The following is a 67,638-nucleotide window of genomic DNA, read 5'->3' as shown; positions in this document are numbered from 1 at the left end:
GCTGTTGAGGGATAACAGACGTCCTTGAAATATCTGCCATAGATCACGACACAGCTTCATCATCTACTGACTGGTTCAGTGAATTGCGTAACGAAACACAACGGATCACTAAGAGAACCTTGTGTTTCCTTTCCATCAGTGTATCTATCTAGACTAAAGACCTTTTCATGTTAGGGAAATTTCACATTCACATGGATATCTAAGCCAGAGAATGTAGCGAGATTTGGGACGAGTTTCCATCAGGTTGTTTTCAAGACAACAAAGCCTTGACCTATCCTAAGATTTGGCGCGAACGAATCCTGCGTAATTGCTAGGAATTGGAGCCATTGAACCCAAAGTGCTCAGTAAATGTGGTATACTCAGAAACAAGTTTTATAAATGAGACTTAGTAGGAAGTAAGCGAGTTTTAAGAAAACTTATGTATCGAAAGTTATTTAATGTAAATGTTTGTAAATATTGTACGTTAGTCAAGTGTATTTTATATTATTGAAGGGGAGAGAATTTATGTGTGCCGTACAAAAAACTTTGAAGATATTTAGATCACATAAACTCACCCTTAAGTATCACATTATTTAAAGGGGCCTTAAACTTCCTCAATAAATTCAAAAAATACACACACGTTATGCAACTAAACAAGACGTCGTAAAAAATAAAAAAGATGAATTACAACTTGTAATCAGGCTACTTTCACGCAAACATTTTTTCTTCTAATTTCTGATGCTACCAAGAAGTACTACCACTACTCACATTTGCTTTCACTACCAGCTCCAAACAAAAGCTGATCAAAATCACTGCCACACTCTCACTACCCGTCTACTGAACCTTCATAAGTTAAGCAAGGAAGGCTGCCCTTTTTACGAGCTTGAGCTCCGCTTTTTTTTCCTTGCGAGGTCCTTATACTAGTAGAACCTTGTACACAAAGTGTGATGCCTCCGCTTCCGCAGAAAAAATTCTTGATTTAGGCTTGGTCATCTTCAATGCCGCAAGAATCACGAAAGCTCGGGATTTGTTGTGCAAAAAGACAGCGTTCACCCGTCGTGTCTTTATCCCTCACTGCACGTTCTGAAGACAACAGTTGTGGACGGGTCAGGGAAAATTCTTTAATCAAGTAATCTTAATTTTTTTTATTTCTTTTTACTCACGTGTTGTGCACATCATACATTTTTCTGCCAGAACGAACAATCGCTCCTAACCTATGATGGTGCGAAAGGGATTGGCAATCCTTTTAAGGAACTGAAAACTTCGTCCAGCAGCGCAGGCCGAAACAAAATGCGTCGGCAATTGCAAAGCTGAGTCATGTATTCCAAAATAAGTGTGGGGGCATTTAAAATCTTGCGCTGAACTCGTCGATTGTGGTCACCATTTCGGTTCGTTAATGTAGTAGGCTGTCAACTTGAGTGTTGAGCTGGAAAGCGTTTCAGATATTTGTATTCTTCAGTTCATGACGAGAAGTACGAAACGACAATACGTGCGCCAAACCCGTCGATCTCAAGATAGATGACGCCTTTTGCCAATAACTATACATTAGTAAATAGCCAGCTCACACCACCTGAACTTATCTGAGAATATAGATTTCCAGGGATAGTTGCGTGCGTGTGTGCTTATAGGCGCGTTACGCTCCTGCATAATATAATTCATGGTCTGTTTTCAAGCATCTCGTTATCTTCCTTTGCAAAGTGACGGTGTGTACTAGTAGCAGTCAAATCAACTTCTGACTGAAAGGGAAGCTCGTATTTCGCCATTACTCAAACATCATTTACCAAACTATATCACCCACGATCCAACAAAATCGATCGTCCAATAAAGCTGGAGTCATGCCATGAATCAGTAGGGTTATTCGATTTCATATTGATAAAGCAGTTCATATGCAAGATTAAATAGATTCACGAAGTCGAGAAGAGTTAACTTGATATTCTCCATTGTGAATTCTGATGAAAAAAGGAGGGTGGAGTTTGAGTTGTGGGGCAATATCTAATACGACATCTGCCACTCGACAAACAGTTGCATCGACCCTAAGAAATAGTAACAACGAACTTTACAAGACATGAAAATGAAACTAAAGTATTTGACGAACTGCTGTTATGTATACAAGTAATCAAACCTTTGAAAGAATTTTGTCACTAAATTATGCTTCATCCGGAGGGATTATTAAAAATTAATTCCTTTCCTTGATTTCTTATCGAACGACTTCATGACTGGATAAAAATACATTTTGTTGATGAAATCTTGAGGAGTGCGAGCCACTCAATATACTGAAAGCAAACACAACGATAATAGAGCTGCTTAAGGCGATCACAATCTCTCAAGAAACAAACCCGCTCTCCAAAATATAAATGTACAAAATCAAAGGTGCTTTAGACGTGTCTTTACGGGGTGTGCAAAGCCAGGAGATTGTTTCTTTTAATCACTGATCGTAAGCTCTCTGAAGCCGGTAAATAGAATGTCGTCACGTTTTATTCGGACTCTCCGCTAAAAATGGCATACAAAAATCAAAGAAATTTTCGAAATTTTTTTACTTTCTATTTCGCATTTGCACTAGTATAGAGGAAGTACAGGAAGCCCCTCTTTTTTTCTTTTATTTCCTTCTGCTTAAATGGAGCTGACTCTCAACGTAAACTATTGTTTGAGTTATTACGTCGAACTAAAGCTCAAGCCGTTTCCCGACCGACGTTATCGTAGTTAAGCATATTTCGACACATGTTTTGTTTTCCTTTTATGTCACGACCGCAAAAGCAGGTGAATATTGCAGTGTTCGATGAAAAATTTAGAGTTTGGTGGATTTCAGTGAAACGATCACTGAAGTCAAACTCGTACAATAGAATCGAGACATGTACTGAACAAACAAGAATTGAAAACGTCTGGAACTGAAATCATTTCCTTTGATACGGCTGTGGAGCTTCCGTCATTATCAGTTATAACCATTAGATGATCTAATTATAGATATTAGGTCAACAAGGCTAAAATAAAGGAACACCACTTTTCACACGTTTTACATTAAATTAGACACCCAGAATGAAATCCATCTGAATTGAAACTAGATCCATGCAAGGCTATTACTACAGATGATCTTTGGCATGGGATACGTGCATAGGAAATGTGTATAGGATAGGCATGTATAGACATGTTTCTAGTTTGCTGATGAAGCGTGGGTGACTTTCGATATCCGTTTCAGCATTGTTGAAGAGTTCTCCTGTTCAGAAAAAATGTTCAGTGAAGCGTAGATTACTTTCGACCATTTTATTTTCCCTTTTAATTTGCAAACAAATAACATAGCACTATTGCATCCAAATGTTATGATGCGCTTCAGGGTCTTAAGATCTAAAAAAGATATTCAATTATGTGGTATGTGATTAATGCAAAACTAAGAAAACCGATATTTGGCTCTTTTCATCCGGACGTGACGACAAATGGAAACAGGAACTAGAATCTCACCCTCAATTATCCCAAGCATTTCTATAAGGAAAACCTTATTCTTCGGCTTGAGCGAATGCACTGAAACCTCTCTGCAAGGGACAATGGCGATGACAAACCATACTGAGTATAGAAAAGATAATATGTCCTTTGAAGACCTGCGATGCTCAACAGATTTTACAAGCGGTATTCATGAATATCTGATGTCTTTATCAGCGGTCAATATTTTCCTATCCATTGCTGCAGTTCTTGGGAATACTCTGATCTTCGTCGCTCTTCGGAGAGAATCTTCTCTACATCCGCCGTCGAAGCTTTTGTTTCATAATTTGGCGACAACTGATCTTTGTGTTGGCCTAATTGCAGAACCCCTCAATGTTGCCTATTGGATGTCTCTGGTTTATGAAGACTGGGATGTTTGTCGGTTCTCAGCAAGTGCATCCTTTATGGTAGGCTACGTGTTGGCGTCAGTATCTTTGTTAACGTTGACTGCGATAAGTTTGGACAGGCTTCTCGCTCTCTTACTGGGGCTAAGGTATAAACAGGTTGTAACATTAAAGCGAACATATGCAGTTATAACGACCTTTTGGTTAGTTTCCTGTGTCGTTGCGGTATTGTTCCTCGCAAGCCACCGTATCACTATTTGGTATGGCCGTATTGCTACAGTATTTTGTCTTACGATCACAGCCGTCTCATACACTTACATTTTCCTCCAGCTTCGTCGCCGTCAAACTGAAGTTCATGAACGTGTGCAGCAAGAACATCTAAAGTTAACCGTCCCACTTGACATTGTGCGATACAGGAAAGCAGTGCATAGTGCAGTGTGGGTTCAGCTTGCAATGGTTCTCTGTTATCTTCCATATCTTGTTGTGATGGCCTTACGAAGTAACATAACAATGTCTTCATCGTATTTTCTGGCTTGGGCAGCATCAGTTTCATTAGTGTATTTAAACTCATCACTTAACCCATTTCTTTATTGCTGGAAGATTGCTGAAGTGAGACAAGTAGTAAAAAAGATAATTCGCCAAGCGCTTTGTTGCATGTGCAGTTTTATCGATGTCGATTAATGAAAAAGCACTCATTTTCACAAATTTTAGGGATATAAACAATCAAGATTGCAAATCATTTCATGTCATCTTCACTGAACGCTAAGTTTGTGCACGAAGTATACATCCAAGACCAGAAAAAACAGAAATTTTTTTGTTCCACAAATCATAAGTAAATTTTTTAGTGTAATTTTTCAGAGGATGCTTTTTAAAGAGTTTGCTTTTCTTCTAAGCAAGCATCATGGCTACTGACGTTTCTCTGAGACTTTGAAAAGGATCAATAAAAATATGCCCATCATTAAACGTTCTGGAGTCTATTGCGGAAAGGTCTTCAGATGAAATTGATTAAGGCATCTGCCAAGTTTATCCAATAACCCTTTACACCCTAATATCAGTATGCATATTCTCCATAAAGTTCTCTTTACATTTCCCAGGCATGGTGCTGACTTGAAGAATTTGTTTAACAATCAAGAGCTTCTTTAGTTGGTGATCATTCCCTTTATTCATATAACCTTCATGTGTGGTTTGGGGATGATACTGTGAAGAGAAACAACATACTAGTTACTCTTATGGGTCAAAGAGTAAATAGTTCGCTTGAAAGCAAGAGAGCGGAACCAGCTTGTTGTGCTTTTGCTGTCCTCACTCATCCTTGTTGCTGAAATGATGCAAATGAATTGAAATTATTTAGATTTTAGTTATTTGTGCTCGATTTGGTGACGGATATTGCGACAGTGATCAATTTAACCCTCTGCAATCGCATTGCGTTTCGTTTCAACTGGGTGTTGGAAGAAAAAAATTCTTCGTACCCACTGAGAGAAAACATGTCTTCAGATTTTTTTTCTTTCATTTTATCATTAAACGAGTTGCTGACAAGGAAATATAGCGAGCAGTACATTTACTTTTAGAGTACATTTGAAGTTATAGTGTGATTATGAAGTCTAAAGACCATGTTTTAAAAGCCAGGGTGGCCCCCTAGCCATCCCTTGGGCGACTTGCCTATTTTGCTATTTCAAACATCCTGCAAATCTTACCACTGATTCCAAGTCTTCCCGGAATAAAGCTGTATTTGAATAATGATTCACTGATATTTTTATCTTGAGGAATCGATTGTCCTTCAAAAATGAGTGGGTAGATTCCAAACCGGTACTAAAGCCTTCACCTATCGTCGCCCTTGAGAGATATTTTATAATACGTACATGATGTGTATGTTTGCTCGCAAAGGGTCTGGGGTTGGTTTAGGTATAATGAGTCCAGATTCCTGGCTCCAACACAGGTACAAAGATGAAACACTCATGAAAAAAAAAAAAAAATTAATAAGCTTTAGAAATAGAATCGATTCATCGCAGTAATTTTTAGTATAGTGGGAAGAAGTGTCTACGCGTGTTATTAATGTTAATGCACGCTCTAACACTCGTCGTGGGTGGTCGTCTCGTACGTTAATTAAAGGAATACAGAAAGTTTTTTAGACCTTAAGAATCAACAATATTTTCCTGATCATTTTTTTCTGTTTACTTCTCCTTTTTGACTTTTTCGATGAAAATACTTATCCTACTTGAAAGTATCCTTATTTATGTAAAAACAAGCATACGCCGAGACTGCCTTAACTGGATTTACAGTGCAAGTTTGCCAAATATGGTGAAGGATAAAATTTGTTGAGCGATCAGTTCGCTCTCGTGTAAACTGACTCGAGCTGAATCATTTCTTGAGCGCCGTGGTGGCTAAGTTCAGATGGGACAAATACTAGCGTCAGTCTCTCGCAAGCTCAAGAACTTGAAAAATAAAGCTTGAATTGGAAGACGGGATTGTTTTCTCCTGAAAATATGGATCCCAGAAAGGAAGCTTTTGTCTTTATTTGCCAAACGTCGAATAGCGCACCCGTCTAAATTTTACAATTAAGTCTTCAGTGACCGAGGGCATGTAAGAAAATTTCATATCCGGCTTGTTTCAGGTTCATACACAGCATCGTGAATATCCTTCTCCTCTAGCGTAAAAACTGTGACAGGAGTTAATAATTGAAGCGATATGCCCTCAATGTTTTTCTTTTATTGAGAATAATTCAAAAGTTCTCCTAAAACTCTAGTCAGGCTTAGAAACTACTCAGTTAAGACGCAGGTTGAAATTAAGAAGTGAGGCAATTTATCCGCAGCCTCTCCGAAATTAAGAGAGTCTCAAAGTCTTCATCGAGTCCTTGAGTATCTAAAAGTGTTTTTAGAAAAACACAGAAATCGTTAAAAAAGGAGATATCCTCATATCTACGCTGTTCATATCATAGTAATACAAAATTATTACTGAACCCTCGCAAATAATGCACTTTTTTCCAAGCGAGGCATTTATTCTTACAGCTGTGGTCGTGTTGCTTAAATTCAAAGGTATCATTGATAAATACCCGTGTGCAGAAAAACCTGTTTAAAAAGTAGGCCATGAGAAATCTTAACTAGTAAGGCAAAATGCTCACAGCGTCTATCTTGTACGTAACATTGCAAAATTGTGGTTGAAGCCGCGGCGTGCGTAGATAAATCAGTTTTGAAGCAGGGAAAACGATGTAATTGAAGAAATGCGCATTGAACGTCTCATCAGTCCATTTAAGGCAAAAAATATTTTAAAACCGTTTTAGAAGCGGGAAAAGGTTTATTAGTAAGGCAATAGGACCTTAACTCGTCTCGTGGTGATAATTATACGAAATTTGTTATTAGACCTTAGCGCAACGAAACAAATGCCTTGGAAACAAAGACATTGGCAAGTGAGGAAACAACACGACACAATTTCTCTCGTGATGATTGCAATGAAAAAACATGTAACTCATAAGGCTTAGTGCAGATAAAAATAACTTTAAAAGCAGACGGGTCGTTATAAAAAGAGGCATATATACTCACTTGAAATATTGAATATAACCTTTTAAAATGAAAATTAAAAGAAGACAGTAAAAGACAGGTTCAATTTTTATCTATATCAACTTAAAAATCTAGGAAAACAAAACTTTATTGTACATCTTAGTGAATACACTAACGTCAGATCACGAAACATAGAACAACCAATAGCGGGTGCACTACGCATCTAAAAGGATTTTCGGCCGGCTAACTGCTGAATAAACAAGACTTACCGCCACCTGCATGTTAGTCGTAAAAAAGAGGGTACGGGGCTTTTAAGTCCATTAATGACTGGAAGGTTTCTAAAAAGCATCAAAGAGTTAGTCACCTAGAAAACAACAAATAACTCCTTTTTGCTCATTACGTAATACACCATTCACGTGTGGCTACCGGGCAAACAACACAGTTTCCACAGCGACAAGCACTGCCACCGATTATAATTCTTTTAAATCAAGGCAGGCAGATCTCACGCTGCGGCAAAGATCCCATGTTAGATTTTCGATGGTGACATTGAATCGTATCACCCAGAAAGCCATTTTTTTAACCAGTGACAAAGCAACTAGTTAAGATTAAATAGGCTTCCGTAATACTTAAACTTACAGCGAGCAGCTACAAGCTGAAAACCGCGGGTAACTAACAACACCGAAAGCACTTAATATCATTTGATCATTAGTAGCGTGCTTATTGTGGTTTCTTCATGTGCACGTGCGTATGTTTGCCGCTTACGTCCAATGCGGTAATTTATGCCTACATAGTTCAGCTAGGAAAAATGGATATTGATATGTTACCAAATTAACACACTTGACACACAGTAACTAACATTTTTTTCATCAGTTTCTGCTCATGGCGAAACTTTATCTCGCCGACAAATGGACACTAGAATTCCCGAGTCTTCCATCACAATTGACATTTAAACGCTCTTCAGCGATGTTTTATAGACTACGTCCCTACCAATTTGACAATTTTCTAGATATCTTCTACTTTAAAGTGATCATAAAAAATAGGCTAAGTGCACAGGAAATCATCGAATCTATTTAATAGAGTAGCTGTACTCTGGTATAATTTTTCAAAAAAAAAAAAAAAAAAAAAAAAAATAAAAGAAATGAAATACGGACAGTCGGGAAAATGTTACTTAAAATGCCATGTCCATCACAAGGATAAAGTGTGACAATGCTACTTAACGGGCACTGTTTTGATGCACAGTTTTTTTTTCCATATTTCACTCTAAAATTCTTCATAGTGCTCTTGACGTGTCCTTTATAAAGTGAACATGCTAATTTTCTTTCTTTAAAATATCATGCAGCTTTTAAGTAATATCTGTTCATATGTACCCCGGAACTTTTCCAGTGATCAGGAAGTATTTAAATAAGTCGCTGATTATAAGTGGCGTAATATTCATTCATGTGTCTCTTCAATGGGCAACAAGGACTTTGTAAATCAATGTATAAAAAGGCACAGGTGTTTTTGTGCTTTTTGTGTTTTTGTTGTTGATTCTTAGCGCTGATTTACAGCAAAGCATTCCTTATTCAATGTCAAGGTCATTTAGCATATTCCAAGAATGAAATGCCCTTAAACCCAATTTAATAGCATGGGAGCGAAAGGAAGAAAAATTAAAAACCTTCAATTTTCAAAATCCCGTGACTGGCAAGATAAATTGTTGTGGGGGATTATTGGCTGTCTTTGAGAACAGAAATTAGTCGTCAGTGTTAATAACTTTAGGAACATTTCCATGCAATTATGACCGCTGATGTCAATTAAGAGTATTTAACGAACTAGCAAATGAAACGTGCTAAAAGCTTCTTTCCGCCTCGCGTTGCTTCTGAACAGTTCTCAATTACGAACTATTACCGACTTTATCAGAAGGCGCTATAGCTATAGCCAGTGTCATTATTAAGGAGATATATAGCCAGGATCTTAGAATGACAGCCCCAGATGTGCATCCTATTTTTAGCGTACTTCCATTTAAAAGTCTTAATACATCTTCATAATTAGACGCAATGACGACCGATTGTACACCCACTTTATCCATTTGTTTAATTTTTGGAAAAAATAAAGTAATGACGCAGTCGTAGACATAAATTTACCAATAAAAGAAACCCTCGGGTGAGAAGAAGTCTTAAACTTACCGAAACAGAGAACATGGCGGGACTGAACTTAACGGTTCATGTAAGACAGAAGGAATCATTTGAGGAACTGCTTTGCTCCAGCACATTGAGAAATGGAAATCAGGAATACATACTATACCTCTCAGCAATCAATATTTTTCTTTCCATTACTGCAGTTATAGGTAATGTTCTGATCCTAGTTGCTCTTCGGAAGGACTCTTCCCTTCATCCACCGTCCAAACTCTTGTATCGTTGTCTCGCAACAACTGATCTCTGCGTTGGTTTGATTGTAGAACCTCTCCAAGCTGCCTACTTGATGTCCGTATATAATGAACACTGGGCTCTCTGTCGATACCTACTTGTGACAGTTTATGTAACTGGCTACGGACTTACTTCAATTTCTCTGTTGACTCTCACTGCAATAGCCGTTGACAGAGTCATTGCCCTCTTACTGGGGCTTAGATACAAAGAAACTGTGACTTTGAAGCGAATATATCTCATTCTAGCGATCTTTTGGATTGTGTCCTCTATCGCAGCAGGATCGTACGTTATCGATTATCGAATAGTTTTTTGGTGCAGTCGTATATTTACACCAATAGGTTTGATTATCTCTATTGCATCGTATACGAAGATATTCTATACATTAAATCGTCACCAAATGGTAGTTAAAGACCGTTTTCAACACGCACAGTCGAGCCAAGCAGTCCCACTGAACATGGCGCGATACAGGAAGGCAGTTTACAGTGCATTGTGGGTGCAGCTGGCATTAGTTGCTTGTCATCTACCATACAGCACAGTTGTACTTTTGCTCAATCGTATGAGGTTGCGCAATGCATCTTTAACGTACATGGTTGTTTGGGGAGTAACAGTGACTCTAGTTTTCTTCAACTCATCGTTAAACCCGTTTCTTTACTGTTGGAAGATATGTGAAGTGAGACAAGCGGTAAAGAAGACAATCAGATACGTTTTTCTTTGCCGTAAGCGTTAGTTCACCGTTAGTTTATATCTCTAAAATTTCTTCGATAGAGCAATATTCAATAGTGTCGAAAGTAATCCGTAGTTGCATTGGTTTTACTTTCTTTAAATTGAGATTGGCTTAGAAAACTTGCACCTCTCTCTGAACCAATCAGATGCAAAACCAACACCAATCAGGACTTCGTCACCTGCGTTTTCCCGCGCTTTTCCTCTCTTCTGATTGTCCCTCGGATATTTCTTAAGTTTTTTTATCAGGACTCTTAATCGAAAAGCGCTATATTCAGTAATGAGAATCAGGAAGAAAGTAACAAAGATATATCTCCACTCGGAGGCGCGCAAGTAAACTCTCAGATCTTATAAATAACAGGTTTTAAAAATAGATATAGAGCGTGCTTTTAGTGAATAAATTGAGAAGGTTAATACACATGTACGTTCGTAAATAAAGAAAACGTAGGGGTAGGTTTGATCAGATTTAAACATGATTGAACTATAATCAGTAAAAGTCAGTGACGACTTCTATCAAAAGCTTAGTTTTTGCAAAATTATGTCAACCAATTTTCCACCTGGTTCCTTAAACCTCAATCATGGTTTTACAGTTATTCTCCCAGTCATGTCATTCTGAACTCAGAGTCTATGTTTTCCAAAAACTTGTCACTATAATGGAAAGAGTTGTCTTTCCGCTAGCAAGGAGAATTATCGCCCTTTGCGTAGAGCATGATATGGCTATTAGTCAATAAAAGGCGGGAAAGTGAACTCATGTACATGTGTTTTAATGGTTTCAGCTCCATATCTCTAAAAAAGACTGTAGGTTAGAAACCACATTTTCAGGGCAATATTCAACTGAATTTGGAGAGATATCTAGGATTTCTTCGGTTGCCTCACCACGGTCTGTTATTGATCTAGAAAATTCGCAGCACCCCTCTACCAATCAGCTACAAAAGTAAAACCAATCGTGTAGGCTGTTTGCTTGTTTTTACTTCAAGTTCTTATTGGCTTCGTTTGAGAATTTCCTTCGTCCCGATTAGCGATTGTGATTCCTATAGTTTGGTTTGTAATTTTTTTTGTCTGTTTAATAAATTCAATCGATATCTACTTCATCACAAACATAAGAATCAACCAACAAGGATGAAATGAAAATGGAGAAATTAGCACTTATCGTCAGCACCTACTTGAAAAAGTTTGGAATCATTTTTGTAAGATACAGTCATTTTTTTTAGGTAGAAATCTGGGTGAGGGATCGTAGACGCATTTCATCTAATTTTTGTTCTCATCCGTCGAAACCTTTTCTCCTTTCTATTTCGATTTATCATAATTTACCATGAGAGCTAATTTGATTAAAGGCCTTTATGCTCTGGATAGTTTTTAACAGATTGACCAGGAACCAAGAGAATATCAACAATTGGCATTCTCTTGCAGAGAACTAATTTACTTTTGTATTTATCCCGATATCAATCAGTGCCTACTCCCTTAGCAACATAAAGCCTGCTTAGGAAGTTTTGCTGTCAGTCATTTAACCAAGAGAAAACAATGGGATTAATGTATCGGGGAACAGCGACGAGAAGGGTTTTTTTTACTTCGGCAGTAAGAAACTACATTAGGAAACCACAATGCTTTCCGCCCCAATTCAAGCTAAAAATAACTTAAGTGAAATCGACATACCCCGACTAATGCCCTGATTTTCCCTCTCTGTCCGATGATTTTTCTCTTGATGTTGCTGATCATTATTCATGATCACACAAAAAATAATTAACAAGCTTATTCTTTTAAGGATTTCCGGAAACGAAAGGATTTCCAAAACGAAGTTCACTGGTAACTTGCAGATTTCGTAAATTTTGCTTCACGTTTTTCCCCGGAGAAATCAGGAGAAATATCGTTGCTTATGTCGCCAAAACTTGTCCTCAATTTTTTCGACTGATCCGCCAGCTAGAAACTTAGTTGTCATCAGGAATATTTGAGTTGAAGTTTACACACAGTAAGTAAACTACCCGTTAGAAATTTACCTCCTCTTTAGACATTTTTCTCGTTATTATTGCTGTTTTTTTATACTCGTAATTAGTTTTACTTTCCATTTCAAACATTTGTATTTGTTTTCGATGCCACGTTTGATCACCTATTAAAAAAACGTACACATTTTTACTCGAATTTGCTACAATGACACTTTATCATAAATTGAAACTCTACCGTATTCTTCTCCCACACCTCCTCTGTTATTGCAGCACTGAGGTACGTCTTGATCTTAGACAAAAAGTAAATAAAGATTTTTCTTAAGGGAAATTATTTGTATTCTCTCTTTGAATATTTGTCGGGGATTTCCTCAAAAATATGACATCTCTAAAACAAATTGAAAATGGCAGCTATTACGGGGCTAATTAAATTCATTGTGTCGCCTTGGAAAATTAATCAGTAGCGTCTTAACGATCTTGGGTTGTTATTAAGGAGGATTGTGTTTCAGCAGTGCTGCTTCCCGCACCGTAAATTGCTTCTATCCTATACTCTGTCTTTCCACTGATACCATACTGGTATCAGTGGATACTGTCTCCATCCACTTTGAATTGCTTGCAAAGCTCTGACAGTGGTTTCCTTTACTGCCAATCAACTTATGTGCTACTGGAAATGAGAAATGGTAGTGAAGACGGAGAGCAAACAATGGCTTTCCAAGACTTGCGATGCCCAGTAGGCTTGACGAAAGAAATACACGAACACCTGATTTATCTTTCAGCGTTCAACATTTTCCTCTCCGTAATAGCATGTGTTGGGAATACACTAATTTTAGTTGCCCTTAGCAAAGAATCTTCTCTTCATCTGCCGTCTAAACTTTTGCTTCGTTGTTTAGCGACAACGGACCTGTGTGTTGGGATCATTGTGGAGCCACTTAATATTGCCTATCTAATGACGCTAGTTTACGAGGACTGGCACCTTTGTCGATTCTTAGAAGCCGTGTCATTTTTGGTCGGCTATGTTGTGGCAGCAGTATCTTTACTAACATTGACTGGAATAAGCGTAGATCGACTTCTCGCGCTGTTGCTGGGTTCTAGTTACAAGCAAATTGTAACCTGCAAGAGAACTTATGTGGTCATTGCAGCCATTTGGGTGTTTTCCGGTGTTGTCACAGCATCGTACCTAGAGAGTCATCTTATAACTTTTTGGTGCGGGCGTGTAACCATAGCATTATGTATCACAATCTCCATCATCTCGTACGCAAAGATCTTTTTTACACTACGGCGGCATCAAATGCGTGTTCATACCACTGTGCAGCAACACCACCAACAGCAGTCAAATCATTATTTTTCTCTAAACATGCTGCGTTACAGAAAGGCAGTGTATAGCGCACTGTGGATTCAGTTGGCATTAGTTGTCTGTTACCTACCATACAGTATCATGACAGTTTTGATTGGTAACAGAAGACCATCTCCTTCGTATTTTCTTGCCTGGTTGACAACGGTGACTCTGGTTTATTTAAATTCTTCGTTAAACCCGGTTCTTTACTGTTGGAAGATAAGTGAAGTTAGACAAGTAGTGAAGGAAATAATAAGAAACGTATTTTGTTCTACTTGAAGTTAGAACATTTTTTCGTTACCAATTCTCATTCTTTGTAAACTTTGGCGTGACAGTGACAGTAGAAAAAGAAATCTACCTCTATTGGCTGAACTGTGTGTAATTCTGTGGCGGTCACAATTTTCATGGAAAGATCGAAAAGAAACTAACGCTTTATTTTTAAAGGGGCTTTCAAATACCCAGAAAGATCTATATTAGGAAGTGTCCTGTGGTGGTCGACGGCCGGAGACTAGTAACAGCCCTGCGCAATGAGTTTGGAGACTGTCTTTACTTGAGCCAAGTGGTCCACCCAGCCGGTTTCCTTAACATGAAGCGACTAGGAGCATCATTAATCCCCCCTGGGTGGGATGCTGGTCCTTTAAAAACCGGTAAACCCCCCCCCCCCCCCTTTCCCAGCATTTTATCAGATCTCCCTAACAATTCGCCGGCCACCCATTTGTACTCCTGGGTAAAAAGAGGCACTATGAGACTAAACTGCGTGTTTTGCCCAAGAACACAACACACTGATCCAGCCGGGTCTTGACCCGGAGTCTAGTCCACTAACCACAGTGAGTGTGGAGTATCAATATTTAATTCCCAAGTTTTCAATTTTTGTCTTCCGATTCCTTTTCATCATTTGAAAAAAAAAAAAAATAGAAATTAAACAAGGTTACGGATGGAACAATGATTTTGAACTCATTCTCCTTCTGTTATCTTTTCAACTCTTCCCATTTCGCTTTTTTCAGCTCTTATCCCTTTCTGCTGCCACGCATTTCTCCAGAGCGGTTGCGTGACGATATACTCAATTACTTACCACCTAGCGCCCGTATTCTAATGAGCGCCCCTATTGAGTAAGCACCCTCATTCAAAGAAGTGCCCCTATTCCAATAAACACCCCTAATCTGTTTCAGAAAAGCACTGTTAGAGTAACTGCACATTGAGATCTAGCCTGTGTTGCTGGCGGTCTGCGATTTTGGGGGCGGAGAGAAAAATGAAAACTGGCGGTTTTTCATTTTCCTCTCAAAATCGCAGACCGCTAGCAACGCAGGCTAATTGAGATCAACCTTGATCCATCTTCCTTTATTGCTTCCTAAAAGGCCCTACGATAAAGAATTATTATGCCTACGTGAGTGCACATTTACGCCTACGTGAGTGCACATTTCCTTCATATGAAAGATCCCGTCTTAAAATTTTGGACTATTGCTTCGCTAGTCGTTTTAGCTAATAAGGATCCAGAGACAGGGAATTCGTTTTCCAGTATAGCTCATTGATTCTCACTCGTAAATACATTAAAGCTTTGTTTCTCATTCTGCTGTTTCTCATGCTAAACCTTTATTTTTTCATTCCGCTGTAATTTTCATCTTTAACTTTGTTTTGGTTTTGTCTCTCTTTTGCAAATGAGCCGATCAAATCCCGAAGGATTCGTTACTCTGGTTTCTCCATTGGCTTTTTGCGTAATTCAATATCTTTATTTCAGTACCGTGAAGTCCTTTTCTGGTGATTGTCACGCAGCATTGGAACGCGTTACATTTTGAAATCACGCGACGATCGTAATAAGTGTACCGCTAGAAGGGAGTTGCTGACCATCTTTTAACTCCGCATTTCACAATGATAATGAAAATTTCTTTTCCTTGCTATTTAATGTTTTCATTCTTCATGGATTCTGCGACTAAATCCCGAACAATAGCTTAACGTATTTAGCGCCCCCGGGAGAATGGGCCCGTGATCGTCGAAATGTGTGATCGGCACCAAGCAATAAGTTTGTCTCGCAGTTTAAAATTTTGGTATTGGTGGTCATTGCCCGCAATCGGTAAGTCTCCAGTCGTGTATTCTAGTCTAGGTGAGTTACTAAACGAACAAAACGTCTTTCAATCTGTCTTTGACGCATTTTAGAAACGAACTCATTGACTGTGTCTCGGAGGTCAGTTTGTGGAAAACCATTTCAAACTAACGTTTATAGAGGGAAGTTCATACTGTTGGCCGCCGGTGTGGTTTAGCGATACATATTGAGCGACTTCTTCTTTAGTGTTCCTGTTTTGTACTCTGTACTTAGTGCTGACTTTTACCTCTCCGTCTTTCATGCTTGTTCGGTTTATGCAAGAACAATTTTGCCGCGCTCCGAATGCTTGAGAGCTTTTTTGAATCTCAAAGGCGTACGTTTATTTGCTACTTTCGGATATAAACTCGCTCAGTGAGGCTTTTTTTTATTCTGTTTCAGCTGGCACAGGTCTTAAAACGAAGGATTTTGTCGTGGTCAGGAAAGTCCAGACGAACGCAGTCCACCATCAAAGACTCTTAGTGAAACAAATGTGGTGACGATGGAAGTTCTATTTCCTCTCAGTTCACTTTATCAATCGATAAGTATCAAACCAACCTTTTGATTTTATCCACCAATAGTTGAAATAGATGACCCTGGAAATACCTTTTGAGGACCTTCTAGCTATTTACCTGACAGAATATTTATGTGGATGACATCTTTTCTGGAGGATCCACTTTTTAAATTACATATACACGCTGCTAACCCTCGAAACACTAAGAGTGACTAGCATCAAATTTCTCCCTACTATATCAGCTGTGAATCACACATTAAGGTCATGAGAATAAAGGAAATGATCACTAATGAAAGAAGCTTTTGATCGGTACACAAATTCCTTGTCAGCACCTTTGGAAACGTATTAAGAGAACACATTGGAGAATTTGCACACTGATGTTAGGGTGTAAAGGGTTAAAGTATATAATTCCTTAAAACAAGACAGAGAATTATTTTTTTTAAGCTCCTGAGGCAAGAATCTAATGATTTTGGAACAGGGGTACTAAAATCTTATAACAAGAATGGCACTTCTTGAAACTGGAAATTTGCTCCTTATTTCAAGGTGCAACAGAGAATGTTCACTTGAAAAAAGGATCCAAGGGCTAATTTAAAGAAGGAAAAGATCTGAAAAAAATGTTTAAATCAGGAATTTTAGTTCTTATTTTAAGGGAGCTCTGCCTAAAATAAGGGTACCAAATGCTGATTTCAAATCAGAAAAGATTCAAAAACTAAACTTGTAATAATTACAAGGAAAGCTTGACATCACATGGTAGCCTAAGAAAAGCCAACTTCTAGTAAGAGATGAGGGCAATCCCTCATGCTAAATAAATATTGCCCACTAAACATTCCATCAATTTCAGAGACATAAATCATTTAAAAGGCAGTGGATTTTAAAAATGTGGTTACATGTCAGCTAAAGTTTCAAAGTATGTTGTTGAAATTATTGATGTAAACTTGATGCTCAGTATTTACAAATATCTGGTCCATTTTGACATTACCAACAGCTCAAGGGTCAGCTCTGAAAATTTCAAGCCATCTGACTTTAAGAAGGGAAGCATGCATGGAAAGGAATTTTTTCAAGAGTACTGCAAAGTTTAGTTGAATGACCATGCCAAGAAAGAGAAAATCTCCAATCTGATCATATATTGCTGGTACAGGTAATTGTTAAGTGATTTTTGAGACTTCTAACATTGAGTCTCTCAGAGCTGTTTGCAAAGCTAACCTTTTCCCTCTGATTCCTATTGTCAACCTCAAAGAAGAAGGGAATCAATGTGGTGAAGAAATTACAATTGTGAGATATTAGTCAAAGCAACCAGTGTGAAGTTTCCCTTGATGTTAAACCAGAAATGCCAACTGAAAGCCAGCTTCTTGATGATTTTGTGGTCCTTTCTGAAGTAATCACTTACTTACTTACTTTGAATGATCATGATTACACTTTTCCTGGAGTTCCTGCAAAGTCTACTGAAGAATGGCTTGAAGCAGCACATGAGAGAATGAGCAGTTTGAGGTAGCACATGAGAAACAATCAATATTTGTGCTATTGCAAATTTTCCTTTTGAAGTTCTTGTGGCACTTTGTCCCACTGTGCAAAATACGGTTTCCTGGTTGCGAATGTAGTGCCTCAGAAATAAAGGAATAAGGGATGCTGAAGAGCTTAGGCAGGCCATAAAAACTTAACCTTGTGTATTTGATCAATTTTATAAAGTGCTACAAAAGTTGGTACTTTAAGCCAGGTATTGGCAAATAATTTTCATATGTCCCAAACAACTGTAAGAAGAATTTCTATTTCCTGGATAAATTTTCTTCCCTTTACACCTGGAAGTATTCGTATTTGGCTATATAGGGCCAAAATTCAAATGTGCACTGCACAATTGGCAGCCTTGTTAAAAAAAACGTACCCTAATTGTTGGGGATCATTGATGCATCAGAAAAAGGAGCCCAACCACCATCAAGTTTAATCTTGAACTGTGAGATGTTTTCATCAAACAAATGTCATACTACTTCCAATGGGAATGTTGTTAATTCATCATCAAGGGAGATAATATCTGACAAAGAGCTGGTCATTAAGCGATCTGGCCTTTTGCAACTGCTCCAGCCTGGTGATTATCTCATGACCAATATGGTCTTTTTAATCCTGGATCCTCTCGCACCTCTTGGTTGTGAAGTAGTCATGCCATCATTTTTATGGAGCAAAAAGTCATTTTCAAAGGATGAGTTGTAAGAGAGTGAAAAAATTCACAATGTCTTGTGCATTTTTAAAGGACTATTGGTGGGACAAGGAGGTCCATTTCTTTGACAAGGTAATTCCCCTTACTGTAGGAGGTAGTATTAATCAGATATGGAAAGTAGCATGTCTCAATACAAACTCTCAAAAACCTTTATTGTTTGAATAATATATTAACATGTGGATGAAGTCCTCTGTAAGAGTATGTAAAAATAGGTTAAATTCTTTCTTACAAGGTATGGAGGCAGCAGCAGCATGAACTTAACCTGCTTTTCTTTGAATGTAACAGAATGTTTAATTTAAATCAACAGATCAGAAGTTTCATTCACCAAGGCCTGATTTCATGTCTCTTGACACTTAAGTAAACAAGGTTCTATCATACATGGATATCATCATCATTATCCTAAACATTGTTAGAAAGTGCATGAGTCATAATGGAGATAATTTATAATGTTTCATAACTATTAAGTTGTATGGAAAATTTCTAATCATAACATTTATATTCAACAGATGTTACAAATGTAACATTATAAAATCATGAGAACTACACATCTACTATATACTAATGTTAAGTTGAAGAGAAATGTTCATTTCGACTGTTGAGATATATAAGAATGTTAGCAATGTATTTCCATCAGGGCTGTTTGTTTTAGTAGTTAGCAGAACATAGCATTCTCCCTCAGCATCATAATAAATTGTTTTGCAGGGAAATTTACTATAACTGTTACAGTAATCAAAGAAATCCTCCCAAGCACCACCAGTCAAACCCATACAGCCCATAGTTAAGTAGTAATCAGCACAATTCTTCTTTAAACTGTACCCACCAGTTTGAATGTTGAGTTTGAAATATTTTATATTAGTAAAGAACTCCTCTTGAGAAAAGGTGATCTCTAATAGCCCCCATGGTATATTGTCATTAGGATCTTAAAATATAAACATCTAACTCCCAGAAGTGGAGGGTTGATAAATACACCCAGATGGAATGATTTGTCAAGGGCAGTTTATGAATCTACCTACTGGAGATCAGTATGTGTTTAAGTCATCTCATGACTATCAGGATTTAGAGTTATAAAAAGATTGTACAGTTATGAAAGTAATATATACATCATCCTACCTTTCACTGTCATCCATCTCATGAGCACTAATGTACTTAGGCAGGGACATGCCAATGGCTGCTAGTCTTGTGATAAACTCCATGGAATTCATTGTCTGTTGCAATCAAACTGCCTCTTCCTATCTTTAGTCCAATATCCATAATATTTGTAATTAATAATAATAACAATAATAATGACGATGATGATAACAATGATAATAATAGTAGTTATGAAGGTATGTTTAATACCAATATTACCGCATATACATGAATCATGATTTTGCTGCATTAACTTTTAAAACTGGAAGTAAATTCAAAAATAAAAAATGTTATTACTATTGATTATAAACAGATATTGATTATTAAAATTATAAAATTTTGTTATTATAGATTATCAACAGATGTTGATTATTAAAAGAGAAAATTATACTTGTAAAAACTACAACGTTATCTCTCAGTTCTTTGCTTTGGTATTGGATAGTTCTTTGCTTGGTAATGGTGTGCGGATGCCCTTGTTGTAGGGAGATGTTTGGAGAGTGGGCCCCTGTTCTTGGTATCTGTCTGTGTTTATTCAGACATAGTTCACTCTGTCTTTCATCTACTCTGGGTAGTTTTAGATATTGGAGAGCTCTATATGAAAGTGTAGGTATGATGATCTTAAGACATGTTTCTTTATACTTTCTAATTCCTTAGAGAGGTAAGACAGATTGCCATGGTGCCATATGCATACTACACAACAATGTTCAAGTGCAGATTTTGTTAAAGATGTATTGAAATTTTAACTAAGTCTTTATCCTCGATAGCTGCTCTGGTCAATACACAGAGTATGTGGAGACGTTTATGAGCTTTGATAAGAGTAGTATCAAAATGGTTAGCATTGAGTTCATGCAATTACTGGAGCTCCAAGAGATGATGGTATCTACACTTGATTGGATGTTTGAATTGCTCTTTCTTTCAAGCCCTTTGGACAAAGTTACCTTGTTGATGTATTTCCAGATACAAATTTTGGGTGTAGAGATAATCAAATTGTTGAACATTACTAGAAACAGTATTGGACTGAGTTTTGTTCCTTGGGGAACACCAGCTTTAATTGGAAGTCAAATTCTTATAACTAGTTTTATCAGGAAATGTGTAGCAGCCAGAGGGGAGAAATAACAATCAGATGGTAGGATTTGAAGAGATACACCCTTCTGTCTGGACTGCATCCAAGGTTTCAATTCTGGCCATTGAAATGTTGCAAGAATTTTCTTGGCCACCATATAGGGGGCATGGTATAAACTCTTGAGACTAGAACAGAGTTTTTAATGCTTCCAGTCCCCCAGCCTCTCATGACTGTTGAAGTCAGCCTGTACTCTTTATACAGTATAAATTTTCTTTTTCAATTACATATAAATGTTGGGTACAAATCAAGTTGTTTCTGTTTAATTTGTCTAAATGAGAGGTACTTCTGCCTAATTTAAACTTTCATTGAAGATGTACCATGTGAAATGGAAACAAAAAATGAGAACAAGAAGAGAGGTAAAGTCCCTTTGTCTTAAATAATCTTTGGGAGTATGAGAGGAAAGACTAGTGAGATAAAAGAAGCTACAGAAAGCTTTCTGCACAATTAGTCTGAACACAATTAGTCTGAAAGAATCTGTTTTCTGATGGTTTCCTATAGCTTTTTATGACTCTCATCTTTGGATTTCTCTTTCTGCATCTTGATTCATTTTCTTCCTCTATTTCATGTTTGAAGTTTCAAGGGTCAGTGTCTTGGATAAGACCCTGACAATGTTATTTATTGCCTTGAAATGTGCCAATGTAGTTATGACAGTCGGTAGAGCTGCATTAATTGCTCTGGGAAGTTGTAATTGTATTGAGTCTTCAGTTGCCTTAGCTGACTTTAGGTTCATTTGTTGGAAAGGAAAAAAAAAATTAACTTTGGGCACTGCCCTATGAATCTTAGATTAAAAGGAAGAAACAAAAGAGTATAATTTAATAGAAGGAAAAGAGAAAATTGATTTATATTATGCCTTCAAGACGAATTTTTGATGAAAAAGGTATTCATGATAATAATTACTGGTATGACTTTCTTCAGTCAGTGAAGAAAACTGAGTATAAAAATAGATACAGATAATTTATAACGACATATTTATTTACATATTTATTTACATATTTATTTACATATTTATTTACATATTTATTTACATATTTATTTACATATTTATTTACACTAGGCTGGCCCAGTTCAGCTGCAAGCTTGTTTGAATGGGGGCCTGTATAGGTAATATGAATAATAACAAAGTATGTCTAAAAATAGAAAATACAACACTAATTAAACACACCTGTCCACAAAGATATACAATATACATGACTTTTTCAAAAAATTACCCTAATTACAAAAATAAAGTTTAAAGGGTTAGGTGTTTGTCCATGTGGATGGTTATGGTACAAATGTTATATTTGAGGGTGGTGGCTCAGCAAAAGGGCTAAACTTTGACAAAATGTTTCTTTTCTGTAGGGGTTGGCTTCTGTAGATGGTCATTACACCAATGAGTCATTTTAAGGTGCACAATAACAGAGCTAAATTTTGGCTTTTATTTTCATGGCACAAGGTGTTAGTTGATGTAATAGACCTCGCTCACCGAAGAGTCTTTGTAGCTCAGTGGTAGAGCATCGGAGCGCAAATCCGAACGTCTGAGGTTCAATTCCTCATGGGGACTCAGAATTTTTCTTTATAACGCTTGTGACGAGACAAAAAAGCATCTTTCTTAGTTATGGTACTGTTCAGAGGGGAGCATACCTTAACGGAGATCAGAGCACATGTCTTGCGCACCAATGTCATCACAGTATTTGTGAATGCTATGGTCAAAAAACCTGTTTAGCCAAATTTTTTTTATCATTTAGATCATCAGGTGTCAATAATTTTCCACTGAAATTCTGTGACGGTAATGATGGGAAGGAAGGAAATTCTGTAGCTGCACAAGAATGTGCCTTTTGACTCGATTAATGTAGGCCTGGGCATTTCTGATATTGATAGCAGGCAATGCAACAGTTCTTGAGGTATCATCACTGAGTTATCGTCAGTCATGATTAAAAAATTATTTGTAGTCATGAAGAGAGAGTGTTTAAATTTGCGCATTTCCATCATGAGAGCCAAATGTGGTTACAGCAGCCTGATGTACCAGCACAACTTGGTGCAAAGTAGGCACTGAGTACTGATTTTTTCGTTGCCTGTTGTAACGAGATAGCTGTCATCTTTCTAACCTAATGGCATTTGTCCTCAGTATTTTTTATGTGGCGATCTGTCGCGAGAATGGATGTGTTTTTTAAGTGCCTGAATTGCTCGGAAGAGCTCGAGGAAACTTACCTATATTGCTCTAGATGTGGAGCAGCCGTGGACAAAGAGGAAGTTCTCACTCGTTTTTATTTTTAGCGTGGGTTTGATTACTCGGTTATATTACTCTTTTTAGAAAAGTACCATGCAACAGAAATGTCCATGCCTACTTTGCACGATAGACTTCGCCAGTGCGGATTAAGAAGAAAGAATGCAAAAACTGACGATGACGAAATTTTCCAGGCCATTCAGCAAGATCTGAACAGGCCAGGCTGCATGAGGCAGGGGCGTAAAAAGTCATTTTTAGCTTGTAAGCTTGTTCCATACCTCGTAAGTATAGTACTGCCGGGGAAGGTTGAGGAAGTCAAGAACGCCTATGATTTGTGAAACTCGTGCTTTATTACCGCTCAAGGTGGCTTATATATGAGATAAAGCACTTTATTAATGAATTCTTAGCAACTAAACGAGATCTGATTTGAAGCTATAACGAATTGTGCTGGACAACTCAGGACTACTAGACTGAATGCCGAGCTAAGAATCTCAAGTTAAGCTTTATGGAATCTAAAGTTTAGAATCCTATTTTTCTTGCCGTAAAACTCACGAGCCACAGCCTCCCCGTCAATGGCTATGTACTTGTACGCGTGCATTAGAGCAAGGGGTGAGAGTTGCTCTGTCCTCATGGTTGCCTTTAGATACGTCTTGACTTTACGCATCAGGCTAAAACTGCGCTCAGGAGTTGCAGTTGACACAGGCATCGAGAGAAGGATCGTGAAGATGGTGTTAGCGTTTCAATAAAGAGTTGGATTTATGCAGTCGAGAGTGTCGTTGGTCGCTCTCCAGTTGAATGCAGCCACTTTGTTTTCCACCGTAACATCTCGTCTTGTACTGTCTTTTGTCGGTCAGATCGCTTGGGTACGCCTCATACATCTTACCTTGGACGTCGTTGCCTAATCCTTGCACTTTTGTTGGGAAAAGTTACTGGGCTAGGAAGCGATCCACCAGTGATAAGAGCCTGTCGTTCATTTCTTGTATGAGATGATCAATAAGAGGGAGGTACACAGCTCTGCCAGAAGGACTCTGGGTTTGTTGCTGGGGCATTCACCCTGTGTTGCTGCCTTCCGGTTGTTCTTGGCATGCATGGCCTGATGTCAAACTCAGCTGCAATCTGTCTTCCCCGCTCATACACTTCCTTCCAAACCGACGAATCGCCTGTCTCAGCTTTCATGACATTTATCACGACTCTCGCTTCTTGGGCTGCCTCGATAAGATCTACGCTATTTCCTTGCAACATATAGTTGACAAGGCAACTGTGTTGGAGAGGATGTGCTCAGCTGCACGTAGAGCAATAATAAAATCAAACGGCTTGATAGATCATAAGTAGCCCCTTTCCTTTACATCACCATCCCGGGACAAGATCTCGAGCACCTGAACGATGAGTGGGAACGCTGCACGGAAGGTGCATCAGCCCTATTCGCCCATCTTGTCTCGCACAGAGTTCGTAGCTTTGCACGCCTATCCATTTCTTCTCGGACTTGGACGTTCTGATCAAGAGACTCCTGAAAGGCCAGCAGTCGCTTTGCTGAATAGTCAAACGCAAACGCGATGGTTTGTACTGTGGTTAACATATTGCCTATTAAGGGCTCCCCACAAGCACGACCAATGGCAAGATTAAGGGAGTGCGCCTTACAATGGCAGTACACTATCTCTGGTACCTGTTGCCGTATGACGGCCTGTACTTCCCTGTGTACTCCTGAAATATTTGCAGCACCGTCACATCCTTGTGCTCGCATTTTATGGATGTCAATTCCAAACTCAGTAAGGGTGTCATGAACTTTTCAGTTAGTGCTACTCCCTTCGTGCTTTCTGCCTCTACGAAGCCAAGAAAGTCCTCTCTCACCTCTTCCTTGTTCTCTCCTTCCTTTCTCTGCACGAAACGTATACATATTGAGATCTGCTCCTTTGCTCCAGAATCTGTAGCTTCATCTGCTAAGAAAGCAAAAGAGTGGGCATTGTTGCAGTCCCGTAACAATAACTTGCGGATGTAATCGCCACAAAGTTCAATGAACTCATTCTGGATATCCGGCGAAGTTTACTTTGGAATTGCTCTGCTTTCATCGCTATTCAAGTGACCTGCAAGCACACGATCAGTCTTGGCTCTAAACTGAAGGAGGGTAAGAAAATTGATGTTTAACTTCCTCTTAGCGCAAACTTTTGTTTGCCACACAGCAGACGTGGGTTTTTGCAATCATTTTAAAGCGGTCAATCAGAAACCAATCAATTTTTCGCTATCATTATTACTTTTGGGTTTTTAAAAATCTTTCTGCAAAGTACAGTAAAATTGGTACGTTTAGTGGACAGGCCTTGTAGAAAAAATACCTAAAAACGTTCACCCGATAAAAGCATTGCTTCGCATATTACACAAAACAGTGAAAACTTTTAACAAAACTCCCAACCACTGATGCACGCGTCACATTTAAATGCAATATAAATATAGAAGTAGACGTGGGAAAGAAACCCGAAAAGAAGGTTGGGGACACAAGCACTTGGGTTTTTTCTTTTTTTTTTTTGCAATTTTTTCCTTGTTTTCCTAACAGTCACCTAAAAAACTAGTTCTATGAAATTAAAAGAATATTTATGTTCCAAGAAAAAATAAATTTTCCGAGAAAAGTTTGTAAGCCCGGGCTTCCTGGCTTAAAGGGAGCTACGCGCCTGTGAGGGGTTATCGAGCTATGTGGCACACCCTTCGTTTGGATTACGGAATACAGGCACCAAGAAGAAAGGTGGAAGGGATTTTACAACAAGTTGAACCTGAAGGAACAGCCTTGCGAAAGGTTTATGCACTAAGGAGAAGGACGTACACTAACCCAGGCCCGAATTTTGCATGGCAAGTTGACGACTACGATAAGTTAAAGCCATACGGCTTTCCTATTCATGGTGCGGTGGACGGTTTCAGTCATCGAGTCATGTGGTTGAAAATTTGCCGTCGAATAATTACCCATGCCACTTAGCTTTATTGTTCTATGATTGTGTTAAATCAAACAGTCCTGTTTGTGGTTCTGTTCTAAAGATATTTTGCAGGCGGACCTAGATCATGTAAGGAATCACTGAAACACCCATTACATTGAAAATTTGCTGTCGAAAAATATTATCTTTTTGGTCCCCCTAAGTCAATTGCACCCTCAGAAGTTCCAGAATCATAACATTGTTATCCGGAGAATAAGATTTTCTTATGAGCCCCCTTAAAGCACCTTCCCAGAGATGACTACGACCTGTATTACATTTTGATATCTTATCTTCATTAATCTTAAATGCTAGTTGTTCTAGTATTTCTTATAATGACCACCTCGTCTTTGTATGAAACACTTGAGGATCATCTACTGCCACAGGGACATTTTCTCCTTCAGAATCACTGCTGTAGAGCAAAGTGCCATGAATTAAGGATGCATAAAGCAGATCTGTATCACTGGTGAAACTGGGATCACCATCACATGTTACAGAGTGTGCATATGTGTGAAGAACACCAACATATTAGGCATTACTTGTGTTGTAAAAAGATAACTGGCCATGTGAATTCATGTACCTGATCTTTTGGTGCATGTTTTACTGTTAATTCAGTTTCAAACATCACTTTAATTATCTTTATAAGGTTTAACTTTAGTGAGAGTCAGGTTAATGTTTTCTTGTTCAATGTAATGTTTACCTTTGTTGATTGGTAAGGTGATCTGCATCACTACTGAAACTAACATCAACATCAGATGTTGCAGGGTAAGTTTGTGTTTTTAGAAATGCACTACAAATGAATTCAAAGGCCAGTGAGTATTATTACAAATTGAACTGTGGTGGATGTTTTACACCCAGTTCACTTTTAAACGAAAGATGATCAATTATTCTAAAACTACAGGTCAACAGTAGAATAAGGCAAGTCAGTTTCTTTTTTAGCCTAATGCTTACCTCTGCTGAAATGGAGGTTGATGGTCAGGTTTACTTTTGGACTCTTCTGATCTGAATTTTTTCATGGTAAACAGCAAATTCGAAATGTCAGTAATTTGTATTCTTAAATTTTATTTGCAGCATATTTTCTAGGAAAATTGTTGTGTTCAGATAATTCTGTGTTGCGTTTAAAAAAGTGTTTGTTGTGTTTCAAGAATTGTTTGTTGTGTTTGTAGATATGGACCACCATTATTTTTCCGTGACAAACTTTGTTTTGCCGTGACAATTGTGGGCCACCGAACGTAGTATCATGTCCATCAAACAAAACAATTACATGCCAGAGGTTCACCAAAGCAGAACACACATTGATAATTCCATCTATCATGGGGATTGCTTCTTCTTGAGATCCATTAACGCTAGAAATGAGAAAATTTATCGGTAGGATTCTTCTTAAAATTGTGTTTTTCCTTCGAAGAAGACCAATGACCCTTACCACAAGTAAACTTGATTAGCGGTGACTCCTTCGACCTCAACAGGATCCAGTTTTCACGTGCAAAGGTAAAAAGCGCTAAGTGTGATTATTCGATGGATGGTAAATCCACGATCTGCTAGGAGAAGATCATCAGGTAGCAATTTCTCCAATATACTTCAGTTCTATGTCAAAAACTTGTCCGACGTTCTCTCCAAGCTTTTGAAACAAATGAAATACCTTTACTCTCTTGAGATGTTTGTGAGACGAGAACGGTTGTGCACGCGCAAGAAAAGTTGATAGTCGGTTAATAAAACTTCAAACAAGCACTGGCAAAATATGTCTCGTGAGCGGCCCGACATTGCAACCCGTACCCCCATGTTAGTCAAGCTGCTCCTTGAGGGGAGGGTACAGTGATCGCTCTTTAACATATAACGAATATACTGTAAAATAAGGCTTCTGTTTTGGTTGCCAATTTTTTTAATAATGATGTTACCATGGCAAGATCATCTCTAAGGGCTACATTGTTATTAATATCCTTTAGACAAAACCTAAGCGTTATTATTTCCAGCCTGTAAATGTGATCTATGACGCGGATGGAAAATATTGTCAGAAAACATGCCTCACCGAAGGATATCTGTAAATGGAGTTGTAAGAATAACACTATTTACCCAATGGCTTCTAACCTGCTAGAAACAAACAAGCTCACAAAAATTACGAAGATTAATGACAATTTATGTAAATTCTTACGAAAGCGCACTTGCGTGTGTAATATGCAATTATTTTGTAACTGCAAATGATATTAACGTTCGCTACCGTGTTTCTGATTCTCGAGGCAGTTTGCGTGATAGGTGTTGTTGAAGAGATTTTCCGGATCGCTAGGTCTGTCACTGTCGTACTAATTCTAAATTTCCTTGGCCAGCCCTGCGTGGTTTGGCGAAAGAATAAATGACGCAGGTGTATCCGTGGTGACTGTCGTTCCGCCACGCGATGCAACATACCGCTCAAAATAAAGTTTAGCATAAGGACTAAAGTTGAGCATACGAAATAGAATGTAGCTTTCTATCTTGAGGAAAACTGTAACCTGTTTATGAATATTTTGAAGTATGCAAATTTGTCTGATTGATTAAAACGTTCAGCAGTTAGGCTACGAAAATAGGAAGTTTGGCATTTATTTTAACTATTTTTAGATTGTCCGCATGAATGAGCGTGGGCTCATTTCTCAAAACAGGGGTGGTTGTGAATCAAGCCCAAAGTTTTCGGTTTTATGGGCTCGAGGAATGCAAAAAGGAAAATCGGGATTCCTTTCAGACCGTTACGTAAAGCCAGTCCACTAAAAGAGGCAGAGATGCCATTACGGTAGCTCTGTCTCTGTCATTGGAAATTCGTGTTTGAAATCAATGGAAAAATTTGACGAGAAGATGGAAGTATTCATGATGAACCACCATATTGAATCTCATACCTTGAATATCTGCTAGAGAAAGAAGAGGTAGGTTGTTCATTGATATTTTTCGTTCTATTATTACTGGTACCCACGGTGATGGTTAAGTCTTCGTGGTCATAGGGTACAACCAAGGCTACAATTTTAGCTTTAGTGTGTAGAAATGTCTCGCTATTTTGTCGTTGCATTGTTTAGAAATACTTCTAACTCACGGGTTGTGGAAAGAATTGCACGAGCTTTCGGGCACGATTCCGTTGAACTTTTTGTTGTAAAATGTAACGTTTTCAAATTCTGATCGCGCCGGGCGAAGAAGGTTAGGCTTACGGTTCCATGTAAGTTCATGCAAGGCCACAATTCTCGATGTAGTGCAAAGAAGTGTTTGTCTTAAATTTGGTTCCTGAATTGTTAATAAATGCCACAAAGCATATTTTACCTGTTTAATATGTTGTGTACTATGCGATCTGATGACCACCCTTCTTTCTTGCCCTGTGGTAATATAGAGATTTAGCCAAGCCTAAAAGCGAAGCTCTTTTTAGTTTATTTTTCAGCCCTTCGTTAAACTGAATAAAAACTGCAATAAAACTCTTCAGGACTGGCTATAGAGGAGTTTCTTCTTTCTACATGTAAAATGTAACGTTTTCAAATTCTGATCGCGCCGGGCGAAGGTTAGGCTTACGGTTCCATGTAAGTACGTGCAAGGCCACAATTCTCGCTGTAGTGCAAAGAAGTGTTTGTCTTAAATTTGGTTCCTGCATTGTTAACAATTACCACGTGGCATTTTTTACCTGTTTAATATGTTGTGTACTATGCGATCTGACTACCCTTCTTTCTTGCCCTGTGATAATATAGAGATTTAGTCAGGCCTAAAAGCGGAGCTCTTTTTAGTTTATTTTCCAGCCCTTCGTTAAACTGAATAAAAACTGCAATAAAACTCTTCAGCACTGGCTATAGAGGAGTTTCTTCTTTCTACATGTAAAATGTAACGTTTTCAAATTCTGATCGCGCCGGGCGAAGAAGGTTAGGCTTACGGTTCCATGTAAGTACGTGCAAGGCCACAATTCTCGCTGTAGTGCAAAGAAGTGTTTGTCTTAAATTTGGTTCCTGCATTGTTAATATATGGCACGAGGCATTTTTTTTTTTACCTGTTTACTATGTTGTGTACTATGCGTTCTGATGACCACCCTTCTTTCTTGCCCTGTGATAATATAGAGATTTAGCCAAGCCTAAAAGCGGAGCTCTTTTTAGTTTATTTTCCAGCCCTTCGTTAAACTGAATAAAAACTGCAATAAAACTCTTCAGCACTGGCTATAGAGGAGTTTCTTTAGTGGATTGAAAGCAGTTCGGGGGGTGGGGAGGTGGGGAAGAATTGACGAAGTCTGGAACCTGGGGACGATGTTCTCACAACTACACACGTGCTAGTCAGCGGTATCTTCAGCCAGTTTATCCCCTTCGTCGTTGTTCTTGATGTTGTGACCAAATTTTCGAGGATAGGGAGTGTTTTCTTCCTCAGATGAAGTGCATGATGTCAGCATCAGTTGAAATTATATTCTATTGAGCGTGACTTATAATTTCGGTTCGGGTAATTGAGCCAAAATTGAAAGAAACGACAGTAAACCACTTTGCGTCAAGACATTACTGGTGGATCGAGGTGTTTACGTGAGTGAGCACAGTGAGTCAGTAAAACAATACGCCATCGTATGAGCTTCTCTTTTATCTTCTCTTGAAGTTTCCGGGTATGACTGCTTACTCCACCGTTTTTCCCCAACGTTTCAACCTCCTCTGTTTAGCGTAGAAAATTAAAAAAAAAAATTTCAACTCGTGTTTGAACTTTTTCGCTTTTGGCTGCTCTTGTTTCAGTTTTCACGATTGTCCTCTGGCTGGAAATAAACGACGTCTTTTTGAGATTTTTTCTGTTATTTAATTCGATAACCTCTGCTGTAACTGCATGTAATGTGGGTGTCTTTAAGAAAACTTGAGCTAATACCTGGATTTCCCTTTTACATCACAGAAATCAATTCCAAACATCAATCAAGTTTCCTCTTTAGTTTAGAAGTTGAGTTGATGTTGTTATTGGCTATATTAAATAGGTTGAAAAGGTTAGATGGTATTTTCTTCTGTTTGCAAATAATTGAATTTACTGGGAGGTGGAGTTGTTGCAACATGTTAACATGAAATGCGACAATACATTCTATTGATATGTAAAAAGTTTTCATCTGACTATCTACTGGCAAGTCTTTGTATTATATTTCAACCCAACCATTTCCCTCAAAATATAAACACTGTTACAAAATAATTAGTCAGGGAAATAGAAAACTTGTGGCATATACACCATATTTGAAATGCCATGTCCATAGTTAGCTAACAGGATTGAGGAGGATGTATGTGGGAATAGGCCCTCTTGTCTGTATCAATAATTTGCTAATCACTCCTGTTGGCAATGTTTTGATGAGGTTGGGCTGTCAGGGCAAAGGAAGTAAGGATTATAGTAGGCAGTGACTTTTTTTCAAACCTGGAAACTATCATCATGAAAGCCATACTTGTGCCTGGTAACTCATTCTTATTCTGATAAACTAGTTTTGAGAAGGATACAATATTTTATAATAAAAACTTGATGCATAGGTTGTGCAAAAAACTTTAATATGACAATACTTTTATAGCCAATACCAGTCCCTTCTCACTGTAAAATGTAAGGAGGATCAGAGAAAAAATGTGCCGTACATCTGCAAGATTTGACGTAATTATTTTAATTACAAGAATGTTAACTGATACTAGAAGATCTAATAATATTAAAAAATAATAAAATTTGTTGAAAAATTAGAATTCAGCAAAGGCTGGATAAACAAAATTCTTACAGAAAGAAATGTGTACTAATGAAAAAGCTAAGCAAACTTTTTTTACAACACCTGCCTGTACCTATATGGCATGTAGTAAAGTCTTTTGAAGTAGTCATAATCCCAGTTTCATATGTCGAAACACATGTACATGCAGATTTCCTGTAAACCTATAGTTTACGCCTGTAATGACTTCGAAATTTTGATGCACACCTCAAAAGAAGAACAAATAAATTTCATGTTTTTAATTATTCAGTTTAGGTTAGTGAGGTAAAATTGAGTCAAACATTCAAGACATACAACGTCAGGTTCAAGAGCTTTTCACAACTGATTTTTAAGGTTAGCTTACCTGGAACAATCACCTTCATGTAAAAATTAGACCACGTTTGTACTGATGATGCTCAACAGAACTATCCGTGGTAAGAGGACAGGCTTTCCTTTCTTCATTTAAAGAAATAATGATGTTATCATATTTCCACAAGCTCAGTGGAAAGTGAGAGTGAATGAGACTGATAGTGACTATGTTATTTGAATAAATATCCAAAGCCAGGATAAGAAGTCAGACATGGTCTGCAAAGCTCTCTAATTTTAATTTTTTAACTTATTAAGCTAAAGCTTTACATTCTTGCTACGTGATTATGTGGATGCCAATTACTGGTAATTTAACTTTCATACATCAAAATCCAAAAATGTTCTCTTCACCTATGTGCCCTGAACATTACAGGGGAGGAGGCAGGTCAAATTAAAAACATGAATTAAAATAAGAGGGCCCCCATTAATTTCAGTCCTTCTTAAAGGAGGATCCCTGTTTTTCCAGATTCCTACCCTTTTAAACTCACATATCTTGTGACCAATTCCTCATTTTGACGTTCAGTTTGGATGGGACCATTGGTAAGAAACACCATAGATTAATCGAAGCTTGAGCTACTGTAGTTAATGCAATCTAAATAATAATATTACATGTTACAGTATGGTAACTTACACAGCAAAATTATATAATCACACAATTCCAAACAAAGGAAGTCAGGTTATTGACTTGCCTAGTCACCTAATTCTTACAGTGGAGTTCAATCCTTTTTTAGCCTTTCTTCAGCTTGATCACCCTGTTACATGTGAAAACATCAAATGTGACTCACATATTCAAATAATTACCTGAATCAAAAGTTATAATTTTTTTAATAACCTGCTACCTTTAATTGTGATCCAGGAATAGTAAATGGTATTGAAGAGAAAGGAAAAGTGTTCTTGAAACATTCCATGTTAAATGAAATTTTGTTATGAATGTTAATTGTGATTGCAGCAAAAACATCTGAAGCTATAACAATTACTTTTCCACGTAAACAAACCATAATGAAGCATGATATGAATAAATTTAATCTCACCCAGTCTGAATGTAGAATCCAAAATCTAATTAACTTACTGGTGAATAGGAAAAAGCTCAATGTGTTTTTCCTTCTTCTGTCATTGTAAATATCACAAATTAATCATGCCACGACTTTAGTGTAATTTTTTTAATGATGTGTACTTTTTTTTATGGACGGCTATTTTAAGTATCTATCTTTTACCAGCTGACATCTGAGAAGAATGAAGTCCACACTGGCAATTTGACACATCGCAGGTGAACCCTACAACTGATTAACCCTTTAATTCCCATGAGTGACCAAGGCAGAATTTTTTCTAACAATATCAATACAATATCAATGAGATAAGTGATGAGAAATTCTCATAAAGAAAAATATAAACTTGAGAATAATTAGTTGATCCAATACTAAATTCTTAGAACTAACATTATAGGTATTGTATAGTTGACGGTAAGGAGAATTACAAATTTGAACTGTGATTTAAAGGGTTAAATTTTATTTGATCAAAAAAATGAATGGTAATAGAGGAAATTAGCTAGCACAATTCAAGTTTCCCCTCTTAAGTATTCTGTGATGTTTTTCTATCACATGGTAAAGTTTACAGTTTCCCTTATTTCACTGTCTTCTTTTCACTTGTTTGTTTGCTTTCCTAACAATCTTAGCTATTGTCTGTATCCCCACTTTCAAAGAAAAGCATTTCCCTTGAAAATTTAAGCATTAAAGACATAAGTTACCAGCAACAGGTTTTTCCATTGCAAGTGTTTCATAACATCAGATTCTCATCACATTGTATTGTTACATTTAAAAGCATAAGAGTATTTTAATCATTAAAATATGATGAAATTCCCCATTTTAACCCTTTAACTCCCATGAGTGATAAAGACAGAATTTCTCCTTACAATATCAAAACAATATCAAGCAGACAGGTTATGAGAATAAAGAAAAATATCAGTTAGGGGATTATAAGATGATCCAATACTAAATCCTCCATACTAACATCACAAGAACTGTGTAGGAGATAGTAAGGAGAATTACTGGTGAGATCTTGGGAGTTAAAAGGTTAAGTTCCACTGGTGACCTAGAGAGAATTTCTCCTTCCATTATTAGTATAGTATAAAGCAGACAAGTGACGAGAATTAAGAAAAATATCAATTAGGGGATTATTGGTTGATCCAATTCCAAATTCTCCTAACTAACATCACATAAATTGTATGGCAGACAGTAGGGAGGATCACTCATGAAAATTTGGGAGTTAAAGGGTTAAGACACATGGTAATCATGTGTACCAGAAAGACAGCAAATAAATATAACATTATACTCCAGTAAAGTGTTCTTATGTAGAATGAAGTGTCAAACTTGAATATGAAAGAGATCTTTGCAGTAATGAACACTACTTGAGCAATAGTGCAAATAAGGCCTGAAAATAATTCAGGCCTGTAGGGATTGAACCTATGACCTCTGCAATACCAGTGCAGCACTTTATCAACTGAGCTAACAAGCCAACTGGGAGCTGGCCATTATGTTGGTTTCAAATAAACTTGTGAAGTGAAGTTTCAAACTTGTTGAAATTAAGTTGACTTCATAATTCAAATTTTAGTTAAAGAAATGTGCAATATCTCTTTACAAGGATGAAAAGGGAATACCATTTATGAATTTAAAATAGTAAATGCCAAAAATATAACGATAGAATTTAAAAAACTACTAAAATATGGCACATCTATTCACTGAGATTTTAATCATGTCAAAGGCATGTAGTCTTGTTATGCTTTTCATACAGTTTTTTTCATATATCTTTTAAATACAAAGATCACGTGTAATGTTGCGAATGCGGTCTTGATTAGACCTCAGTAAGAGGATCTCTATGACGGAATCATTGACTGCTAAGAAGCTGTGTAATTTTGTCAATGAACCCAAGGGAAAGCTCAGATTGAAATTCATTTGGACCAACCATGACCGTATTTACTTGAAGCATGGGAAGAATTCGAAAACTTGCCATGCACGCCAAAGGATCTTAAAAACTTCACGTAGAAATCGGATAGGATCTCGTGGTTGAATTCTTGATGTTGATCCCAAATTCACAATTAAAGTCAGCCGGTAGTTTCTCGCTCTACTTCAGAAATGCAGAGTACTTTTTGAGAATAGAATTTACATAATTTGACTTTATCCTTCACTTGCGGTTCTTTACGCGTCGTTAAATTTACTTCATTTACAACTTGACTGGTTTTCTTTAGTACTCAATGACTGAGCTAGGGAAACTAAGAGAATTACCTAAAGCTACAGGAACATGGGTATCCCGTTGTGCGAATCTAATAAGACTCAAGAGACTTATTTGGTTTCTTGATTGAATCTCCTGACAAAGGTAGTAATTTGAGGAGATAGTCACATTTTTACGAGTGCAATTTGATAAAATTCAGCACGAGTAACTATTTCAAAGCCTTACCAAATTGCACGTGCCCATAGGGCGAGTGCAATTTTTAGTCTTCGAGAAATTTACGACTGATGATTTGTCTTAAATTGCACGAAGAACAATCACGTCATGGCTCACTGGTTCGGTCGCTTGTGTGTAATTTGTGTTGTCAGGGTTTTCCGTAAGAACTTGCTTCGAGCTTTTAAAATTTCCGTCGCGAATAATCGAGCGTTTGCATTCTTTCTTGGTTAGGTTAAAGTAGTAACCGGTGAACAAAAGCTATCATGCTCGTAATCTTCCCGCCTTCAGTTTCGTGTAACCTAAAATTACTTGCGCATGCTATTGAATCTAGAATAATTAAAGTCACCTGAATTACAGACTAAAGCGCTACACTTTTAGATCATAGCTATTCAAAGGCTCCCTAAAAAGTTTTGACCGCTGGTAACTGCCTTACGGATAATTCTGACCATCGCTTCTGTACTTCAACTTATCAAACGTACCTTTGGAATTAACTAGACCCTGTGAGCAGGGTAACCTGGATACCTGGATGGTACTGGATCCTTGGAATCAAGTGTAGTGATACAACGGGTGTCGGACTAGTATACTGAAATAGTGCGCTCAAGTCTGGCCCAGGGCATACACCTATTTCAAAACATAGGCATACTTTTTTGTAGGGTGGGTGGATTACTTGAAACATTGTGAGTGATGTCTACATTCTTACAAAAGGAGAGAAGAATATTAATGTGGGAAAGAACGAAAATGTCGAATTACCTCACTCACAGTATTTTGTGGTAGATTATGTGTGTTTTGCGAATAAATGTAACCAAAAATAACCTGTATTGGTGCCACGGATACCTGTTAGTACAAAATGCAGACAGCAGACTGCAGACCGGATACAAAATATAGACTGCAGACTGCAGAGTGGGTACAAAAATGCAGACTAAGACTCTGAAGAGTTTTTACGTCTAGTATATAATAACATGTCATCTTACAGCTTACCGAGCGTCACGCAATCGCTTTTCTGCGATCCGCCTTCACTATTATTTGCACTATTGTGAGATATTCCTGGCCCATTTCTTGATGAAAATCGATCGTAATATTATTTCAAGCCTTCAATATAGTCTTCTTACTTTGCGCGCGAGTTGGTTGGTGTGATGTCTGTACAGATTTTACCAACGTAATAAAAGTAGATGACGTGAATAACAGTGATGGTAGAGCAAGCTTAAAACGGCAGAAATCGCCAGAAAATACAACGGATACACAGGGTATGAGTAAGTTTTATTGATTTTACGAGAAAAATGTTCATATTTCGAAATATGTATCGTTGTAAATCGACCATACTTCGTTCCCTATACTATTCCTTATAACGTGCAGTTCCTCTCGTAACTTAACACCGAGTCACACAATGCATGACGCGTTCATGAATTAATAGCTGGCTTTTTCTCGAGACGTGACCTTGGGCTGCCCGTGACAAGACAGTTGCGTAAACAATATTTAACATAATAACATTATACACAAAAAAACGCAGGGTTTTGGATCACGTATTTATTAAAAAAGAATATCCATACAACTACAATGAAAACAAACATAAGATCCACCTTTCTGATCGTGAAATTAATACCATTCGTACTGTTATCGTAGCCACGTTCCTTGCCATCAAGTGAATCCAACATGTCGTCTTTCTTCACAAGCAGTTTGCACTCATTATAGTTATGTTCTTCAGTCTCACGGTAGTAGTGTTGTTCGATAGATTGCATAGAGTATATGCAGTTTGGTTTCAGATTTCAGATTTTGCTTTTTACAACAAGTAAACGTTTTTCAACTAAGACATTGGCATACTCAGCATACAAGGCATTCAAGGCTTTCATGGCTTTCAAGCGTTCGCGACTCAATCTGTTCCAAAATTACCGTTCAATAACGTCTTTCAGTGTGGATTAGCCGCGATTAATACGACTTGTATATGCGTCTGTAAGTATTTTGCGCGTTTGCGCCATAATGCTCCAGGAGATCGCAATCCAAATACGTTGAAATACAAAATAAATGATCAAAGAGTTTTATAAGCAAAATCTCGTGATTCGTCATGTGACCTGGGGTCAATTCAATAAAACTTTTACACTTGTATTTTACACGTTGGACCGTTGCTTTTACAAGCGCGCAAAAAATCCAATTCAATAACTGTCTTTACAAGCCAAAGTTACAAGTGTCCGACTTGTAGTTACAGGTGTAGAGCTACACGTGTAGAATGTGAAATTAGGTCAGTTCAATAAAACGTTTTACAGGAGTCCAACTTGTTTTTGGCCTGCGGTCCACTTGTAAAATACAACAGCAAATTACAAGTCATAAGTCACTTGTAAACTTCGAGAGCAAATTGTTGTTGGCCTCATTTAAAGAGATAGCATGTCATCTTCGAGTGAAGAAGAAATAGATGAACTTTTGAGAAATAGAATAAGACGACAGCCGAGGAATTTTGAGGAAAGACGGCTTTTAGACGTAGAAAATCCACGCGAATTTCGACAGAAGTTTCGTCTCCCAGTCGATGCATTCGAACATTTACTGGCAGCAGTGGGTCCGCAATTGGAACACAGAACACGGCGCAACAGAGCGTTGACGGCGAGACAACAATTGTTAGTATTTCTCCACTTCCTTGGTACGAACTCGTTTTACCATGTGATGCATTCGTGCCATGGAATTTCAACATCAACGGTTTGGAATGTCATAGACCGCGTTACGCCGGCAATACTAAGTTTACAGCGAGAACTTGTTTGTTGGCCCAAGCAGTCCCTTCGAATCGCTTCAAAGTTTCATGATGTAGCTGGGTTTCCTTGTGTTGCTGGTTGCGTGGATGGAACCCATGTTCTGGTAAATCCCCCGGCTGGTGATGAAGATGCATACGTGAATCGGCATCATACGAAATTCCTCAATGTGGCCATGGTTTGCGGCCCAGATTACTCAATATATTTCTGTAGCAGCCGATGTCCTGGGAGATGGCATGACTCGCGGGTTCTCAAAGAGAGTACTCTGTGGACTGCATTTGAAGAAAATGCTCAGAGGCCATTCCCTGGAGCAGTAATTCTAGGCGACTCTGCCTACTCGTGCAACAGCTGGCTGATTCCTCCTTTCAGGGGAGATGTAGAAGGTGCTCGCCTCGGGTTTAATGAGGCGCACAAGAAAACCAGAAGCACCATAGAGAGAGCCAATGGTGTTATAAAAAAAAGATTCTACACTCCACAAACAGGCTTAAGAGTCAGAAGTATGGAACGAGCTGCTGAACTTATCCAGTGTGCAGCCATACTACACAACATTTGCATACTATTTAACGATGATGGTGCTGATCTTTTGGATGACGAAGATCTGGAAATTGATGAAGGGGAGTCTGCCGAGCAAGACGAGGGGCAGGAGGACAGACGACGAGAGCTCTTGGCGCATTTTCTTTGAATTAAAGTGCGACAATGTCGATCGATGTGAAATCAAATTGTTAAGGGCTTTAAAAACATTTAGTTTACATTTCTTATTCGATCTTCATTATTTGCAGATATTGTATTTATAAAACTATAATGATATGCTTAGGACGATCCCCTAGCCCAAATATGAAATTGAAAAAGAACAGAAGCTGTCATTGAATTCATTAAACCATGGTATGAGCTATGTCATTGAAGTCATTTCAATAATTATTGATATCCTCTTGTCCGTTGCCCTCCCTCTAATAATTAAACAAATGATTGCAAACCACCAACCTTCTAAGACTAATTGTTTTTATTAACGGCATGATTACTTTCTAACAAAGTGATACAATTCTGTAAATTATTGACATTATTAGCTTTCATTCTCTTGAGTGCACTTACGCAATTCTCAAACTTAACAGTCAAATTATTTCTATTAATCCATCGCCTCGAAATCTTTCTTCAATATTTTAATCTCCAAGGACAACTTTGAACACTCTAAAAGTAGTTTTCTTTTCCTAATTCGTAATATGTCTTCTTCTAATTCTGCTGTGGAACTGACAGTGGCCTTTTTCAGCCCCTTCTTCGATTTGATGGTAGGCTTTTGGAATACTGATGTCTTGTCTTCTTTGGCTTCCTTTGGTTTGGCTGAAGGTCTTGTTTCAGGCTTTGCTTTTGCATCTAAATGAACAAAAGAATCAGTTGGTAGATACATGAAAATCTCATCTTTAAACTCATCGTGTTTGAACGAAGCTAAGTTGCGATTAAATTAAGAAAGAAACATTTTCATTTGGGAACGCGATAATCGCGCCTGACCTAGCTTCAAATTGACAACTTGCTCGCAGAGAAACGAAAGAAGGACATTTTGATTTATAAATGTTGTTTCTGGTTATTCTAAATTATCTCACCTTCGGTCTCAGGTGTAGTGCAGACAACCTCTTCACTCTCAAACACAATTGGTGTGTCTTCAACCTTCACAGGCTCCAAGTTTGCGCTCTCTCTTCCAAGTATATCAAGGACTGTATCGTCCAGCTCTGTGAGTTCACTCCCTCCTGCACCGGTCTTTTTCGAGTCACTGACTTTTTTTATCGTACCGCGGCGAATGTTTGCCCAGATAACATCTCTCAGGGTTTTTATGTTGTCGACGTTCGCTCCAACACCATTCAGTTGTCTTAAGATGCTTTCCCACGCCTCCTGTTTCGCCTTTTTCGTTACAGTCGAGGAAAATGGAGCCAAAACAACTGATTTGTTATCCCTCACAAGCTGCGCTAATAGAAATTTCTGGGATTTCGACAACATGCTGAAACGACAGGGAAAAAATCGACGCGGTCTACGAAATAAATTTTCCGCACTGAGCTGAAATAATTTGCACTTGTAGTTTACATATCCACTCAGTGCTATTTACAATTGTACGGTTACAATTGTAATTAACACTTGTAGTAAGACTGCTTGTACACGTGTAAATTCCAGTGTTTGAATTTTTTTATTGAATTCTTGCATTTACAAGTCGGACTTTACATGCGTTTTTTATAACTGTAGAATCTACAAGTGTAATTTCTTTATTGAACTGACCCCTGGCCCTGTCTGTGCATGACAACGTCAATCAACATCAAGATAACATGCGTGATCAGCATGTGAACACCTCATTGGATCACAGTTAGTTGTCATGGTGTTGAGGGCCCAATGACCTCTGGGTACTATTGCGCAAATTTTTCCATTTTGTGGCGGAGGAAATTTATGACTGGGCTACCACAGGTATCCCTGTAAAAAGACGAGAGACAAAATGCAAACAGTCGCGCAGTTGTTAAAAATCTCAGTCAGGATTTTTCGTGGAGCGGAAAGAGATTGAGATTGACATGTTGCAAAATCTGGAACATGGAAAAAGTCCAGTTACAGCTACTTATGGGTCCATAACTTATATTTTACTTTTCATCAATCGCATGCTTCAGACTTTCGATATTGAAGATTTTTAGCGGAAGGTAATGCAAAAACGATCCAATTTATCTGACGAGATACGTTTTTAATTTTGGTCACGTGACATAGTTTATTATGGCCGAGGCTCGAACCAGTCAAAGGGAATGTACATTAAACAAACTTCAGCAACTTTGATGCCCACCGGGGTCAAAGAACCGAAGTTAAGGGGGTTTAAAGTCTTCCTTAGGAACAGACTTGTAGTTTGGTGCCACGTTCCTTAACTGCACATGAAGTACGGCGTGAATGTGTTGAAGCTTTTTTTTTCCGTCATCACTAACATTGAATGTGTAAGATGCAAAGTTGTTGGTGACACCTGTTATTCCTTCCTTGTTAAAACCCTTTTTCGTCTTAGTCTTTGTTTATTATCTGTTTAAGAATTTGAAGTTATTTCCAAAACTCGAGCTCGTATTTCATTTGGGTATCCGAAGACCTCGCAAAAACAGAAATATATATATATATATATATTTATTAAATCGTCATGTTATTGTTTTGTTTTGTTTTTTCCCTGCAGACTTTCTGACTGACGTTTTCGGAATAATATTATCAACACTCCAAAAAATTAAAAAAGTGTGGAAGCCACATCATTTCAACAATTCAAGCTACAGATATTGTTGCAATGAATCCAATCCAACGGAGTTTCGTCTTAGCCGTAATAGTTATACTACCATACATTGGCTTGGGGATTTGGCTCTCATCCAGTCTTCGGACTGATTCTATAAGACATTACCACAAGCCTTCGAACCCAGCTAGTGAGAAGAAGCAGTACTCCACTAAGGAGTTAAGGCTGTTAGCAAAAGAACTCTCCGAGACACAGCGCAGCTTACAACATTCACAATTACTTTTTTACCGTTTAGAAAAACATATTCAACTTGTAAAGGAGTTAATAATATCCATCGATGGGAATTTAACTGATGATCTGAAAAAAGATAATTCAGCGGACAGGTCTTCCGTAAATTCTTTGCCAAAGAGAGAGGTTTGCGCTGAAAAATTCATGGCACCGAGTTGGGAGTACGTGTTTCCTCGGTTTAGGAAAGGTTTCGACCGAGTAAATTGTTCAGACTTTGTTCCACTGGACCAGCTTGTGACCATGATTGTTACATCACCTGGAGATATCTCGACCGAAAACTTACAAAACATTTTTAAAGGCATCGTAAACTATTATCCAAGCGTACCAGTAATGTTTGTGTCCAAGTCGAAGACAAATTTAAACTTAAAAGAATTCGGGTCAAACATAACCAACGTGGTATTCGATGACCTAACTCACGGAAAGACATGGTCGATGTTACTCAAAACAGTATCCACGCCCTATGTACTATTTGCACCGGATATTACATACTTCACTGATGATGTAAATGTTGAGCGACTCATTCGGGTGCTCAGCGAGAACAAAGATACAATCATTGCAGGAGGAAGTCACAAAAATCAACGTGGCGAATGGGACAAGGGCTGTTTTCAAGTGAATTTCAGAAACTGGGTTGCTTTTTTTCTGGATGGTTATTATCGTTCGTTTACTGATTGTTTAGTGTGTGACGTGCTTCCAGGTCCATTTATGGCGAAGACGAAAGAACTTAAGGAACTTGGATTTGATGAAAAGTGAGTCTGGACGTTTATATTTAACGAGAGAACACCAACTGATATTCTTATATATCTAAGTAGGATTCGATTCTTATCAACTGAAAAAGCTTTTGACCTCTTCTATTGCATTCTCTTTCCTAGACTACCTTTTGGTGCCTTTCTTGATATTTTCTGGCGAATAAAACTGAAACATCCAGAGAAAGTTGTTGTCAGCTGTCCAGACGTTATGTTTGAGACTCACGTGCAGGAAATTCCGCATGAAAAATATGTGGCCTTGGCTAACAAGTGGGATGTCAAAAAATGGATCAATTCCGACGGAACGATCCGCTGGTATGGCTGTAGGAGAGGCGGGCGGCCCAATGATAACACCGCTAGTTGTAGGAAACAGTCAGGACTCCTTGTCCCTCCTTGTGATTTGGAGAATCTCGCAGATATGATCAAATTTGTCATGAAGGAGTGTGAAAACGCAGGGCTTTTGTGCGAGTTAAATGAAGGATCACAATTAGGTAATGTGACACCTGACCTCCTACTCTACGAGGGAGGTTTTGTTTTAATCCTGTGAGTTCCTTGTGTGACCATTTTTTTTTAATTTGTTGTCATTATTTGTTGTTTTATTTTATCTTTTTTTAAAATTTTCTAAAGGGGTCATTTGTCAAATATTCCACAACGCTAACATAACGTACATGGACTAGAATTCTAACATTTGGTACGAAATTACAACCTTATTTACGAATGTTGTGTAAATATCACTTTCATAGCTACCATCTAAAGAAGTGGTGGTTTTTAAAAAGATTCTATGAGGATGGAAAATTCTTGAAATATTATTTTTTTGGGTCACTGGTTCTACGAACCCGAATGTAAGACCAATTTTTAGAGAGATGTAGATGGAAGGCGACTCTTCCATTTGCTTTTGAAAAACTCATTTATTTTTTTTCCTATATCTGACCCAAATAAAGACATTATAAACCTGCCTAAATTTATTGAACTAAGTTTGCTTCTGTTCTAGGTGCTGTTAAGTTCCAGGGAGTTTTACCGTGGGAGCTTGATGCAGACATTCACTTCCCTAATGATAACTTTACGGCTATGTTCGGGCTTATTCCAAGATTCAAAGCGGCCGGTTACAGAGTTATTTCAGAAAGAACAGAGGGATGGAGGAACGGTCATAAGGTCTTGGGTGCTATTTTACTATATAAAAACGGATGGAAACTCGAACTTTATGGTCACGATATCTTTCAGAGCGCGGAACTTGTCGCAAGCGGTAAAAAGCCAACAAAAGTCAAGTTTGCTGGTATGTGGTTGAATGCTTTTCGTAACCCAGGACTCTCCATGCGGAATCGCTACGGGCCAGAGATATACCATCATGTACAACATTCATCGTCAGGTGTATACAAATCGGGAGTCTTTTCCAAATGTCCCACGCCGGGTCACTCAGCATGTCTTGATCGGATTCCTGCCGACGGTAGTTTACAGTTCAGCGACTTTTCCATCCAGTAAACTAAGATGCCTCCTCACTGAAAATGGATATTTGGTTATTGGAATTGAGAAATGGTAGCCAATGATAGTTGTCTAATCTTTCACGTATTGTCGTAAGGTTTTTTCAATCATCACTTTTTCCCATATGAACAAGAATTTTTTTTCTCTCCCGTAAAAAAGATGTTTAAGCTGACGATGCAGTACCTATTTTTAAAGCTATCACGAACAACTTGCTTTTTTGCTATTTGGGAATAGTACATTTATCATAAAAGTTCTATTAGTACAGCTGTAGCCGCAATTTAATATAATAGACAAACATGCTAAGGTTTCAGCTTCTTCAAGTTCACCGAGTTCGAGTTAGCAGGGTTCTACCGTATTCTATAATCATCCGAATATACTTTTATTTTCTGAATTTATGGAAGAAGGCGGTAGCTTAGGTACGTCTTCTCCATCACCAACTTCTGTTTATTTAGTTTTTAGGTAACGATATCAATACGATCATTTATGCGTAAATTTCTAACTTAGTTTATTTTCCCTTTAAATTTTATGGTGCTGGTGAAATTTTTGTTGCGTCAGGTCGTAACCTGTAATACTCAAGAATTCAAAAAGAGGAAAGAAAGTGATCGTGGAGAGAGCAAAGAACTTGAAGGAATATATGCTTGGAACTATTTCCCATGCTTTTCAGTTTGATTCATTGGTTAAGGGTTACAAAAATTGTACAGTGTTAGATTGACAAACCAGTTAGTGGTGCCTTTATAAAAAGCTACACAGGATCTGCAATGAGCAATCTGACCTAGTCCTTCCAAGTGTGAGGTCATACAGTTGTTTAGTAATAAAGAAGGTAAAATTTCAGAGTAAACTTTGATTTCTTCTTAAATACTTAATAATATTACGCAGTATATATATCTTATTAGACGTTTTGATGTATAGTATCACTGAGTATTTTTACAAGTTGTTTGTATCTTGTATCGTGTTTTTTGTGTTGTATGTTGTATTTTGTGTTGTATGTTTTACTTTGTACTGTATTTTGACTCGCCCTGAGTGCTCATCAAATACGGAACAACTTGTAAAAATACTCAGCAACACTACTCAACAAAAATGCTAATTAGTTATTTATTATCGAACTGCTTTATTCTTTATTCACTTCATCTTCGGGAAAAGCGAAACAAACAGAGAAACAGTTCGTGCAGGTCTTGCGTAATTCTCGCGTCAGATTGGCTCATGAGAGGTCAACTTTTGTCATGTAAGTTTTCTAAATGATTAAAAGTTGAATTTTGTTTCCGATCGTTGTTTTCAAATCGTACACATTTGAAAGTACTGCAGGTACAAAAGTGTTCGTTGATCAATGAAAAGTAATGACTAATTTATCGCCCGTAACAAAGCTTTGAATCTACTCTCAAAGACATGGATGAGCTCTAAGCAAACAAAAAAGGTTGCCAAACCTACATTTCATTTTCATCATCCGACTCAATCACATAGCGACGACGCTTCGCAGGAATCGCAGCCGGTACTTGAGGAGCTTAAAGCCTGTGAGCCAAGAGCAATGGTACACGAAACTGATGTGGATCCTCAGTTTTCCTTAGAAAAAATGTATGGCCAACAATGTCATATTGACAGCACTCATGGCCCCGAATGCTCTAAAATAATGGAATCTCGATGTATAATGACATCACTAGGAAGGGATCTATTATTTGTAAATACTTAAGTTGACCGGTGAACGCAAAGTGGCAACACAATAAGAATTCAGTTATTTCATGGCTATTGCTCCGAAGTATTGGAGTCACCTTAAGCGTAATACTTGAGCGCTGCAGTTTTCTTTTAGAAATGAACATTGAAGCTTCAATTCATCCCAAAACAGTTGGGAAATTCTGAGTGCTTTATAGGGTCGCGTTAATTTCTTAAAGTGATGTCTTACAACGAATTTTGTTCGACGTTAATTTATTAATTCCCTGGTATGTCATTTACCAATTAAGGTCATGAGATCGCGCAAAATATGCCACGGTAAGATAATGTACTGTCCTGGTTTGACCAGTTTATTGCAATACAGACGGAAAAGACGAAACCAATAGTGACCGCACTTGACGAGCCTTCTTTTTACTTTTTTGAGTCCTTTGGACTTGAATTTTTAAATGACGAGCTCCTAACAAAAACAGATTGAATAACAGAACAGACAGAAAGCGGAAAAGTAAACGACGAAGCCATTGACAATTTTATTACTGTAAACAAAAACAAAAGCACAATCAAAAAGACTCAAAAAGACCTACACGAGTTTTACTGATGGGCAAAATCTGTGAACGAAACGAGAACTCTTGATAACATACCAGGAAAAGAACTGGACAACTTTTGGCTCACTTTTTGAAAACATAGGTAAACAAAACGGGGACGAATATGAACCTAATACGCTTACTAGTATATTACGTAGTTTCGATCGCTTCTTAAGAGACAAAGAAAAATATTTCAGTATACTTACGGACATACAGTTTGCAGAAGTGAAAGAAGCTCTTTTCTTCAAAGCGGAAACTGCTCAGCCGTACCGGCAAATGCCAAAAGCGAAGCTAAGCCCTCGAGTCAAGCTCAGCTCAGCTCAGGGAGGAGAAACAACATGAATGCCATACACCACAAAGCCTGTTACGCACAGTCTGTTTTCAAAAAATCTTATTCTTTGGCTAGAGAGCTAGTTACGAACATTACCGAGTAAAATTTGGAGACGTAAAGATAGTTACGAAGACGGCTTCCAAAGAATAAAGCATGTGGAGTGGCTAACTGTACGTGGGAGCAAGACTCGCACTAGAGAACACAAATTTGTTCCTTACCGCATGTTCAATCCCAAAATGTACGCTACTGGCGGACCTCGTTTTCCTGTGAGCATCTTTAAAGAATATCTGACAAAACCACCGCCTGAATAAGCCATGGCAGATTCCCTGTTTTATCTGGAAACCATTGTTCAGCCATCATCACATCATCTGGTTCAAGAAACAGCCTCTAATGAAAAAATTCGCTTGTTTCATTTATGAAATCTATGAGTGATTCCGCCGGATTAACAGGCAGACACACCAACCATTTCGTCCGTATGACGATGATTTCAACACTGAGAAAGGAAAATGTAATCGCTTTAGTTGCCAAAGAAACCTGAAGTCTTAAGCTTTTCAAGCACGTTTACAGAACAGTAGAAGGACATGTCCCTGAAACTCAGCAGCTTCATCTAGTCAAGTGAAGCACGCAAGAAATATGTTGATCAAAGCCAACTATTAACACTAAGAATTGTTCCACAGCGAGATGAAAATCCAGTAGGCAAAATATGTTTTCTGGAGAGCCGAGGTCGTAAACAACTGTCAGTTCTTTTTTACAATTGCTGATACCATTGGGCTCCTGTACTGGCTTAGCTGGTGACAATGCCACAGTTCCACACAAGAAATGCAAGAGAATTTCACAGATGGCGATGATGAACGGTAATGAACCTTTGTTATCTGTCGTATTGGAATTGAGTTGGCATTACTTTCATGATTTTGAGATTTTTTTGATATCGTTACCTATTTGTATCGTAAAATTTCAAAGCTTTACCTCTAATAGAAAAGTTGTATCTGACAATATGCAAGCTCGAAAACTGGTTTTTTAGATCATATCTCATTTTTTATCCACCTTTCTGCACCATCCAAGGAAATCAAAGACAGGCAATGACTTTCTGTGTTGTTTACGTCATTCACACGCGCCATTTACTGATGTACAGGGAACTCAAGGTAGATTTTAACGTTCTTACCCGAGAAAAGGAAACCGAACAAGCAAAATATTTTGAAGTATTCGAAATGTTAAGAGTCTATCCACGAGAGGATCGGACGAGCGTGATACATGTCATCTCACCGATTTCTTTCAAACTTTTACAGTTTATGAGGGTTAATAAGTTATTCAAGAATCCAGAGGTGTTTCGGGTTCCCGGCTAATCCTTGAGGTATTTGAGCCCTCACATCAAATCCCTGGGGTAAAAGGTTAAAGTTAGTTTGGAAAATACACTTCCAACGAATCTCTTCAGACAAACAGAACGCGATGAATTTTAATCTTATTTTGTCCAGTGGTTGTTTGAACCTTAAGGAATACCAATTTAGAGCAGTTAATCATTAGCTGTGTCACGCAACTCTTCCAAAAAAGAAAAAACTAGGGTTTTAAATCACAAATATCTCCAATAGGCAACATTGTATGTTGACAAACATACCATCACAGGAAACAACTCTGTTGTATTTTGTATTTTGTGCTGTAAAATTCGGCACAACTCGTAAAATACTCGGCGATACTACACACCAAATCGTCTAATACGATATATATATATATATATATACATATATATATATATATGTTTCGATAGGGGGAAAAAGCAGAGAGACTATACTTTCATCTCTACAAGCCTGTTTCGTGATTGCTCACTCATCAGGGGATTTTATTGTTAAGAATATTCGTACCATCGTTTCTCCACTTTATAAATTTGCATAAAAATGATACTTCAATTGTTACGCAGTAACGTTTTGTTTCCGTGGCGGCATGAGGACACGAGCTCATTACGTTTATTGAGTGATGATAATTAGAGTCGGCGAATAATGAGTAATTTTTCTTTGAGGCAGAGGTTGCATCTTTTGTTTGCGCTGTTGTAGGGCGATCTTGATGAAAGGATGCGCCATGAAATATAATGGTTGATGTTATTTTCTTTAAGGGTCCAGATGAAAGTATAATCTCTCTGTTTTTTCCCCTATCGCAACATATATCGCGCATATAAACATATCGCGCTCTACTTCTACATATCAAACACTGTAAAACAGAAAAATCAATACACAGACTTCCTATATATATATATATATATATATATATATACTATTAAGTATTTAAGAAAAAATTGAACTTTTTCTGTAATTTTTACCTTCTTTTTTACTAAACAACTGTATGACCCTACAGTTGGCATGTCTAGTTCGGATTGCTCATCGCAGACCTGTTTGGCTGTTTCTAAAGGTTCCACTCACTAGGTTGTCAATCTAACGCGGTACAATTTTTATAACACTTAACCAATGAATCAAACTGAACTAAAAAACAAAGGAAATAGTTCCAAGTTTCAAGTTATTTGCTCTTTCCACGATCACTGTCTTTTCTCTTTCTAAATTCTTGGGTATTACAGGTTTCAACCTGACGCAACAAAAATAACGCCAGCACTATAAAAGTCATAGGAAACTTATCGTCGGACTTGAATCAAGTTACCTAAGCTACCGCCTTCTTCCATAAATTCAGAAAATAAAAGTATATTCGGATGATTATAGAATACGGTAGAACCCCGCTAACTCGAACTCAGTGAGCTTGAAGAAGCTGTAAGCTTGGCATGTTTGTCTATTAAATCAAGTTGCGGCTACAGCTGTACTAATGGAACTTTTATAATATATGTACTATTCCCAAATAATAAATAAAACAAGTTGTTAGTGATTTCTTTAAAAATAGGAACTACACTGTCAGCTTTAAATATATTTTTCACGGGAAAGCAAAACAAATCTTGTTAATAAGGGAACAAAGTGATGATTGGGAACATCTTACGACACTATGTCAAAGAACAGAAAACTATATATTGGCTACCATTTCTCAATTCCAATAACCAAATATCCATTTTTAGTGAGGAGGCATCTTAGTTTACTAGATGGAAAAGTCGCTGAACTGTAAACTACCGTCGGCAGGAAGCTGATCAAGACATGCTGAGTGACCCGGCGTGGGACATTTGGAAAAGACTCCCGATTTGTATACACCTGACGATGAATGTTGTACATGATGGTATATCTCTGGCCCGTAGCGATTCCGCATGGAGAGTCCTGGGTTACGAAAAGCATTCAACCACATACCAGCAAACTTGACTTTTGTTGGCTTTTTACCGCTTGCGACAAGTTCCGCGCTCTGAAAGATATCGTGACCATAAAGTTCGAGTTTCCATCCGTTTTTATATAGTAAAATAGCACCCAAGACCTTATGACCGTTCCTCCATCCCTCTGTTCTTTCTGAAATAACTCTGTAACCGGCCGCTTTGAATCTTGGAATAAGCCCGAACATAGCCGTAAAGTTATCATTAGGGAAGTGAATGTCTGCATCAAGCTCCCACGGTAAAACTCCCTGGAACTTAACAGCACCTAGAACAGAAGCAAACTTGGTTCAATGAATTTCGGCAATCAGACATGGTTTGATGCTACTCTGGTTTACAGATCTAATGAATGTAACCGAAGAAGTTACAATTCATGGACCCAACGTTTCGACACTCCTGTCTGGTGCCTTCATCAGGGGTGATCTAAACGCTGCAACAAGAGGTCCTTTTATATGATTGCTAATTAGCGGCCTTTTTCTGACGAGGTGTAAATAGGCGTCAGGAAGCTAACCGCCATCGTCACGATTTAAAGGAGCGTGGGCGGAGTTCATATGCCAAGCCTCCAAACAGAGGCGCTGGTGGTAACGCCGATTAGTGATGATAATTTTAGAATTATCCCACGCAATTGTATGGTTAGTTAGGCATGTGTGCTCCGATAAAGCTGAATTTTCCTTTTTGCAAAAGAAAACCGCTTTTTGATGCTCTTTTAAACGTGTACCAAACAGACGTTTGGTCTGTCTGATGTATTCGTTGTGGCTATGCAAAATTCTCTTGATGGGTTCCGTAACACCCTGAATGTAAGGAATAACAGCAAAACCAGTCGCTGGTTCCCTTTCATCAAGAGCGTTACTAGTTGTAACTGGTTTTTGGCAGTTACGGAGAAAGGTTTTTGTATAGCCATTTGCCTTTAGGACATTAGAAACATATTTCCTCTCCCCAGCCTTCGAATCGAGTGAAGATGGTAGACAGTCAGCACTCTAAGTAAAGTTTTGGCTACAGACTTTTTATGGCAAATAGGGTGGTGAGAATCGAAAGCGAGGTATTTGTCGGTGTGGGTAGGTTTACGGTAGACACTTGTCTCTAAAATACCCTGAACCCCTCTAGACACATTTAAATCAAGAAAGGGCAAATGTCTATCCTTTTCACGCTCAAGGGTGAATTGGATCGACGGCTCTACTGAATTCAAATGCGACAGGAGGCGCTCCGCCTCACTTCCAGATACCGCAGAAATAACATCATCGACATATCGTTTCCAGAAAAAGGGTTTAACCGGTGAAGTGGCTAAGGCCCTTTGTTCCACATCTTCATTACCATGTTAGCAATGACAGCAGAGACGGGCGAACCCATCGCTGTACCAAAAACTTGTTGATAGTAGGTGCCATTACATGTAAATTGCGTGGTTTTGAGGCAAAAAGACAGCAGATGAATAATATCATCCACAGGCAAAGAAGTTTTTTGTCCTAGGGAAGCATCTTCTCTAAGTCTCTCCTCCGCAACCTTAACGGTAAGATCAACTGAGATTTTAGTTAGGAGCGAAACAACGTCGAAAGATACTAATTCTTTACAAGCGTTAAGAGTTTTATCTCTTGTGAAATCCGCAAATTCGCAGGATTTTTTGACAGTGTAATCAGTATTCCCAACAACAGGCGACAAAATTCTCGCAAGAGAACCAGAAATTACATAAGTCGGAGAATTAACAAAAAAGAGACAATGGGTCTCAAAGGAATTCCCGGTTTAAGAATTTTAGGTAAGCCTTGAAAACGTGGACATAAGCCGTCACTACTGTATAACATTTTGTACGTAGAGTCACCAATTTTACCAGCTTTTTTTCAAATAAAGCAACATTTTGTTTAACTTTCTTTAAGTTTTACTGGTAGGATCAGAGTTTAAGACAGCATACGTACTTTTGTCGTTAAGCAGAGACAGAGCTTTGTCGTGATATTGCTATTTGTCCATGACCACAACACAATTACCCTTGTCAGCAGGTAATACGAGCCTATTCGGATCCTTTTTGAGAGCTATAAGCGCATTGAAAACATCCTTATGAATGTTTTTGGTGGGAGGTTTAGCACGTCTGAGTATGCTGCTTACTTCTACTCTTACCAAATGCCTACGATCGTCGTTGAGTTGAGAGATACTCTCCTCTAGTAAACTTCAGACCCTTCTCTAAACCACTCCGTTCCAGCGCAGATAACTCCTTAGAGGAAGGGTTCATGACCCATTTATCTTTCAGAGATGAGCCTGAATTAACAGGAGACCTCTTACTGAGCAAATGACAGAATATTCTGTCGTGTTTCTCTCTCTCTGTTTGGTAAACGTCTACAGTTCTTTCGAACTGCATAACTCCTCGACCCAGGAAGTTTCGGAGTTGTTAATCAAAGCAGAGAGTTCACTGAGTGAACGAGAGAATAACGCACGCAAACACAGTATGGAACTGTGACATTCATCTATTCGTAGCTTGAGAAAAGAAAAACCAGTACGGACCATGAGCTTGTATCCTTTAGCACTCCGTAAAGGAGGCCGAAATCTCAAACTCGATGGAAGCAAATAGTTTTCTTTGATTGAAATAAAAATGACAGCGATACTTAGCAATGCGGAATCTGATATTCGCGAGCCGGTTGACCCTTGTAACAACAGTTTGACTATACTTTTCTTGCAAATAAAATATATTAACGTTGCCTTGTGAACTTTAATATATTGAATTTCGGCAAGTTTATAATCTCTTGATATAGGCCAGATGTAGAAATGCCTTCTTTACGTTTACTTCTTCAATTTGGGGAATTCGATTTGTTAACTTGCGAGATTCACCGCAGAATTCTTTGGGTAGATAATGGAGCTGCGTAAATGTGCGCTTTTCAGCCCACGAATTCTTCGACCGATGTATCATCAAAGAGGATTTTTTTTCTTTTTTTTTTTTCAGATGACAGGTGGCCAAAACATCTGAAAACATCTGATTTGTTTCAGGTAATATTTTTTTTATCTACTCGCTATCTTTATACTCAACAAAAACGGAGGAAACGCAGACATCCCAGATAATTCGCCCCCGAATCCTTACTTTGAAAAAAAAAATTTTGAGTTTTTTAAAAGCAAATGAAAGAGTCACCTTCCATCTACATCTCTCTAAAAATTGGTTTTACATTCGGGTTCGTAGAACCAGTGACCGAAAAAAAAATATTTTAAGAATTTTCCAGCTTCATTGAATCTTTTAAAAACTGTAAGTTTTGCACTTCTTTAAATGGTAGCTATGAAAGTAATATTTGCATAACACTTGTAAATAAGGTTGTAATTTCGTACAAAATGTTGGCATTGTAGTCCATGCACGTTATGTTAGTGTTGTGGAATATTTGATAAATGATTCCATTGGAAAATAAAGAAAAGATAAAATAAAACAAAAAATAATATCAATGAATTGAAAAAAAGGTCACACGAGGGACTCGAAGGATTAAAACAAAACCTCCCTCGTAGAGTAGGAGGTCAGGTGTCACATTACCTAATTGTGATCCTTCATTTAACTCGCACAAAAGCCCTGCGTTTTCACACTCCTTCATGACAAATTTGATCATATCTGCGAGATTCTCCAAATCACAAGGAGGGACAAGGAGTCCTGACTGTTTCCTACAACTAGCGGTGTTATCATTGGGCCGCCCGCCTCTCCTACAGCCATACCAGCGGATCGTTCCGTCGGAATTGATCCATTTTTTGACATCCCACTTGTTAGCCAAGGCCACATATTTTTCATGCGGAATTTCCTGCACATGAGTCTCAAACATAACGTCTGGACAGCTGACAACGACTTTCTCTGGATGTTTCAGTTTTATTCGCCAGAAAATATCAAGAAAGGCACCAAAAGGCAGTCTAGGAAAGAGAATGCAATAGATAAGGTCAAAAGCTTTCAGCTGTCAGAGACTAATATGGTCTAATGGCTCCATTTGGGGCAGGAAGAGAGTCACTCACCTTTCGCGGATCATTTAAGACAAAAATACGCCATAACAACACAAAACCATTTGGAGCCTATTATGTCAGTTTGAGTTTAACATAACTTCATAGAGGCTCAGAAAGAGCTCCCGCTTCCGTAAGCATTTGCGAGAAGCTTCGAATTGATAACCATGGTGGAACTCATAACTTACGTTGAGAACAATGCCTAACTCTAAAAGAAGTAACAAGACATTTTCTACTTAAAACCCAACATGGATGATTCACCTTTTAAGTTTATACCGGATAAAACACGTTCCGAGAAATAACATTCAAATGGCTTCGCCCATTCTTACGCAGCTATATTCTGGGGTCTTTAGTAAGGAAAGCCACAGTGAACAAAAGAAGTCTGCGACATTTCTTGAAATCGAAACTGTTTCCCCTCCCTAAAACAAAGATTGGTGTGAAAGAGACAGGATTGGAGAAGAGAAAAATCTCATCACGATCTTCTCCCTTCTCCGCCTAAATCTACGCCTCGCTTTTATCGTAAAAAAAAACAAAAAAACAAACAAACAAACAAACAAACAATAATTGAGTCCTATTTGGATACATGTGAATATCAGTTGATATTCTCTCGTCAGATATAAATGTGCAGACTTACTTTTCATCAAATCCAAGTGCCTTGAGTTCTTTCGTCTTCGCCATAAATGGACCAGGAAGCACGTCACACACTAAACAATCAGTAAACGAGCGATAATAACCATCCAGAAAAAAAGCAACCCAGTTTCTGAAATTCACTTGAAAACAGCCTTTGTCCCATTCGCCACGTTGATTTTTGTGACTCCCTCCTGCAATGATTGTATCTTTGTTCTCGCTGAGCACCCGAATGAGTCGCTCAACATTTACATCATCAGTGAAGTATGTAATATCCGATGCAAATAGTACATAGGGCGTGGATACTGTTTTGAGTAACATCGACCATGTTTTTCCGTGAGTTAGGTCATCGAATACCACGTTGGTTATGTTTGACCCAAATTCTTTTAAGTTTAAATTTGTCTTCGACTTGGACACAAATATTACTGGTACGCTTGGATAATAGTTTACGATGCCTTTAAAAATGTTTTGTAAATTTTCGGTTGAGATATCTTCAGGTGATGTAACAATCATGGTCACAAGCTGGTCCAGTGGAACAAAGTCTGAACAATTTACTCGGTCGAAACCTTTCCTAAACCGGGGAAACACGTACTCCCAACTCGGTGCCATGAATTTCTCAGCGCAAACCTCTTTCTTTAGCAAATAATTTACGGAAGAACTGCCCGCTGAATTGTTTTTTTTCAGATCATCAGTTAAATTTCCATCAGTGGATATTATTAACTCCTTGACAAGTTGAATATGTTTTTCTAAACGGTAGAAATGTAATTGCGAGTGTTGTAGGCTGCGCTGTGTCTCGGAGAGTTCTTTAGCTAAGAGCCTTAAATTCTCGGTGACGTAGTGCTTCCTCCCAAAAGTTGGGTTCGTAAGCTTGTGGAAATGCCTTATAGAATCAATCCGAAGACTGGATGTGAGCCAAATTAACAAGCCAATGTATGGTATTACAACTATCACGGCTAAAACGAAACTCCGTTTGTTTGGATACATTGCAACAATTTTTGTACCATGAGTTGTTGAAATGATGTGGCATCCACACTTTTTATTTTCTAGAGAGTTGATGATCTTTTTCCGTAAACATCAGTTATGAGAGTCTGCAGGGATAAAAACAAAACAAAACAAAACAATAACATGACGATTTAATAAAAAAAAAATATATATATATTCAAAAGTTGAACGAGGCAGTACAGGTGGTTTCATTTCTTTAAACAGCGCAATTGAAAACTTTTCACCTGAAGAGCTGCAACAAATCACATGCACATCATGTATGACTATAGGGGCATGTCAAAGGCTAAACAATTTATTTATCACAAGAAACTCTGTGTCAGTGTGTAAACCGTATCTCCTCTCAAACGTGTGAAATTAATCATGCGAAACTTTGCATGTAAAACAATTTTGCCTCGCAACAATAGAAGCACTCGTAAAGAAAAGCCCATTTTGAGGTTGAATTTTTCGCTTCTCGGATCGAGCGTTCGGAAATGGAGTCTGCAGCCTTGGGCTTTTCTTACGTACGTAGAAAACCTCGAAATGGATAACTCGCTAAAATGGGTTTTTTCGTCAAAGTAAGCGGTCAGATAGCAAGCGAGGCATTGTGGAGGTAAAGGAAGGTATTTTTATTGAGAATTTGACTGTATTTTTTATTCCTAAGAGCGGTCGTAAATATTATTTCGCAAGATAATCATCTCACAGCTGGAGTCTGAGCCGCCGGTGGATAGCCTTTGAAAAAATTTACTCGTGCTGAATTATACCAAATTGCACTCGAAATAAGGTGACTACCTCTTCAAATTATCACCTTTGTCAGGAGATTCAATCAAGATACCAAAGAAGTCTCTCGAGTCTGTTTTTAGATTCGCACTACGGGATACCCATGTTCCGGACCACATTTAGTATCTGGGCAACCGAGCTCGATTCATGTTCACCTTACTCGAATAGCAATTCGAGTACCATTTCAAACCAACCTCGGTTCAACGAGCTCGAAATGCGGTCAATTCTATTCGAGCTCGATTCAACTATATCGTGCTCAATTAAAAGGACAAGCTCGGTTTACCTCGTATTCTATCGAGCACGGTTTTTTCTATCGGTTTCATATTGAGCTCGGTTTGGTATCGAGCTCGGTTTAATCTTCATTCAGCAAATGAGAGGTAATCTGGTACCAAGACTTGGGAGGGAGCATGGGACGAGCGAGAGTGGCCATGTTTCTGGCAAATTTGTCAAGTTTAGTTCGTGAATTCGGGACTTTTTAGGAGTATGTTTTCGGTCGAGTTCGAAAAAAAAGAAGAAGAGTGACAGAAGAAGAGCAAAGAATGATTTATACTGCTAAGGAGATGAAGGAAATGACACTAAGGTGAACATTGGCTCTTTGCGGGAGGGTGTTCCGAGTTGCTGGTTCATAGTTTCTAGTAACGTTTTGTTCAGTTTCAAACTTAAGCTCAATCCTGGAGTGTACGTTTCTCGGTTATTTTAAATCTCAGTAGTGTAATAAGAAAGTGTCTCCCTCCATTTTACCAACCCCAAGTTTACCCCACAAAAAAGTATACATAACAACATGCAACAATACACACATTCTATTTTTATTATATAAGCTCAATACACTTTCGTGTTTCTATTTTAATTGGTCTTTTGTAACGAGGAAAAGGAACAGAACTCTAATGAAATATGAAAATCTTTTGGAGAATATGACAAAAAAAGTCTGAAAAGTAATGTATGTTCATCCCTTGCAATCAAATATTAAGAAGAATAATATTAACTATACTGGACATATGCATCAGTCATCAGATACCATGGTTAATTGACGACATTTCACGAAATTAAGAAAGTGTGGCGGGCTACTGTAATTGTTAAAAGAAGCTAAATTTTTAAATATAAAATAAACATACAGTTCAAACTGTGTTTGTTTCACTCATTCTATTCAGATATTACATAACACAATCACACTGCGATATTATTGATACCAGTGAGAGAAATGTATTTGTGAATCCAGATTGATTAAATGTTAGCTAGATGAAGAAAGATTTGCCAATTTTTTGAAAAGTAAGTAATTTTCAGGAATTAGTTTGATAGTTGAGAGCAAAGAGGTTTCCACTATTAAAAGGTCTTAAAATGTTCAATCCAGTTATTAATGTGTTAATAGATCCACCAAAAAGCCATTAAACAACTGCAACAGTTCACTTTTAACAAAATAATCAATGCTTGTTGATCTAACCCTGGTTTTTAAACGGCTTGACCTAGCCCTCTTCATAGACTGCAAAAGCCATATCTTTAATTGGCAGTCATGACAAAAAAACACAAGGAAGACATTTTGGGCTGTACAATTAGACATTATAAAAATGCTAGTTCACTTTTTTCTAAACTGAATTGAACATTTTATGACCTGCTCATGAAATTAATACAAGTTGAGGAGGTGAATAATAAATTAACTAATATGAAGTCTGCCATTTTCGTCGTTCTCAATTCCAGGTGCCATCACAATCCTTCAAAAACATAATCAATGTGTTTACAAATCATAAAATTGTTCTGCTAATTATAATTGTAAATCTCTTGTCAGCATGTTTGATTTCAGGAACAAAAGCCAACTGTTACTAGCCTATGTACATAATCCATTTTTGATATTCTTGTTTTTCCTTGACAGACTTTTGATTGAAAGCTTTTCACTGTTGCACGCATTACATAAAGAGTTTAAATTTGTGTTAAATGCTGCAGCATTTATCTGTATCACACTTTTACACTCTGCGTACTCATAATCTTACCAAATTTCTCTTATGTTGAAGGGTCCTTTTTTGCCTTCTTTCTTTTGGCTGTTGTCCTCCTGTCCCTCCTTCTTTTCTGTGTACCTTGTTCTTTTTCTTTAATTTCTCTCTCTCCTTTCATTTCCTCATGTTCTTTTTCTACTACTCCAGCTGGTATTCCTCCTTTCCCTCCTTTATCTCCATTTTCCAATGTTTCTTCTTCATTACTTACTCCTTTTTCCTCTTCCTTTTCTTGTTATGACTGCATATTAAGAATATGGTTTTTGCAGTCTATAAAGAGGGTTAGGTCAGGCCGTTTAAAAACTAAGGTTAAATCAACAAGCATTGATTATTTTGTTAAAAGAGAACTGTTGTAGTTTTTTAATAGCTTTAAGAGTTGATTAGATTGGTGGATCTATCAATACATTAATAACCAAGATTTTCATATTTCATATGAGTTCTGTTCCTTTTCCTAGTTACAAACGACCAATTAAAATAGAAACACGAAAGTGTATTGAGCTTATATAATAAAAATAGAATGTTTGTATTGTTGCATGTTTTTATGTATACTTTTTTGTGGGGTAAACTTGGGGTTGGAAAAATGGAGGTAGACACTTTCCTATTACACTACTAAGATTTAAAATAACCGAGAAACGTACACTCCAGGATCGAGCTTAAGTTTGAAACTGAACAAAACGTTACTAAAAATCATGAACCGGCAAGTCGGAACACCCTCCCGTAAAGAGCCAATACTCACCTTAGTGTCATCTCCTTCATGTCCTTAGCAAGATAAATCATTCTTTGCTCTTCTTTTTTTTCGATTTCCGTTCCTTCGAAAGTTAAAAAGTGTTATTCCTCCATGACATATTCGTTATTAGGAGGCAACTAAAGAGATTCAGAAAGAATCGAAACTGCAGCCTTTCCCAAGAATCTACTCATCTAGCAGCAGTTACACTCACAGCCGATTATCACATCGCAAACAAAATTCATTAAAAGATATCTTGATAACAGCTAAGCTTTCAGGTCAGAAGATTGAGAAGCGCAAGCGAATGGCAGGAGTCGCACAAGCCAATCAACACCTTTTAACCATCGACTACCTTCTGATTTCCGGCTTATCCGTTGTGTCGCCGTGTGCATTGTGGACTGTTATTTATTGGCGAGTGACTTCTTTCGTTGCTCTTATTCATCTGTCCTTCATTCAGTGATCAAGAAAGTAGATTTACCATACAACACTCGCCATTAATAAATTTCCTTTTACCTTGGAAAGTAGATTTACAACACAATTGAGTATACGATAGTAACGCTATGTAACGCAACAATAGGCCTGTTCTCGGCCATAATCGGTCTCAAACATTATCACTTAAAATGCGAGAAACACATGTACCTTTTGAGAGCGTTTGGTCAGAGCTGTTGAAGAAGGATCAAAGTGGCCATCCAAATCTTTGAAAGGCTCCAAACTACGACGTACATCAAATTTGACCTTTTCGAAAACCGGTCTCAAATTGCTTACTGAAAAACAATGATTGCGTTTGTCCTTAAGAACTATAGAATGCGCGACAAATACGTACAAAAAATACTTTTACACATTCAGAACAAATCAAATTACATTTACTCATGGTGAAAGGAAAAAAGAACGGCCTAACGTTTACGGAATGTTCAGTCAAAATCTGCCGATTTTTGCTGCTCTCACCGCCATATTGAAAATATGCAAAACGCAATCGGAGTGCGCACACCACCCGGCTTTATATAATCCACTTAATTCCCCTAGCTCAGTCGTAGGGTACTAAAAAAAACCAGTCAAGTTGTAAATGAAGTAAATTTAGTGACGCGTAAAGAACCGCAAGTAAAGTATAAAGGCAAGTTATGTAAATTCTACTCTAAAAAAGTACTCGGTATTTCTGATTAATTTGAAGTTGATTATAGCTGATAAATACCTGATCTCCAGTGTTATTTATTTATTTATTCTATACTCCCTTGCCTTGAAAATAATTAGGGTTTAACGCATTTCTGCGAGGGTATTTATGCTTTTTCCCCCTATCCAGCTTGCTAAGTAACTAAAATACTGGGCTGCATCTCCCGGGCTCGTTTACTGGGCACATAAAAATCACACAAACACATTGATCTGGAGTAAAAATGGCTGAGGGCAAAGGCCCAAAGCCGGTTTAATCAGTAATCAAAACTGAATCAATTATTACCCAAAATATTTGAATCTGGGAAAAATAGCTTGCCCAGTAAAGGTGAGGGCTGAAAAACAACGCCAACAAAATCAACTATTAATTGAGCTAAAACAAAGACATGTGGCTGGAATAAGGGGAGGAGGTGGGGTACAAACAAACGTGTCACTTGCGAAGAAATCTGAAGTGAATGACTCTGTGAATTCTGTCACGAGTATTAGACTCCAAAAAAGGTTGGGGGTCAATACATTGCAATACTCGCACCCCTTAACCAGGCCTGTCACGCATCTTGCATTGTCATGTAACGCTCTCTACACGTGACTAACATATATCAGCAATTATCACAATAATAGAACATTAATAATCGGGGAAAAAAAGCATAAAAATCCTATTCGCGAGCAAATATTTTCTTTTTTAGAACTCAATTTATTCATTCGGTATTCTTAAAAACTGCGCTCTGCAAACAAGAGCGAACGACTCTCTTCAAAATGTAAACAACAAGCGGTGAATGCATTCAAAGAATGACATAGACTTATAAAAGTGTCATTTCACTTTTTTCACGTTTTTGTCCGCTTTCAGCTTTATTTTTTTGGTTAAAGACGTTAAACGAAACCTTGCGTTTTAGTTACGTGGACCCAGGGCCCGAAATAACAGCGTACACCGAAACCTCATTGGTGGGTTCACCACGATTTGCAAGACAACCCGTGAGACCAGAAATATCTAAAATCAAAACAAGAGGTGACATCGATTGATCAAAACTTGCAGAGGTAATAATTCTATGAAATAATTTGTAGAAACGCTTGCATAGTTTGATTGCTCTGAAGAAACGAATAACTATTTTGATTGAATGAATGGATAACTCTTTAAGCCGATCCTGATAGGCGAGAAAAATTCTTCAAGATCGACGAGTCGCTGCTCTTTGTTCTGGGTGTACTTAGAAAACTTCAAAAGAAAAAAAATCCAGTCTCGGTCTACAGTGATCGAAATTTCTCGTTCAAGATCTCTTTTTGAAACTCTCAAAACTCTCCGCTTTAAAAAATACGTATCCAAGTCGAAGAGGTTTCGCGAAAGACTGAAATCTATAAACTTCCAACACAATATGTGCAATAATTCTCTGCCGTTTCATTGACACATTTAGAACAAAAGGATACGTTTAAACCTTTGCGGCCCAGGACATCTTATAATTAAGCCATTGTTCCATACCTTTGAATTCGCTTCTGAGTCTTCTGCCACATACCCTCACCTTATTTTAACCGAGTGAAAACAAGCACTCTCGAAGGCAACTCCGAATGAATAAATTGAGCCTTCAGGGTACAAAATCTAGCGGTTGTGCCCATTTCTAAAATACACACTTAAATCGGAGTGAAGTTGTAATGTCGGCTGACTTTAATTGTGAGTTTTCGGATCAACATCAAAATTCATCCATGAAATCCTCTCCAACTTCTTCGTGAAGTTCTTAAATCCTCTGGCGTGCATGGAAGTTTTCGTATTCTTTCCTTGCTTGAAATAAATACGATCATGGTTGGTCCAAGTGAATTTCAATTCGAGCTTTTTCTTGAGTTCATTGACCGAATTATACAGCTTCTCAGGAGTCAATGATAACGTGATAGAGATCTTCTTACTGAGGTCCAAGACCGCATTTGCAACATTTCACGTGATTCCTGTATTTACTAAAAACATATGAAAAACACTGTCTGAAAAGGATAACGAAACAGCATGCTTTTCACGTGGCGAAATGAGAGTGGAAATGACGTAAAAATTACGTGAAATCTCCATTTTTCATGTAATATTACTCACATTGTTTTAAATTCTGAGAAAATGCCTCATTATGAGGATAAGAATACACCTGGCTTTATTCTAGTGGTTACGAAAGCATGTGTTTATCTGTTGTAAAAAAAGATAACGACATTCACACGCTTTTCGCATGCCTTTCACATAGCAATTCTCAGAGCTGGTGAAATTTTCATGGGAAAGAGTGAAAACTTTGTGAAGACTGCGTGAAAATTATCACTCTTTTCACATAGGATTCACATGCTGTTTCACATTTTTGGTTCTGTTTGCGATATACTAAACAGCAACTACAAATTCCTTGCCGTCGCAAAACTGCTCGATCGGCAGCGTACATGTAAATGTGAATTCGTGACTGCTGAGGAGGTAAGCCGCGGACATTTCAAGTCTCCACGTGAAAAGACATAAAAATTTCAAGCATCCTGGTGTATTTACCAAGGTCTTAATATTACAGGGCAAGAAAAAAGGGTGGTCATCAGATCGCATAATACACAACATATTAAACAGGTAAAAAATACCTCGTGGCATTTATCAACAATGCAGGAACCAGGAAGACACTTCGGTCTACAGCGAGAATTGTAGCCTTGCTTGTACTTAAATGGCACCGTAAATATAACCTTCTTCGCCCGGCGCGATCAAAGTTTGAAAACGTTGCATTTTAAAACCGTACTAGTTTAACGGACTCGTGTCCGAAAGCTCGCGAAATCCTTACCTCATTCCGTGAGTTCGAAGAGCTTATAAACAACGCAACGACAAAATATAGAAACATTTCTACAAGCGAAAATTGTAGCCTGGATTGTACTTTACCACCACGGAAACATAACCATCATCGTCTAGAGTGATATGACTAAGAGGACATAGTAAATTTACGAATTCGTTTACTGACGCTCGCGCGAACGTGACAGCGATGCGTAAGCTCGAAGTATTTAAAAACAGTGTAAAAATAGAAACACTTCCTCGCACTACGATAGAAATTGTGGCCTTGCTTAGAGTAGTTCGAACACAGACGGATATGTGTTAGTATGTGAGTAACAGTAATGATAAACGAAAAATATCAATAAACAACCTACCTCTTCCTTTCTTTTGAAGGTATTTAAGGTAGAAGAATCATTCTGGCGGTTCACCACGGGTACTCAAGTTCCGTCTTGTGTTACTAAGCGCCACATTTTTTAAATTGATCTCCAACAGGAATTTCCAAAGGAAAGGTCGATGTCAGAGCTACCTTAATGGCATTTATGCTTCTTTCAGCGGACTGGCTCTAGGTTAGTCTGAAAGAAGGGATCCCGATCTCTCGAGGCGATAAAACCGAAAACTCCCTCTCGCTTTGGGCTTCATCACAACCACTCGTATTTTTAGAAATGAGCCCACGCTCATTTAAGCGGACAACCTATTTACATGGTTGACGTAAACAATAAATGCCAAACGGGGTAAGTTTCTAAAGAAACTGTGAAGCTGCGTAAGTGGGGGAGTTTTAAAATTACCCTTTATATTTTATAGCCTAACAACCCAACGTTTTGCTAATTTGGGGAAATCTGCGTACTCCAAAATATATTTATACCGAACTTACGCTTCCGTAATCCTGTTGTCATTGTAAAATTCTCCAAATAAACAGGCTACAGTTTCCTTCCTGATAAAAAGCCACACTCCATTTCGTATGCTCAACTTTAGTGCTTATGCCTACCTTCATTTTTAGCTTATTCATGCTGAAAGCAATGAATGAGGTATTGTGGTGAACCAGATGTTGACGGAAGTTGTCGACCGTGGACGGAAGTTGTATTCCGTGGACGGAAGTTGCATTGTGAACCGTTGGAACGGAAGTAGTCTAGCATGCTCCCTACTCAGTGAAAGTCAAAATTAATTTCGATGAAGCTCAGAAACTTAAATCACATTTCCGAACTTCTGAAAATTGAGAATCGAAAAGCCGAAATGTTCACACCTTGGGGACCCGTAGTGGGTTCATTTCAACACACGCTGTGACCACTCAGAAGAGCATCAGAGGCAGCCATACTGTTAAGCCTCGCATTTGCATTCGTCATCAGTTGGTATAGAGTAATCATAGCTCCATCATTGTGCTCGGGAGCTCTTCAATATACAGTCTACACATCAATCACAGGCGGCCAAGATAGTCTCAGTAAAATTTTTATTTCGAGCTCCAATATTTCGGTCCGGACTTGAGGCTCGCTCGAAAAAAAACAGCAATACCAATACGGTCGGTGCAAAATGCAAACTGCAGACTGCAGACCGGGTACGAAATGCAGACTGCGCACTGGGTACAAAATGCACACTGAGATTTCATGCTGTTTTTTTCGTCTGATACGTGATAACATGCCAGCTTACAACGTACCGAGCGTCACGCAATCGTTTTTCCACGATCATCTTTCACGATTATTTGCACTGTTGTGCAATATTCCTTGCCCGTTTCTTGATCACAATCGTTCATAATATAACTTCAAACCTTCATATAGTCTTCTCACTTTGCGCGCGAGTTGGTTGGTGTGATGTCTGTAGAGAAGTTACCAACTTAATGGCATTTGGCATTTTGTTCATTTTGTTGACAAAAATGTGGACCGAGACCAAAATTTTTCCTTCGACTTAATATATTTTCAACATTCAGGGGTTTACACACCGAATTTCACTTATGTGCCTCATATTGTTTATAGCTTACAGTAGGAACCGGCGAATTTTTATAGGGAAAAGGGAAGCTTTACTTTCGTGAGTGGCCATTTGCTTACTTTTATGGTAGTTTTATCTCTCATCTGTTTGGTGACTACGCAAAGGCTGAAGGCTTGAAATTCTGTTAAGAACGATTGTGGCCGCTTTGTTAAAAACCAAATGCAATGGCCGCTTTGTTAAAAACAAAAGATATCAAGAAACGGGCGAGGAATATTTCACAATAGTGCAAATGACCGTGAAAGATGAGGGTTACTAATATTTTGCTGCCAGAGCAACATTTGATACCTGATTATGCCCACCCAGCCCATTCTCCGCCCCACAAACACACACACACACACACACACCAACAAAAAGGACACTGTCTGCCTAATGACCTCTGCTCATCCCACCTCCAGCCCACACCACCTTTTTCCCAATGCTCATCACGACGAATATACAAGTTTCCTCATCACACACCTGCCTAAAAATAAAATGAAATTTATTCCGTAAGTCTTGAAAGTTGAATTCAGCTGTATCTAAATTCAACAAGTCCAAGAAATCAATACAAACTTACAGTGAGGACACTCGAACCATGAACACCTAGGGTGCTTTCCTCTGGGAGGATCCGGATTTGGATTTGTGATCCAAGATCACACAGATCACGGTGCATGAAAGGAACGAAGTTTTAAACGAGCTCTCAGAGAATTCCAAGAAGTTCGCTATTTTAAGACTTGTGTATGCACGTGGGTTATTGAGCTCTTCCCTGAATGGCTTGTCTAACTGCACGGGCTTTTAAGCGCACAATTTTTCTAATTAGAGCATTCATTAGAAGCACATTTTTTCATGGTAAACTCAAACGATGGAATTAAAACAGAAGCAAGTACTAATTACGATATGGATACTTGGGAACCCTAAATGCCTTCGATCAGTGGCCAATCAATTTCACTTTACAGAATCGATTTTACTTCGTGTTTATCTCAGAATTTAGCTATTGCCAATAATCTTTCCGGTCAATATATGAAGTACCTACTTGTTTGAAATTGAGCACCGCACCAGTACCCATATTTCCAGCTAGAGGAGGTGAGGCACTTTCAAGCTTACAGTATCTTGCCCAAGAACACGATGCAATGCTCCAACGTTAGAGACCAAAACTGGACTGCTTAATGTCGAGTCCAGTGCACAACCATCCAGTCACCATGCCTCCTCCTCTGATCCTTATAACGGGAGTGGAGTGAATGGGGTCAATCAGGAAGGGTGGAATGTAGGATTTAAATTAATTATAGACACGTCTATAATTATTTTTAGGTTTTAGGCCGCTTGTCGACCAATTTAATGACACTTTTGCTAATACAAATTCATTATTTTTCTAGTAATTTTGTGTTAACAACTGAGTTGAAAACGTAAATTAGCCACTATAAAGGGTAAAAAAGCTGACGTTTCCCTTCGTTCGCTCTGACGAAGGGCTAACGCTCGAAACGTCAGCTTTTTTACCCTTTACGGTGGCTTATTTACGTTTTCAACTCAGTTGTTAACATTAAATTACCTGCTATACTCTCCCACCGACGCAGCACCACATTTTCTTTAGAAACTTACCGCTTTATTCCTTATTCTTCTGTCACCCAAAGGGATTTGAGAGACAAAAAAGAGAGGATGAAGAAGTTATTTATCGGCTTGAGGTAGTGACCGACGTCTTTGCATAAAAATACTACCTAGCCGGAAAAACGAAGATATGGTTATGAAAAATGACAACGTAGGTAGGAATGTACTCGGCGACTCACGAAAGCGTTATATACCGTTGCCCGTGGGCAGAGATAGGAGAATACGGACCGCGCAAAGAACCAATCAGATTGCAGGATTCGTTACCGTGCCCTCTGAGAAAAAAAAAAGAAAAAACTGAAATAAGGATGAATCTTAGGTGAGCTGGTGGTGGTAATACAGTTTGGTAAGCCTATTCATACACCAATTTCAATTAATGTTGCTTTGTCGTTTGTGAAACATAGTCCTTTGTGCATCGTGGGTAGCTTGATCTCGCTTCTGTTTCAAAGGTAATCAAATTAAACGAATTATTGCAAGTAACATTCAGAGAAAATTACTTAAAACAAATTTGGATATTATTGCCGGGTTTTCCAAATGTGGATAAATGAGCTACCCATGATGCACTAAGGACTAGGTTTCACATAGGGCAAATAGCAATCCAAAGCAACATTAATTCAAATATTTGTGTCAAGTTTGGTTGTTATAAAATGTGTTCTTTTTGGAGATATTGAATTTTTTTATGTTTGATGACATTATGAACTAAAACTGGAGTGAGCAAGCAAGTGACACAATTGCATATCAAACCCCACAACAAGGAACATTTAAAGGGGGGAGGAGAGTTTAAAGACTATTCAAAATTTATTCCCTCTAGCAAAAGAAGAAGTAACAAAAGGGAACACTAAAAAAGTTGGCATTTTTGGGAGTTCAAAAATGCCTCAAAATACAAGATTATCGATTCACTGTGCGCACAGCTACCGGGATAGATTGGGTTTGCACAGCCTGTCAGTTTTTTTTTTCAGGTGGCTAAGAGTTCCAGAATATCTATGACTGATGAGTTGTCAGCCGAAATTCTTGAGTCGTTAGGGTTCAACCCTTGTTCGACCCATTGCCATTTTTAAATGTAATACTTATCGGAGCTCAATTTTAACACTTAAAGATAACTATACTCAGTTTACTGTATTATCAATCGCTACAACTGACTATAAGCATTCTCAGTGAAAAGGTTAATGAGCTTGTGTCTTCTTTACTGGTAAACTTTGACGGTAGATGACTTTTCTGTTTAAAACACCTTTAAGTAATCTCTAATTTTTGTTTTAAAATAGGAATTACCTGGTGATGATTCCATTCAAAACGAATCATCCATCATGGAGCCCCAGCCAATGAAGTGTCAGAAACCTTAAGTCTCGAGTTTGAAATTGTGAAGGATTCTATTAGGAGGGGTCGACCAAAGCTGATAGACAACTGTGGATATTCATATTTTAGGTTTTAATATAATAATAATAATAATCAATTGCAAAGTAAGAGTTGAGATGGCAACTGTAATCAAAG

General features: G+C 38.1%; 6 protein-coding genes and 1 non-coding gene across 8 annotated transcripts; 6 read left to right on the top strand and 1 right to left on the bottom strand.

Annotated features, from left to right (window-relative positions):
- The first annotated feature begins 3,225 nt into the window (after positions 1 to 3,225).
- On the top strand, positions 3,226 to 5,058 carry LOC131771684 (adenosine receptor A2b-like). The gene has a single exon (XM_059087539.2). It carries the CDS (start codon positions 3,408 to 3,410, stop codon positions 4,473 to 4,475), a length of 1,068 nt encoding a protein of 355 aa, XP_058943522.2. The 5' UTR covers positions 3,226 to 3,407; the 3' UTR covers positions 4,476 to 5,058.
- Positions 5,059 to 9,460: 4,402 nt separating this feature from the next.
- On the top strand, positions 9,461 to 10,690 carry LOC131775003 (adenosine receptor A3-like). The gene has a single exon (XM_059087259.2). It carries the CDS (start codon positions 9,461 to 9,463, stop codon positions 10,412 to 10,414), a length of 954 nt encoding a protein of 317 aa, XP_058943242.2. The 3' UTR covers positions 10,415 to 10,690.
- A 2,324-nt stretch (positions 10,691 to 13,014) lies between these two features.
- On the top strand, positions 13,015 to 13,956 carry LOC131771465 (probable G-protein coupled receptor 45). Its single transcript, XM_059087271.2, has one exon. It carries the CDS (start codon positions 13,015 to 13,017, stop codon positions 13,954 to 13,956), a length of 942 nt encoding a protein of 313 aa, XP_058943254.2.
- An 8,237-nt stretch (positions 13,957 to 22,193) lies between these two features.
- Trnac-gca (transfer RNA cysteine (anticodon GCA)) lies at positions 22,194 to 22,265 on the top strand. Its single transcript has one exon. It is a non-coding gene; the product is annotated as a tRNA-Cys (tRNA).
- Positions 22,266 to 28,494: 6,229 nt separating this feature from the next.
- Positions 28,495 to 44,639, top strand: LOC131771542 (uncharacterized). Its single transcript, XM_059087353.2, has 4 exons — positions 28,495 to 28,767; positions 41,244 to 42,325; positions 42,449 to 42,813; positions 43,314 to 44,639. The coding sequence occupies exons 2-4, from the start codon at positions 41,349 to 41,351 to the stop codon at positions 43,799 to 43,801; spliced, it is 1,830 nt and encodes a 609-aa protein (XP_058943336.2). The 5' UTR covers positions 28,495 to 28,767; positions 41,244 to 41,348; the 3' UTR covers positions 43,802 to 44,639.
- On the top strand, positions 37,716 to 38,753 carry LOC131771474 (putative nuclease HARBI1). Its single transcript, XM_059087281.1, has one exon. The coding sequence runs from the start codon at positions 37,716 to 37,718 to the stop codon at positions 38,751 to 38,753; it is 1,038 nt and encodes a 345-aa protein (XP_058943264.1).
- Positions 44,640 to 47,922: 3,283 nt separating the features above from the next.
- Positions 47,923 to 63,241, bottom strand: LOC131771551 (uncharacterized). Of its 2 annotated transcripts, none has more exons than XM_059087363.2 (4): positions 62,973 to 63,241; positions 54,229 to 55,309; positions 53,146 to 53,510; positions 47,923 to 49,923 (listed from the first exon to the last, which is right to left on the bottom strand). In XM_059087363.2, exons 2-4 carry the CDS (start codon positions 55,203 to 55,205, stop codon positions 49,439 to 49,441), a joined length of 1,827 nt encoding a protein of 608 aa, XP_058943346.2. In that variant the 5' UTR covers positions 55,206 to 55,309; positions 62,973 to 63,241; the 3' UTR covers positions 47,923 to 49,438. The 2 variants fall into 2 exon arrangements, 1 of the variants encoding a protein (XP_058943346.2); XR_010718113.1 differs by lacking the exons at positions 47,923 to 49,923; positions 53,146 to 53,510; positions 54,229 to 55,309 and adding exons at positions 56,803 to 57,685; positions 57,962 to 58,202; positions 58,698 to 59,449.
- Positions 63,242 to 67,638: the final 4,397 nt, after the last annotated feature.

The sequence above is a fragment of the Pocillopora verrucosa genome, chromosome 7, assembly GCF_036669915.1.
Source record: "Pocillopora verrucosa isolate sample1 chromosome 7, ASM3666991v2, whole genome shotgun sequence".
Lineage (NCBI taxonomy): Eukaryota > Metazoa > Cnidaria > Anthozoa > Scleractinia > Pocilloporidae > Pocillopora > Pocillopora verrucosa.
The sequence above is the reverse complement of the archived record's forward strand: the minus strand, read 5'-3'. Positions and strand labels throughout refer to the sequence as shown.

Coding starts and splice junctions, on each gene's coding strand:
- LOC131771465 (XM_059087271.2), top strand. CDS start 13,015: ATGAGAAATGGTAGTGAAGACGGAGAGCAAACAATGGCTTTCCAAGAC.
- LOC131775003 (XM_059087259.2), top strand. CDS start 9,461: ATGGCGGGACTGAACTTAACGGTTCATGTAAGACAGAAGGAATCATTT.
- LOC131771474 (XM_059087281.1), top strand. CDS start 37,716: ATGTCATCTTCGAGTGAAGAAGAAATAGATGAACTTTTGAGAAATAGA.
- LOC131771551 (XM_059087363.2), bottom strand. CDS start 55,205: ATGTATCCAAACAAACGGAGTTTCGTTTTAGCCGTGATAGTTGTAATA. Junction 53,511..54,228: donor GCACTTGGATTTGATGAAAA/GTAAGTCTGCAC, acceptor TCTCTTTCCTAG/ACTGCCTTTTGGTGCCTTTC. Junction 49,924..53,145: donor AAATGAAGGATCACAATTAG/GTAATGTGACAC, acceptor CTTCTGTTCTAG/GTGCTGTTAAGTTCCAGGGA.
- LOC131771542 (XM_059087353.2), top strand. CDS start 41,349: ATGAATCCAATCCAACGGAGTTTCGTCTTAGCCGTAATAGTTATACTA. Junction 42,326..42,448: donor GAACTTGGATTTGATGAAAA/GTGAGTCTGGAC, acceptor TCTCTTTCCTAG/ACTACCTTTTGGTGCCTTTC. Junction 42,814..43,313: donor AAATGAAGGATCACAATTAG/GTAATGTGACAC, acceptor CTTCTGTTCTAG/GTGCTGTTAAGTTCCAGGGA.
- LOC131771684 (XM_059087539.2), top strand. CDS start 3,408: ATGGAAACAGGAACTAGAATCTCACCCTCAATTATCCCAAGCATTTCT.